This window comes from Pongo abelii, chromosome X (assembly GCF_028885655.2).
Source record: "Pongo abelii isolate AG06213 chromosome X, NHGRI_mPonAbe1-v2.0_pri, whole genome shotgun sequence".
Lineage (NCBI taxonomy): Eukaryota > Metazoa > Chordata > Mammalia > Primates > Hominidae > Pongo > Pongo abelii.
In genome coordinates this window covers 41,078,196-41,150,284 of record NC_072008.2, presented here as the reverse complement: position 1 = coordinate 41,150,284, position 72,089 = coordinate 41,078,196, and the positions used below count along the sequence as shown (strand labels likewise).

General features: G+C 43.3%; 1 protein-coding gene and 1 pseudogene across 1 annotated transcript; one reads left to right on the top strand and one right to left on the bottom strand.

Moving 5' to 3' along the window:
- Window positions 1–51,074: 51,074 nt before the first annotated feature.
- Window positions 51,075–54,596, bottom strand: LOC100444825 (putative E3 ubiquitin-protein ligase makorin-4). The gene has a single exon (XM_002831546.5). The coding sequence runs from the start codon at window positions 54,594–54,596 to the stop codon at window positions 53,064–53,066; it is 1,533 nt and encodes a 510-aa protein (XP_002831592.3). The 3' UTR covers window positions 51,075–53,063.
- Window positions 54,597–56,248: 1,652 nt separating this feature from the next.
- Window positions 56,249–57,298, top strand: LOC134760904 (TNFAIP3-interacting protein 2-like; annotated as a pseudogene).
- The last annotated feature ends 14,791 nt before the right edge of the window (window positions 57,299–72,089 follow it).

Here is a 72,089-nt window from a genome sequence, read left to right as displayed (position 1 = left end):
CTGGAGGCCATTGTCCTAAGCGAATTAACACAGGAACAGAAAACCAAATACTGCACATTCTCACTTATTATTGGAAGGTAAACATTGAGTACACATGAACACAAAGAGGGGACCAACCAAACTGAGGACTACTAGAGGGAGGAGGGGAGAAGGGAGCAAGGGCTGAAAAGTACCTATTGGGTACTATGCTCATTACCTGGGTGATAGGATTATTTGTACCCCAATCCTCAATGTCACACAATATATTCATGTAATAAACCTGCACATGTATCCCCTGAATCTAAAATAAAGGTTGAAATTATAAAAAAAAAAAGCAATTCCCACAGCCACCCAACCTTCAGCAACCACCACCCTGATCAGTCAGCAGCCATCAACATAGAAACAAGACCCTCCATCAGCGAAACGATTGCAACTCACTAAAGGCTCAGATGATTGTTAGTATTTTCTTTTCTTTTTTTCTTTTTTTTTTTTTTTAAGAGACAGAGTCTCGCCATATTGCCCAGGCTAGTCTTGAACTCCTAGCCTCAAGCCATCTTCCTGCCTCGGCCTCCCAAGTGCTGGATTACAGGCGTGAGCCACAGCTCCCAGCCATCGTTAGCATTTTTAATAGTAAAATATTTTTTAAATTAAGGTATGTACTTTTTTTAGACATAATGCTATTGCACACTTAATAGACTACAGTATAGCATAAACATAACTTTTATATACACTGGGGAACCGAAAAATCTGTGTGACTCTTTTTATTGTGATATTTACTTTATTGCAGTGGTCTGGAACCACACTTATAGTATTTCTGAGGTAGGTCGGTAAATAAGTTACTTTTGAACAAAAATAGTGACAAGCTTAGTAATTTTCCATAGACTCTTATTGCTGAAAGTAATCTTAGTTATGTGGTCCAAAGTTCCTGCTTTTACAGATTTGAGTCCCAGAGTTATTACTGCTCTCCTGGGGCCATGTAGCCAGATAGCTTGAGGCTGACAGGTGATCATGCTTGCAGCCTCTAGCAATATTTCCATATACCCATGGATGAATTCATCGGATTCTAGAATGTAACTTCCACATGAAATAGTATGCAGATCAGAAAGGGGCTTCCAGAAGACACCTGGATCATTCTTCATTTAGATCTACACTGGACCATGGTTAAAGTCATTAAGCTACATAAGATGCTATCTAAGTTTATTCTATAATTTTCCTTAGGAGTAACACCGTTGATAGTAGGCATTGAAAAACAATGTTTTGGACCAGCCGCAGTGGCTCACGCCTGTAATTCCAGCACCGTGGAAGGCCAAGATGGGCAGATCACCTGAGGTCAGGAGTTCGAGGCTAGCCTGGCCAACACGGTGAAGCCCCGTCTCTACTAAAAATACAAAAATTAGCCAGGTGTGATGGCGCATGCCTGTAGTCCCAGCTACTTGGGAGGCTGAAGTAGGAGAATCACTTGTACCTGGGAGGTGGAGGTTGCAGAGAGCCAAGATCGTGCCACTGCACTCTAGCCTAGGCAACAGAGTGAGACTCTGTCTCAAAAAAAAAAAAAAAAGAAAGAAAGAAAGAAAAAAGAAAAACAATGTTTTGGTGCATTGCTTTTCTTCCTAAATCCCTGGATAAAGTATCTGCCAGCCTGAAAAAAGCTGGCCAAAAATATGGGCTTCGTAATGTAGGGTCCTTTAATTAGATTTTATTTATTTATTTGAGAAGGAGCCTCACTCTGTCACCCAGGCTGGTGTATGGCAGCACGATCACAGCTCACTGCAGCCTCAACCTCCCCAGGCTCAGGTGATCCTCCCTCCTCAGCCTCCTGAGTAGCTGGGGCCACAGGTGTGCACCACCACGCCCGGCTAATTTTTGTATTTTTAGTAGAGATGGAGTTTCACCATGTTGCCCAGGCTGGTCTCAAACTCCTGGGCTCGAAATCTGCCCGCCTGGTCCTCCCAAAGTGTTAGAATTACAGGTGTGAGCCACTGCACCCAGCCTTAATTAGATTTATAAAGGACTGAAAACTAGGGTGTCTGATGAATACTCTGAGAGGGCAGCTTTTTCTTCCTGTTCCGTCACCCCTTGCCACCCTCAAATGAAGGAGAATTGAAGCTTAGTGCCGCTTCCCTACCTGCTCAGCACGATTACATTTTCCTTTCCATTCAGTGGCATCACAATGATGTGTATTAGTTGAGGATGATCATTCTTTTTTTTGGTGATGTTATTTTTCATGTTTGTTAGTTCTGTTCTGCTGGACATTTAAAAGCATGTATTGGTTTTTATGCTTTTTCAAAAGAGGGACTTGCTATTACTACATTTTAAATGTCTTATGTACAACTTCATCTTGGTGTCTGCCATTGTGCCCCAAACAAAGCTGATTCCAAGAACCCTGACTAATTAATACACATGCATTTGTATATTTTTGTATGAACATAAAGAATGATGTAGAAGAAGAATTAACCAAACCTAACGCTGGCGATCCCAGGGCGTGGGATTAGATTGGGGAGGTAAAGCTTTTTCTTTTCTTTCTTTTTTTTTTTTTTGAGACAGAGTCTCACTCTGTCACCCAGGCTGGAGTGCAATGGCACAATATCGACTCACTGCAAGCTCCGCCTCACAGTCTCAAGCAATTCTCCTGCCTCAGCTTCCCGAGTAGCTGGGATTACAGGCACATACCACTGCGCCCAGCTAATTTTTATATTTTTAGTAGAGACGGGGTTTCACCATGTTGCCCAGGCTGGTATTGAACTCCTGACCTCAGGTGATCCACCCGCCTTGGCCTCCCAAAGTGCTGAGATTATAGGCGTGAGCCACCGCACTTGGCCAGGTTTTTCTAAACCTTCTATTCTTTGTTTAACTGGTGTGATGGCTAATATAAGTGTCAACTTGATTAGATTGAAGGATATTGATCCTGGGTGTGTCTGTGAGGGCATTGCCAAAGGAGATTAACGTTGAGTCAGTGGGCTGGGAAAGGCAAACCCACCCTTAATCTGGATGGGCACAATCTAATCAGCTGCCAGCGTGGCTAGAAGATAAGCAGGCAGAAAAATCTGAAAAGAGAGACTGGCCTAGCCTCCCAGCCTACATCTTTCTCCCGTGCTGGGTGCTTCCTGCCCTCGAAAATCAGACTCCAAGTTCTTCAGTTTTGGAATTCGGACTGGCTCTCCTTGCTCCTCAGCCTGCAGACGGCCTATTGTGGGACCTTTTGATCGTGTGAGTTAATACTTAATAAACTCCCCATTAGATATATACCTATTCCATTCATTCTGTCCCCCTAGAGAACCATGACTAATACAACTGGTTACAAGGTGCATGAAGTACCTCTGCAACTAAATAAAAGCAAAAGAGTGAGAAAAATTCTCACAGGCCATGTTGATTATGTTGTATCATAGAAGGCAACGTTGAATTGGGTCACAGGTCCTAAATTCTCATTTATTAACTAACATTAAGTACCAACTGTGTGTCAAGGACTGAACAAGACTGGAAACAGAAAGGTCAACAAAATAGAATCTCTATCCTTAGAGAGCTCAGAAATTCACAACAACCGGTGCAATCGAAATGTCTGCATGTGTCGACTATTTTACTATGTACTAAATGAATTCAATCTTCTTTGCTCTAACTATCTCTGAAACTGTCATCCAGCATCTTGGGTGGTCCTTACAGGCCAGCTAATTGTGCCAATGTAAATATAGGAGTAGAACAATAATAGTAAAAAGCCATGCTTTGAAGGAAGTTCATTGAGTTTCTCCTAGTTAATCAAACCAGATGGAGGGAACAAGGTTGGGGGTCAGATGCGTTTTCTATTTGAGGATCTCTTTTGAATTCATTTCCTAATGTGAACACTGGAGAGGGAGATTAGGAAGCATACAAAACAAACCATTAAGTAAATCACAAGTGTGGAACTAAAATTCAGCCTTGGGATGACCAGCTGGGATGGGTTTTTTTGGTGCATTTTAGGTCTGGGTTAATAAGGTCAGCCCTCAAGAGGCTGTGATTTCCTGCTGCATAGTTATATTTTAGAATCATCCGGGGCCTTTTAAAAATAAAATCCCCAGGTCCCTTCCCTGGAGAGTCTGATTCAGTAGGTCAAGGGTCAGGGCTAGAAATTTTCATATTTGAAAAGCTTCACAGGTGATTCTGATACACACCTCTGGTTAAAGACCAGAGGGAGCCTTGGGGGGAAGGTCAGCCTGGGTTTAGATTTTTATCTCGTGTTTATCCCATTGTATAATAGGTAGCTTTTCCCATACGTAGCAGGAAATGAATGGTGACCCTGGAGGGCAGGGAAAGGTGGGTATCATTTGGAAAAGCTGTGGTGAAGGGCCCAGGAGAAGAACTACTGAGGGGACACTGCTCCAGAGCTCAGAGATCTTGCTGAGTTTGAATTCTGGTTCATCACTGGCCTGCCGAGTTGCCTCTCCAGGGGAATCCTCTATCGCCGTCATCTAGGGCCACCCCATTTGACTCACAGTCTGCATGCCAGTAGACAATTGCCTGGCGGATGGCTACCTTTCCCCATCTGTACCTGAAGCTCGCTTACTGAAAGTCTGGCAGGGGTGATGCCAGTTAGACCAGGAAACCTTGCTGTGTCCTCCTTTACCCAGCCCACTCTGTGTGGACACTTCCCCACAAAGACCCAGAATGCTAACAAGCCAAGGGGCAACCCTGGCTATCCATGGGGTGATGTTAGCGAGCCCCCAAAGCTGTATTTCTACATATGGTGGCGAATATGATGAAGTCAGGACCCCCAAGTTGGGACATCAATCCTGTGAGATAGATGGGGCAAGTATTAATATTCTTAATTTAGAGATCAGGAAACAGACACATAGAGTGATGGCGTTGCCAGGTCACACAGCTAGTCAGTGATGATACCAGGTCACCAACTCAAGATGCCCCTCGACTCCTGTGCTTTTTGCATTTCCCTACCCTGCGTCCGAACAGCCAGATTTCCTGTGAGCATGTTACCATACAAACTGTCAGACTTTCCATAAGTGGGTTTATTAGTCCCACCCTCCTTCCTTCCTTTCCTCCTTTTTTTGCATCCATGAGAATTCACCTCTCAAATCTCTAACCACTGGAAGTGCCATTGACCTTGGGCCCCAGCTTCAGCCTCTGAAATCCATCATTACATTGGTGCCGAGACTGTGCTTCCTACAGCCTGCCCCCGGGCAATGATTGAGTGCAGCAGGGATACTGAGGCAGGCGTGTTCTTGAGAGACATGGAAACTCCTTTGACCAACAACTTTAGCCCAGGGACTCCCCACTGGCCCTGCCAAATCTTTTTGTTGTTGTTGTTGTTTGAGACAGAGTCTTGTTGTCACCCAGGCTGGAGTGCAGTGGCACAATGTTGGCTCACTGCAACCTCCTGGGTTTCACTGAGCCTCCTGGGTTCAAGCGATTCTCCTGCCTCAGCCTCCCAAGTAGCTGGAGTTACAGGCGTGTACCACCACACCTGGCTAATTTTTGTATTTTTAGTAGAGACAGGGTTTCACCATGTTAGCCAGGCTGGTTTCGAACTCCTGGCCTCAAGTGATCTGCCCACCTCAGCCTCCCAAAATGCTGGGATTACAGGCGTGAGCCACCGCACCTGGCCGCCAAACCTTTCTGAGACTGAACTGCAGTGTACGATGCTTCCATGCAAACTTCCTTCCTTCCTTTTCTCTCTCCTTCACAAATCAGACCTGCAACGAAGTCTGATAGATCTTCCAGTCTTTTCCATCTCCCTCCCATATTTTCTCTCACAGGCGTTTTCTTTAATAAATCTCTTGCATGTTTTATCTCATCTTTGTGTCTGCTTCTCTGAAGACCCAAACTAACACCATCCCTCTCTTTTTTCCTCCCTCCCCAGCTTCCTTCTTTCTGTACCCTGTCAACCACACTGGAGGTGCATGGATTAATACTATTAATATATGGTTCCCATTCTCAAGGTTCTCACAGTCTATTAAAGGACACAGACCTAGAGATAATTCTAACACAGTGAGATAAGTGCAATGACAGAGGTATGCATGGGGCATTGGCAGGGTCCAGAGGAGTGGTATCTAACCCAACTTGGAGCTGAAATGGAGGAAAACATTGAATAAGAATTAATAGGAGTCAGCCAGGTGAAATGAGCTAGGTAGAGGGAGGGGTAAAAAGACATTGCAGGTTGTTGTGTTGCTGGGGCTGATGTTTTTAGGCAAGGGGGGCCAGGAGAGGGGGCCAAAGAGGTGGGGAGGGGTTGAGTATTGGAGGGCTTTGAACGCTGCCCTGAGGGTTGGACCCTTATCCTGGGGCCATTGTTTCCTGAATGTGGGTCTAGGCCAGGCTGCACGAGAATTACCTGGCATATGATAAAAATATCCACCCAGATAGAGTGCCCTGCAGGGGGGAGCTCATTAGGGGATGAAATATGTGGTTTTTTTTTCCTCTCTCTTTTTTTAAATCAAAATTTGTCCCTTCAAGCTCTAGAGAGGGCTAGAAAAATCCCCTAAGAGATTTCAAACAAAACAAAAATTCTGAAGGATTACTTGACTAGTCTCCCTTCCCTATGTAGTATAGTACTACTGGTCCCCGCTGTTGTGGGAAAAGTTTTTTTGTTTTGTTATTTTATTTTTTTGAGACAGGGTCTTGCTGGAGTGCAGTGGTGTGATCATAGCTCACTGCAGCCTCCAATTCCTGGGTTCAAGAAATCCTCCCACCTCAGTCTCCTGAGTGGCTGAGACTCCTGGTGCCACCACGCCCGGTTAACTTTTCTTATTTTTTGTAGATACAGGTTCTGGCCATGAAAAAAAAAGAAGGCCAATGTTATCAAAACAATGGAATTAACATTTAATCCTCATTCTGTGCCATGCATTATTCTAAATTATATGCAATAATTAACTTCTTATAGAAATCCTCTGAGATGGCCGGGTGCAGTGGCTCACGTCTGTAATCCCAGCACTTTGGGAGGCCAAGGCGGGTGAATCACGAGGTCAGGAGTTCGAGACCAGCCTGGCCAACTTAGTGAAACCCCGTCTCTACCAAAAATACAAAAAATTAGCTGGACGTAGTGGCGAGTGCCTGTAATCCCAGCTACTCGGGAGGCTGAGGCAGGAGAATCACTTGAACCCAGGAGGCAGAGGTTGCAGTAAGCCGAGATTGCACTACTGCACTCCAGCCCAGGCGACACAGCAAGACTCCGTCTCAAAAAAAAAAAAAAAAAAGAAAGAAATCCTCTGAGGTAACCTATAGCAGATGCTCTTGGTGTCCTATCCATACACCCTCAGGCTTTACCACTTCAGTGTGCCCCATTTGTTGTATCTGTTTGAGGGCTTGGCCCAGAGCTGGCAAGCTGGAAGTGTCAAGGATTTGACAACCCCAGGAGCAGCCCTCAACCAAAGACTATGGCTTGTTAGTGTGTAAATACTCCAGCTCCCTCACTCCTAATGTGGGATGACTCTGAGGCTCATGTTCTATACCATATCCCATAGTTCCTCAGTGGGATTAGGCCCAGAGTGGTCCACTCTTCTATCTTGCTGGATAACCCACCCTTTAACTCTTTCTGTTCGTGGACTTATTTCCTGACTCCTCTACTGGTGTTTTCCTTCACCGCCTGATATGGCTTGGCTGTGTCCCCACCCAAATCTCACCTTGAACTGTAATAAACCCCACGTGTCAAAGATGGGGCCAGGTGGAGATAATGGAATCATGGGGGCGGTTTTCCCCATACTGTTCTCATGGCAGTAAGTCTCACCAGATCTGATGGTTTTATAAATGGGAGTTCCCCTGTTCAAACTCTCTTGCCTGCCACAATGTAAGATGTGACTTTGCTCCTCATTCGCCTTCCGTCACGATTGTGAGGCCCCCCCAGCCATGTGGAACTGTGGGTCAATGAAACCCCTTTCCTTTATAAATTACCCAGTCTTGGGTATGTCTTTATTAGCAGCGTGAGAACAGACTAATACGCCTCCCAAATAAACTATTCGTACTGGAGCCCTTGTCTCACAGTCAGCTTCTGGAGGAATCCAAACTAAGATTTAAATGAAGACCACGGAAAATCTGAGAACGATTCGAAGAATAGAAACATCAACATGTAAATAGAAAGAGTCACTGAGTTGTAATGGTTACTAATCACCAGCTCTCCAGGCTTGACAAGAACGTGTATTTGAACTCACACTAAATCTTTTAACAGAGGCAAAGCACTTCCAGGATCATAAAGACCACTCAGAGATTTCTCAACTTTAGCAGGCATCAAAGCCTTTTTCCTCCCTTTTATTCAAGGGAGAAAAAACCCTCCAAATGTCTACCTAAAAAATATTAGCTTAAAAAGAGCCCAGTTTTGCCTTTCTGAGTCATCTGCACTCAAACTTAGACACATCTGTTACCTGATTTTAAAGGGATCCTAATTCTTGCCAGTTGCAAATCTGAGCTAACTAGAAAATTAGATTTTATAAATTATATTTTCAGAGAACACAATAAAGACAAAAATGTATTTTAAATTGTCTTTCCATATACACACTCTTAACAAACTAAGCTGCTTTTCTGAACACTGGAGAGTAGAAATCCTAGCACTGTGTTTTATATTGTGCTGATTATGCTAATTAAAATTTAATGAAACTTCTGCCATTTTGCAATTTTAAAAATGTGTCATAATATACCACCAATCAACACCAATAATGTCAAATAAAAGACCCCGTTTTGAATTGTAAAAACTGTGATGATATAGCAAGATAAAGGACTAAGTGTAAGATGGGGGAATATTGGTGAAATGACTAATTGAAATTTTTGTTGGCACTGTTTGATTATTTCCATCGGTGGCCATTAATTTGCTTAAAAGGGGTTTTGTGACTCACGGTTATGATAAAATTGCATTAAGTCTTGCATTTTGTACAAAGAAAACTGATTCAGTCAGCGTTTCCAATTACCAGCCACATCGGGAGCTTTATTAAGCAAATAAATACTATTGACAATATATAAACAGAGATATCACTTACATATTTGTTGACTCCACCCGATTAGGGTAAAATGTGCAGTACAAGATGTTTACGATAACTTAGTATTTAACTGATCAACATTGCTAATAAAGCTGCCCCCTGCTGTCCTGAATGAAAATGCATATGCTTAAAAAATTATGAAAGAAGCTATTTTAAGCCTAGAGGATAGACTCTACATCTTAACATCTGTAAAAGCTTTTTACATGAAATATAATTCTTCCCCCAGTATTTGAATCATGGTTATAACATACAAATGACAGCAATATCAATTTAATCGGGGTCTACTTAATACCATAACTATGGGCCTTTATTTTCCTTCCACTCAATTCAACAAACTTTAGCACTTAGATTTCTGCTTTTGTAGTCACTGGCAAGCTCATTTCATATTGTTTTATTTATTTATTTATTTTTGAGATGGAGTCTTGCTCTGTTGCTCAGGCTGGAGTGCAGTGGCACGGTCTCCGCTCACTGCAACCTCCGCCTCCCAGGTTGAAGTGATTCTCCTGCCTCAGCCTCCCGAGTAGCTGGGACTATAGGCACATGCCATCACACTGGCTAATTTTTGTATTTTTAGTAGAGATGGGATTTCACTAAGTTGGCCAGGCTGGTCTTGAACTCCTGACCTCAGGTGATCTGCCTGCCTCGGCCTCCCAAAGTGCTGGGATTACAGGCGTGAGCCACTGTGCCCAGCCTCATTGTTTTAAAGGTCCCTTTAATATGATATGCATATTAAGTTATTTGCATATTTGCATTAAAAGGGTTAGATAGCATGGAAACTGTAATAACAATTACAACAATAAGGGCTAACATTTACTCAGTACTATGTGCCAGGCATTCTGAACACACACCTTCTCATTTTAGTCATATCACAACTCTATAAGTATCATTATTATCCCCATTTTACATGGGAAAACAGAGGCACAGAGAGCTAAAGAACTTGCCCTAAGTCAAACCATTAAAGGTGGCAAAGCAAGATTTAAACCCATCATCCTGATAAACCCTCAGTGCTAGTTTGTAGTTAGCCATGGCTGAGGCAGCAGAAATCAATTGTCTAAGGTAACTACCAAACAAATACGAGAGACCAAACCAAAGTTTGTGCCTGCACTTGTCAAGTGATTCTCTTTTTATTTTTGAACTAAAACATTTATTACAATGGAAAATGAGCAAATGATATGTTTTATGTTTTTTGTTTTTCTTTTCTTTTTTTTTTTTGAGACAGTGTCACTCTGTCACCCAGGCTGGAGTGCAGTGGCACAATTTCGGCTCACTGCGACCTCCGCCTCCCGGGTTCAAGCAATTCTCCTGTCTCAGCCTCCCGAGTAGCTGAGATTACAGGCGCCCACCACCACGCCCTGCTAATTTTTTGTATTTTTAGTAGAGACGGGGTTTCACCATGTTGGCCAGGCTGGTCTCAAACTCTGGGCTCAAGCGATCCACTCGCCTCGGCCTCCCAAAGTGCTGGGATTACAGGCGTGAGCCACCGCGCTGGGCTATAGCTTACTTTTAGCTGTACTTCCAATCTGGTGAAGGGAATTCCTTCTATCTTCTCATCCTTTTTTGGCCACCTTTTCACTCCATTTCTAAGACCTCCTTTGTCTCTTCCTACAGTAGAACCCTGTGTTCTCTCTCCTCTATTGGTAGGTTTAATTACATCGTCTAATAAATGAGCATTAATAGTGTAAAAAAGAACAATATGGTACAAAACTGTTTGCTATTTTGGTTAGGCAAAACGTTTGCTTTTGGCTGTAAACAGAATACTTCTCTAAAATTGGCTTAACAATCATGACATTTAGTAACTCATATATGTCTAGATGTAGGTGATACCAGAGTTGCCTAATTCAGTGGTACATTATCAATGACTCACATGATATTTCTCTTACTGTTTCCCTGTCTTCAGTATGGTGGGTTTTGTCTTCACATTTGTGCTTCATGATCACAAGATGGCTTCAGTAGCTCCAGGCGTCACATTCTCATAAAATAGCATTGAGAGGGGGAGCAAAAAAGGGAGGAATGTTTCCAGTCTTGTGTCCCTTTCTAAGAGTGAGCAAAACTTTCCCAAGATTCCCCCACGAGATTCATTAACCAAGTTTAAATCACATGCCCATGCTTAAACTGATCAAAGACTAGAGGAATGAAATTACCCTAAGTGTCTGGGAATTGGGTGTTGGGGGAGTACCTTCCCTGAGCACATGGCCAGAAGGTGTTTCTGCAAGGTGAAATGATTTGGGGAGGTAACCAATAGCGTCTGCTAGACTTCATCATTTTGAACTACTGAAAATACACACACAAAAACGTGCTGGAAACACTTAAAAAGAGGTAAAGGTAGGAAGAATCCCTCAGCATGACCAGTTTTCCTGATTCTTTCATAGAATAATTTCCAACTTTGACATGGAAAGCCCTACCTGTGGTTTTAAGTTCTTTCAATTTACCTTCCTCCCTTACTTCTAGACAGCTGGCTACTAGATACTAGAACTTGGACTCTAGCCTAGTCTTGCAGCTGAGGTTAATTTGTTCTTTCCAAATACTAAACAGACTAAACAGTCTGTGTAGTGGAGGAATAAACTGCCTTGACTTGATGAAGGTCCATGTTTCACTCTGTCCGATGTGCCACCATGATCCTTATCAGCTACTCAGAACCCTCCACCCTTCCCTGGGCTTACTGTCCTTCCCCACCTACTGTTCCTTAGACTTCCTTAGGCTTTGTTCAAAGGGAGAAGAAAACCAATAGCCTTTTAAAGCCTTATGCTTTAAAAGGTATTTCACATGGCTATTTGATTTCATGTTGACAAGAACCGTAAGAAGTAGATGTTATCATCTAAGCTCTAGAGAGGTGAAATAACCTAACTCCAAATCATGCACTTGGTAGGTAGTACATTTGCCATTCACACCCATTCTGGTGTCTTCCAAAGCTCACATCCCAGAACAGCAAGCAGAAGTTTCCCAGGCTCTTCTTTCCCTGCCTTGGTACATCTCCACCTTGGCCTACCCTTGGTGGAGGTGGGGGAGGGGGAGAATAAATCTGGAGTCACAAGCCCTGGCTTGGGATATCCCTATCTTCATGTAGTGCCTGTGTAAGCTCAGGCAGGGCAGGTCACCTCTCCTTTACAAGTCTTAATGTTCTCACTTGTAACACGAGAGTAACATCTACCTTGTAGGGTTGCTGTGAATATTAAGGCAATAGGTCTGCATTCTCTTTATAAAGGCCAAGCACTATGTGAATGTGACAAGCCATTATTATGGATGGATTTCTTATTTATCTACATAATAAGATATGAAAATGGACCTTCCCAATGCTGTTTTGCACCAGTACAAGAGACATCCAAAAGGAGTGTGCTCAGATCTATAGAGGCTGACTTTACAAAAGGTATGCTCTAAGACTCTCAAATGCCTTCAACAATTTTGACTACAAAGGCATCAAGAGAGGGTAGAAGTAAGAAGGATTTGTGAAGAAGGTTCTTTAGATAAGACTACTGCCATGCTGTGGGCATCCCTCTCCAACCCCTGAGGTGATGGGGAGCTACCTTTTAACCTTAAGCCCGTGAAATGGTACATTAAAGGGACCCTTGAAGAGGTAACTGTGTGTTCTCTGTGGTTGGGGAGCTAGGATCAGAGCCTGAATTAATACAGCCTGTGATAGCGGGCTGCACCTCTGCATGTGGGAGCCATGGGGGAAAAGGAGGCTGGAGGCTAGGCATGGCAGCTAACACCTGTAATCCCAGAACTTTGGGAGACTGAGATGGGAGGATTGTTTGAGACCAGCCTGGGCAACATAGTGAGACCCTATCTCTACAAAAGTAAAAAAAAATCGGCTGGGCGCAGTGGCTCACGCCTGTAATCCCAGAACTTTGGGAGGCCAAGGCGGGTGGATCACGAGGTCAGGAGTTTGAGACCAGCCTGGCCAACATAGTGAAACCCCATCTCTACTAAAAATACAAAAATTAGCCGGGCATGGTGGCAGGCACCTGTAATCCCAGCTACTTGGGAGGCTGAGGCAGGAGAATCGCTTGAACCTGGGAGGCAGAGGTTTTGGTGAGCCAAGATTGCACCACTACATACCCGCCTGGGCAAGAGTGAGACTCTGCCTCAAAAAAAAAAAAAAAAAAGAAAGAGAAAAAAAAAAAAGTAAAAAAAAATTAGCTGGGCCTGGTGGTACATGCCTGTGGTCCCAGCTACTTGGGAGACTGATGTGGGAGGATTGCTTGAGCCCAGGAGGTGGAGGCTGCAGTGAGATGAGATTGCACCATTGCACCCCAGCCTGGGTGACAGAGTGAGACCCACTCTCGAAAAAAAAAAAAGAAAAAAAGGTTGGAGTCTTCTTTTGTTAATGTTTTTGGAAATATAAGATACATATTAAAATGTGCACAAACAACAGGTTTATAGCTTGATGAATTTTCACAAACTGAATATCCCAGCGAAACCAGAACATTAATTACTAGCATCCCATAAGGCCTCTATACCCGCCTTTCAGCCACTACTACCCCCAAGGGTAACTACTACCCTGACCTCTAATAGCACAGATTATTTTTGCCTCTTTTTGTTCTTTATATAAATGGAATCATACAGTGTGTACCCATTAGCGGCTCGCTTCATTGCTCAACATTCTATTTATGAGATCCATCCGTATTGTATGTAGCTGTAGATCGTTTATTCTCACTACTGTATAGCATCCCATTGTGTGAGCATTCCACAATTTATCCATTCTACTGTTGATAGACATCTGGGTAGTTTCCAACTGGGGGATATTATGAATACCTACGGATATTTTAGCACATGTCTTTTGGTAAACATATGTACACATTTCTCTTGCACGTACATCTAGGAGTGGGACTTCAGAGTTATAGGGGTGGTGTTTGTAAAAGCTACAACAGTTTTAAGTGTTTCCAAAGAGGATTTCTTAAACAAAGTGTGGATTCGAGCCTCTACTCCCACTCTCTCACATCAGCCCAAGAACCAGAAGCCAAAAGGGGTGTGGATTTTAGAGAAACAGTGTATGGTGAGCATCACCAGAGCTGCAGTCAAAGGGGCCCAGCGAAGGAGCCTCTCATGAGCCCCATAGAAGAATCTATATGCCAGGAACATGGCCCAACCTACAGAAACATTTTAATCTAGCACAGCATTGTCCCTGCCTCCACATGGGTATTGTGAAGGGCTGCTGTTGAGAGGCTAGCCTTTGAGCTCCATTTCTGGAGAGCTGGTTTTCATCTGACCAACTTCACTCCTTGGCCATGTGACTTTGGGAAGGTCATTCTTTCTCTCTAGGCCTCACTTTTGTCATCTTTCTGATGTGAGGCTGCTTTCTGCTCTGAACTTGTAATTGACTGTGTTCTAAATGCCTCACGAACAGAAAGCACATCTTCACTTTCCTCTGTATTCCTAGAGAGCACCTCATGCTCTACATACCTATTGGCACAGTAGGTCACTAGACAACAAATGTCTTGCAATTTCATTTTCTAAAGAAAAAAATCTGCTTTTATGGGTTCAGTGATGCACAAAATGAGGATTTAATTGGCATATTAAAATTAACAACATGGTGTGTGTGTGCCTGTCCAAATATAGATGTTATACTGCACACCAGCTTTATGGAAAAATCCATTTCCATTCTTGTGCAACTGAGTTTCTCTGAAGAAACAGAGCAAAGACCATCTATGTATCATAAATTTGTCAACTCACTATTTTACCCAAGGATGTTGGATAATTAGATTCCAACATAGACCCAAAGAATTCTTCTCTTCATCTGGGAACTTGTTTTATCACTTGCTACTGCCTTGTTCCTAATGCTTAGCATTTAAAGGTTATATATAGGAAAAAAAAAAAAAAGACTCCAGACATTATGTAGTCACTGTCTAGAATGGCATTATATTTTAACAGGATATTATCACTCTGGCAAAAAGAAATCATTTTTACTGGGTAGGAAATTATTCCATCATACAGTATTATTCAAGCAATTAGAAATCACATTGTGTGGTGAATGATCAGCTCTTCTTGCTGGAGTTTGTTATTACACTGTTTGTATTTAAAATGTGGGGCTGCAGAGAGAAGAAGGCTTTTTTAGTAGAAGCATGAACACTCTAAGCAGCTCAGGCAGGTGAGCTGTGATGCAATTTTATTTCCCAGGAAATTCTTTCTGGAGTTCCCCTGAAGTTCCCTGTCTTACTTCACCCACAGAAACTTTGAATTCTTTCCCTTTAGCTAAGCTAGGCACCCCTAGGGCTTTATAGGGAACTGACAACTTAAAACTTGGTATTGATCCAAAAGTTTGTTGGAAAATCTGTCTTAGAATTCAGAACAGATTTTCTTCAGTTCTGTATGAATGACTGGTTCCTAGGCACACCACCAGAGCCCATGCCACCCACAGGAAATGAGACGCTAGTATTAATGATGGTCAAGAACCAGTTACTTGGTAGAGTGTTATTTCCTGGTGAAAATCCACTCTAAGTTTTCTCGTGAGAACAGAAACTCAGCTCACCTTCTCTCCTCCCTACTGTGCTCTACTGTCAGAAGTGGGGATTCCTACACCATGGGGAATTGGAGTGTGCAGGACAGGAAAAGGAGTTGGGAGGCATCCAGAAGTCTGAGCAAAGGCAGGGGCTTCCCAGCAGTGACAGAAAGAGGAAGGGAAAAGGAGCAGCGGTGGGCCCAGCAATGATGCAGGGGTAGAGGTGAGAATATTAATAGCTTCAACTGCAATCAGGAGGAAAGTCCCTGGACACAGAGGTAATTTTGCTCATGGGACATTGGCAACTTGTACAGTCATAATTGAGGGACTGTCCCAGTGAATACACAAGTTGATGCTTTAACATTCACTCAAGCCTACTGAAACTTAACCTTTCTTTCCACTTAAAAAAAAAATCATGAAAATAAATCATTCTATAAAAAAAAGATACATGGACCTGTATGTTCATCGCAGCACTATTCACAATAGCAAAGGTATAGAATCAACCTAGATGCCCATCAATGGTGGATTGGATAAAGAAAATGTAGTACATATACACAACGGAATACTACACAGCCATAAAAAATAATGAAATAATGTCCTTTGCAGCAACATGGATGGAGCTAGAGGCCATTATCCTAAGCAAATTAACACAGGAACAGAAAACCAGATACCACATGTTCTCACTTATAAGTGATAGCTAAACATTGGGTACATAAGGACATAAAGATGGGAACAATAGACACTGGGGACTACTAGAAGGGGGAGGGGAAAAGGGGGGCAAGGGCTGAAAAACTACCTATTGTGTACTATGCTCACTACCTGGGTGACAGGATCATTAGTACCCCAAACCTCAGTGTCACACAATATACCCATGTAACAAACCTGCACATGTACCTCCTGAATCTAAAATAAAAGTTGAAATTATTTTTAAAACCATACTTCAGATATACAAAAAATATACAGAACAATCTAACAAACATCCAGCTGAAGATATAAAACATCTCAGGGCCGGCTGCGGTGGCTCACGCCTGTACTCCCAACACTTTGGGAGGCTGAGGCGGGCAGATCACCTGAGGTCGGGAGTTTGAGACCAGCCTGACCAACATGGAGAAACCCCATCTCTACTAACAATACAAAATTAGCCAGGCGTAGTGGCGCATGCCTGTAATCCTAGCTACTCGGGAGGCTGAGGCAGGAGAATTGCTTGAACCCGGGAGGCGGAGGTTGTGGTGAGCCGAGATCGCGCCATTGCACTCCAGCCTGGGCAACAAGAGCAAAACTCTGTCTCCAAAAGGAAAAAAAAAAAAAAAAAAACCCATTTCAGATATAGTTGAGCCCTCTGTTGTACCAAGTCTCACTTTCATTCTCTACCCCAAAACAGCTACAAGTTTGGTATTATCATTTCCATGTGTATTTTTATTCTTTTATTACATGTAGATCACATATATGTATATTATAAATCTATAGACATTATATCCTATTATAAATCATTAGGGACATATGTTTATCCTAAATGATTTGATATTTTTGCGTATTTTAACATTTTATAAGTGGTAGCACTTTTTTTTTTGAGACGGTCTCATTCTGTCACCTAGGCTGGAGTGCAGTGGCACAAACATGACTCACTGCAGCCTTGACCTCCTGAGCTCTAGCAATCCTCCTGTCTCAACCTCCCATGTAGCTGGGACCACAAGTGCACACCACCATGCCCAGCTAACTTTTTAAAAACTTTTTATAGAGATAGGGTCTCACTTTGTTGCCCAGGCTGGTCTCAAACTCCTGGGTTCAAGCAATCCTCCTGCCTCAGCCTCCCAAAGTGCTGGGATTACAGGCATGAGCCACTATGCCCAGCCTAATGGTAGCACTTTCTATGTGTCCTGTCACTTGTTCTTCCTTTCTAACATCATGTTTTAAAAATTAGTCTATCTTGCTTGGAAATATACTACAAAGCTATAGTAACCAAAACAGCATACAGACAGCATACAGCCTCCGAAACAGACACATAGACCACTGAAACAGAATAGAAAGCCCAGAAATCAATCCACACATCTACAGCCAGCTGATTTTCAACAAAGTTGCTAATAACACACATTGGGAAAAGGACAGTCTCCTCAATAAATAGTGCTAGGAAAATTAGATATTCACATGCAGAAGAATGAAACTAGAACCCTATCTCTCACCATATACAAAAATCAATTCAAAATTGATTAAAAACTTAAATGTAAGACCCAAAACTATGAAACTGATAGAAGAAAGCAGGGGAAATGGTTCAGGGTGTGGGTCTGGGCAGGGATTTTTTTTTGATAAGATCTCAAAAGCACAGGCAACTAAAGCAAAAATAGACAAGTAGGATTATATCAAATTAAAAAGTTTCTATACAGCAAAGGAAACAACAGAATGAAGAGACAACTTATAAAATGGGAGAAAATATTTGCAAACTATGCATCTGACAAGGGGGTTAATATCCAGAATATGGAAGAAACTCAATTCAATAGCCAAAAAAACCCATCTGATTAAAAAGTGGGTAAAAGGCCTGGATAGACATTTCTCAAAAGAAGACATACAAATAGCCAACAGGTGTATGAAAAAATACTCAGCATCACTAATCATCAGGGAAATGCAAATCAAAACCAGTGAGATATCATCTCATCCTAGTTAGAATGGCTGTTACTAAAAAGACAGAAGATAATAAGTGTTGGCAAGGATGTGGAGAAACGGGAACCCTTACATACTGTTGGTGAGAATGTAAATTAGTACAGTCATTATGGAAAACAGTATTGAGGGTTCCTCAAAAAATTAAAAACAGAACTACCATATGATCCAGCAATCCCACTACTGGTTATATATCCAAAGGACATGAAATCGGCATGTTGAAGAGTTATCTGTACTCCCATGTTTATTGCAGCAGTATTCATAATACCCAAGATATGGAATCAACCTGTGTTCATCAGTGGATGAATGGATAAAGAAAATGTTGTATATATACACAATGGGGCCAGGCGTGGTGGCTCACACCTGTAATCTCAGCACTTTGGGAGGCTGAGGAGGGTGGATCACTTGAGGTCAGGAGTTCCAGACCAGCCTGGCCAACATGGTGAAACCCTGTCTTTACAAAAAATATATATATATATTAGCTGGGCATGGTGGTGGGCACCTGTAATCCCAGCTACTCAGTAGGCTGAGGCAGGAGAATTGCTTGAACCAGGGAGGCAAAGGTTGCAGTGAGCTAAGATCGCACCACTGCCCTCCAGCCTGCATGACAGAACAAGACTCTGTCTCAAATAAATAAAAATAAAATATATACAATGGAATACTGTGGATAAAGAAAATATTGTATATATACATAATGGAATACTATTCAACTGTAAAAAAGAATAAAGTTCTGTCATTTGCAACAACATGGATGAACCTAGAGGATATTATGTTAAATGAGCCAGGCACAGAAAGATAAATACTGCATGATCTCACTCATAGGCAGAATCTAAAAAAGTTGATCTCATAGAAGTAGACAGTAGTAGTGGTTACAAGAGGCTGGGGAGGATGGGGAGATGGGGTATGGAAAGAGGTTGGTCAATGGGGACAAAGTTACAGTTAGATAGGAATAAGTTCTGGTGTTCTATGGCACAGTAGGGTGACTATAGTTAACAATATTTTGTATATTTCAAATTTCCTAGAAAAGAGGACTTTGAATGTTCTCACCACAAAGAAATGATAAATGTTTAAGGTGATGGATTTGCTAATTGCCCTGACTTGATCATTATACAATGTATATATGTATTCAAATATCACATTGTACCCCATAAATATGTACAGTTTTTGGTCTCAATTAATAAAATAAAGCTTAAAAAAATTAGTCCATGTTGCTAATGTGGCTCTAGGGCATCCATGTCAATACTGCTGTATAGTATTCCATCTTATAAACAGACCTTTTCTACCAGCCAAACTCAGGACCCAGCCATGCACTCACTTCTTTTTCCCACCTCATACAGGATATTAGATTCTTAACTCACGATCAGAGGAACACCCTTTTCTAAGGACCAAATTGTCCAGGTGCGTCACCTAAGCCCTCCTTCCTGAGCCCCAGGAGAAGCTGCCATTGGAAATGGCAGGCTGCCTGGTGAGTATGGATTCAGAACATGATCTGACCTTGATAGAGAGTTTGTCCTTGTCATGGGATAAGAACAGAAGAACTGCCTCCAGCCCCGGTGGATAGATGACTCACATCCCTGGAACTTCCTACCTCTTTTCCCTGGATGGGATCCAAGTCATGCTGTCAAAATATAATTAATTCACTCTTTAAAAGGGAAAAAAATTCTCAAAATTTAGAATAACAGAATCATACAATGCAAGAGCTAGAAGAGTAACTTGTCCCTGCCTCCTTCCCCAACACCTTAATATAAGACAAGGGACATCTGGGCATCAGCCAAGCCAAGTATCTGAGGATATTTCTAGACAGCAGTCACTTGGGGTTTTTCTAGAAGGGGCCGAAGGGTGAAGACTTGAAAAGGAGCAAAAGCAGAGTGTTGGAATGGCTGAGAAGCACCCTTCATGATTAATCAGTGACATTTAGAGCCATCTCTCACCTCAGCTCAGCTCACCAGAGCAGGGAATCTCTTGGCAAAAGTCTCTGTCCCAGGATTTCTGGCATTTAGTTTGCTGGCCTGTATCAAGCATTCCTTGAAAACTATCTGGCCGGTCAATGCTGGTGCCTGCCATGCAGTATCTTTGAAGTAGGAAAAGGGCTCCTTTGAGTTCTAACCAACAGCTTTGACTGTGTGGAAGCTGTTAATTTACCACAGTTGGCTGCTTTCCCCATCACCCCTCTAATCTACAAGAAGGATCTGAAAAGGAAGTCCTGAAAGTTAGCACTAACGTGAACCCTAGAGATGTTCTAGCCCAACATCTGATTTATCAAGTTATTAGTTTAACAAATAGGGGCCAAGTGCCTACAGTGTGCCAGACTCTTGGCTGGGCACTGCAAATACAGTGATGATCAAAACCAGACATGCCTCTGCCCTCTTGAAGATTACATTATAGTGGGTAGGAGTAGGGGGTGACCAATATTAAAAGCAATCACACAAACAAATGTAAAATACATAATGCTATGAGGCAGATTTAGGGAGGTCAGGAAGGGTTACCTCAAAGAGATAAGGTTTAGGCTGACATGTGAAGCAGGAGCAGGCATTAACACAGCAAAGAAGGGGGAAAGAGCTTTAGGGGAGAGGGAACAGTGAGTGGTAAGATGGAGCACAGCAAATTTGAAGGGCAGAAAGAGGCCATGTGGCCAAAGTAGAGATGGGGAGATGAAGCAGGGGAGCAGGGGCCATATCACTTAGAACCTTGAAGCCTATGTTAAATATTCTGGTCTTTATCCTAAAAGCAATGGGAAGCCATTGAGAAGCTTCAACTGAGGGATGGGACATAATCAAAACTGAATTTTCACAAAGATATCTTTGACCTCTGTGTGGAGAACAAACTGGAAAGGGGCCAATTGGGAGGATATTTTAAGTGAGAGATACTGGCGGCTTGGGCTGAGGTGGGGCTGGTGGTGGTGGAAAAAAGAAGAGAACAAATATGAGAGATATTTAGGAGGTTAAATTAATAGGACTTGGTGATGGCTTAAATATAGGGGTGACAGGGAGGTGGAAGTCAAGGAGAGTTCACAGATTTCTTCAATTGTTGGTACTATCAAGTGAAATAGGACCAGGTTTGTGACAGAAGATTGAGTGTTGAGTTTTGGGTGCTTTTGTGATATCCAAGAGGTGATATCAAGCAGATCACTGACTACATTTGGATCTGGGACTAAGAGAAGAGGTCTGAGCTGGAAATCTATATACAGTTGACCCTTGAACAACTTGGAGGTTAGGGACATCAATCCCCTATACAGTAGAAAATCCATGACTCCCGAAAAACTCAGCTACTCATAGCCTACTGTTGACCTGAAGCCTCACAAATAGCATAAACAGTCAATGAACACATATTTTGTATTATATATATATCTCTCTCTTTATATTATATGGTATTCTTACAATAAAGTAAGCTAGAGAAAAGAAAATATTAAAAAATTAAAGGGAAGAGAAATATATTTACTATTCATTAAGTAGAAGTGGATCATCATAAAAGTCTCCGTCTTTGTTGTCTTCACATTGAGTAGGCTGAGGAGAGGAGGAAGAGGAGAGGTTGGTCTTGCTGTCTCAAGGGTGACAGAGACAAGCAAATCTGTGTATAAATAGACCTGCGTTGTTCATTTCAAGCCTGAGTTGTTCAAGGGTCAACTGTATACCCTTAAGACATCTGCAAATAGGCAGTTATTTAGTCAGGATCTCGAAAGAAAACAGATGGTACACTCAAATTAGGATAATTCAATTAGGATTAATAAAAGGAGTATATTAGGTTCCTGCTGCATAACAAACAGAACCATAACCTCAGTGGCTTAATAGAGCAAACATTTTATTTCTTGGCCACAAGTGTGTGGGTTGGTTGTGATTCAGCTGATTTAGGCTGGGTGCAGCTGGACCAGGCTGACTCCAGACTTCAAGTTCCATTCATGTCTGTTTCATGTGTCTGATCCTCTCTGGGAGTGGTGCCATATCAAAGACTCAGAGTTGGCCTCTGCTGTTGGCCAGTCAGGCATCCAGCAGTGAGCTTTGTAAGGGAAGCCTATATTGTGGATGCTCTGACACTGAGTTTATAAGATCACCGAGGAAACACCAGGATAAGTGGGGGAAGAGTCTGACTGACATCCAAGGATGGATGGTCTAGTCCACCTAATTATTGACAGCCTCCTCTGCAGTAGATGCCCTCTACTCAGCATTTACATGGACATGGATATTTTCATATTTTGGGCTTAGTCCCAGAGGTCCATCCATATACCTGCCCCAACACCTCCTTATCACCAGTTTTCCAGTCTTGCTCTTTCCAAGTCCCCGACCAATTGGATAACCCATTAGCCATTGCTTATGAGGCAGTGTGGATCCAGACATCTGGCTGTTCTCAGTCCCAACAAAATGAACAACCAAATGAATCACTGGAAGTTCTGTCTCCTGGGAGGATTTTCCTTCATCACCGTTTTCAGGGCCACTTCAGAATATGGCTGTGGTATAACAGACGTCCACTTCTGGCTGATGCCAGCATAGCATGCTTCTATGGTTTAAATGTTTGTCTCCTCTGAAACTCATCTTGATACCTAATTCCCAATGTAGCAATATCGAGAGGTGGGACCTTTAGGAGGTGATTGGATCAGGAGGGCTCTGCCCTGGATTAATAAATTAATGAGTTAGTGGATTTATGAGTTATGAGAGTAGGACTGATGGCTTTATAAAAAGAGGAGGAGAGACCTGAGCTGGCATGCTCAGCTGCTTCACCATGTAATGCCCTGCATTGCCTCGGGACTCTGCAGAGAGTCCCCACCAGCAAGAAGGCCCTCACCAGATACAGCCCCTTGACTCTGAACTTTTCCACCTCCATAACTGTAAGAAATAAATTCCTTTTAAAAATAACTTACCTAGTTTCAGGCATTCTGTTATAAGCAACAGAAAAAAAGGGACTAAGAAAATTGGTACCAAAAGTGGAGTTGTTGCTAATAACAAATACCTAAAAATGGGGAAGCATCTTTGGAACTGATAATGGGAAGAGGCTGGAAAAGTTTGGAGGAGCAAGCTAGAAAAAGCCTGTATTTCCGTGAACAGAGCATTAAGGGTAATTCTGGTGAGGGCTTAGAAAACAAGAAGACTAGGGAAAGTTGGGAAGTCCTTAGGATTGGTTAAGTGGTCATGACCAGAATACTGATAAAGATATGGTCAGTAAAGGCCATTCTGATGAGGTTTCAGATGGAACTGAAAAACAAGGTATTGAAACCTGGAGTAAAGGCTGTTCTTGTTATAAATGAACAAAGAAGTTGGCTGAACTGTGTCTATCCCCAAGGGCTTTGTGGAAGGCTGAGCTGGAGAGTAATGATGTAGGGTATCTGGCAGACGAAATATTGAAGCAGCAAAGCATTTAGGCTGCTGCATGGCTACTTTTAACTGCTTACATTAAGCTACAAGAGGGAAAAAATAACTTAAAGATGGAATCTATAGTAAAAAGGAAAGCAAATTGAAAAGATTTGGAAAACTCTCAGCCTTGCCATGTGGTAGAGAATGGAAGAGCATTTTCAGCAGAGGAAACCAAGAGTGTAGGCCAGTGACTCTTTGCGAAAGAAATTAGCATAGCTAGAAGGGAGCCAGGTGCTATTCCTCAAGACAATGGAAGGAAGACTCCCAGAGGCATTTCAGAGAACTTTGAGGCTGCCCCTCCCATCACAGGCCCAGAAGCCTGCGAAGGAAGAATGGCTTCAGGGGATGGGCCTGAGGCACTCTCTCCGGGCTTGCCGCCCAGGGCTGCCTCAAGACTCTGCTCCCCACACTCTGGCACAGTGCTTCTTGGCCCCTGCAGCTGTGGCTCAAGCAGCCCCAGGTGCAGATCGACCCACTACCCAAAAAGATACAAGTTTTAAGCCTTGGCAGCATCCACATGGTGCTAATTCTTCAGGCATTCAGAAAGCAAGAGCTGCGGAGGCTTGGCAGCCTCCATGCAGATTTGAAAGAATGTCACTGAAAGCCTGGGGGCCCAGGCAGTGACTTGTCAGAGGCAGAGCCACTGCACAGAACCCCCACTAGAGCAATGCTGAGCAGAAGTGTGGGGTCAGAGCTGCCACAGAGAGTCCTCATTAGGGCAATGTCTAGTGGAGCTGTGGAAGTGAGGCTACCACAGAGAGTCCCCACTAGGGTCATGTCTGGTAGAGCCATGGGACTAGGACTCCCATGATGACCCCAGAACTGTGGAGTCACTGGCAGCATAAAATGTCCACCTGAGAATGCTTCAGGCACCAGACCTCAACCTGGAGCAGCCACAGGGGCTGTACCTAGCAAAGCAATAGGGGTGGGGTTGCCTGAGGCCCCAGTGTGTCCAGGAGGTAACACGTGGAATCAAAAGAGTTTATTCCCCAGCTTTAAGATTTAATGTCTGCCCTGCTGGGTTTCAGAGTTGCTTGGGGCCTGTTACTTCTTTCTTTTTGCCTATTCTCCCTTTTATGTCTGCACCATCAATGTGGCTTGAAAGTAGACAGCTTGTTTTGATTTCACAGGCTCATAGATGAGCCTCTAGACTTTGTATTTTTGAGTTGGTGCTGGAATAAGTTAAGACTTTGGGGCCATGAGGATGGAAGAAATGTATTTATATGTGAGAAAGACATGAGTTTTGGGGGCCAGGAACAAAATGCTATGATTTGAATCACTATCCCCTCTAAAGCTCATGTTGAAACTTAATCTCCAATGTGGCAGTATTGAGAAGTGGGGACTTTAAGAGGTGATTAGGTCATGAGGGCTCTGCCCTCATAAATGGATTAATCCATTAATGGATTAATGGATTATCACAGGAGTGGGACTGTTGACTTTTTTCTTTTTCTTTTTCTTTTGGTGGAGGGGACTGATGGCTTTATAAGAAGAGGAAGAGAGACCTTCACTAGCATGCTTGGCCCCTTCAGCATATGACGCCTTGCACTGCCTTGGGACCCTGCAGAGAGTCCTCTCCAGCAGGAGTGTCTTCACCAGATGTGGCCCCTTGGCCTTGGACTTCTCAGCCCCATAACTGTAAGAAAAAAATTCCCTTTTTTCACAAATTACCCAGTTTCAGGTATTCTATTATAAGCAACATAAAATGGACTAAGACATATACAGATCCATTAGGGAGGCAGACCCAGGCCTTTTCCTCCTCTGATAACGGGTCATAGGAAATGGAAGCCATGAAGTGTGGACTGAAGGAGAGACACAACAGTGGTAAGAGCAGATACCATGGGAGTCTGAGCCACCTGCTAGTGTAGTTTTCTCTTGCTTTCCAAACATGCTTGGGATACACATAGGGAGCAAGATGGTGGAATAGAAGTCTGCATCAATTGTCCCCCCTTGCAAGGACACCAAATTAACAACTACACAAAAAAAGCACCTTCATGTGAACCAAAAATCAGATAAGCACTCACAGTATCTGTGAATCCTCATAGTTTTAATTTCATATCACTGAAAGAGGCACTAAAGACACACAAAAAAGTAAAGATATTCCATGTTCACAGATTGGAAGAATCAATATTGTTAAAATGTTTATACCACCCAAAGCAATCTACAGATTTAAAGCAATCCCCATCAAAATACCAATGACATTCTTCACAGAAATAGAAAAACAATCCTAAAACTTATATGGAACAACAAAAGACCCAGAATAGCCAAAGCTATTCTAAGCAAAAAGAACAAAACTGGATGAATCATATTACCTGACTTCAAATTATACTACAGAGCTGTAGTAACCAAAACAGTACGATACTGGCATTAAAACAGAAACATAGACCAATGAAGTAGAATAGAGAACCCAGAAACGAATCCACACACCTACAAGGAACTCATTTTTGACAAAGGTACCGAGAACATATACTGGAGGAAAAGACAGCGTCTTCAATAAATGGTGCTAGGAAAACTGGATATCCAGTTTAAATCATTTATATCCAAAAGACAAGCAATAACAAATGCTGATGAGGATGTGGAGAAAAGGGAACTCTTGTACACTGTTGGTGAGAATATAAATTAGTACAACCCCTATAGAGAACAGTTTGAAGGTTCCTCAGAAAACTAAAACTAGAGCTACCATATGATCCAGCAATCCCTCTGCTGGCTATATACCTAAAAGAAAGGAAATCAGTACATTGAAGTGATATCTCTGCACTCCCATGCTTGTTGCAGCACTTTTTACAATAGCTTAGATTTGGAAGCAACAGATGAATGGATAAAGAAAATGTGGTACTTATACACAGTGGGGTATTATTCAGCCATAAAAAATAATGAGATTGACTGGGCATGGTGGCTCACACCTGTAATCCCAGCACTCTGGGAGGCTGAGGCCAGTGGATCACCTGAGGTCGGGAGTTTGAGACCAGCCTGACCAACATGGAGAAATCCTGTCTCTACTAAAAAAAAAAATACAAAAAAATTGGCCAGGTGTGGTGGTGCATGCCTGTAATCCCAGCTACTCGGGCAGGAGAATTGCTTGAACCCAGGAGGCGGAGGTTGCGGTGAGCCGAGATTGCGCCATTGCACTCCAACCTGGGCAACAAGAGTGAAACTCTGTCTCAAAAAAAAAAAAGAGATCTTATCATTTGCAACAACATGGATGGAACTGGAGGTCATTATGCTAAGTAAAATAAGCCAGGCACAGAAAGACAAACATCACATGTTCTTACTTATTTGTGAGAGCTAAAAATCAGAACAATTGAACACATGTAGATAGAGAGTAGATACTCTTCCCAGAGGCTGGGAAGGGTAGTTGGGGGTTGGGGGAAGGTGGAGATGGTTAATGGGTATATAAAACATAGAAAGAATGAATAAGTCCTAGTATATGATAGCACTATGGGGTGACTATAGCCAATAATAATTTAATTGTACATTTAAAAATAACTAAAAATATATAGTTTGATTGTAACACAAAGGATAAATGCTAGAAGGGATAGATATCTCATTTTCCATAATGTGACTATTATGCATTGCATGCCTGTATCAAAATATCTATGTACTCCATAAATATATACAACTACTATGTACCCACAAAAATTAAACATTGAAAAACTCAATAAATATGCTTCTGCCTGGTTTCATATATTCCACTTCAGTTTTTTAATGAAAAAATGCTACGTATGTCCAAGCTTGTGGCTTGGTAGATCATTTAATACCCAGCTCATAACGGACCTTTACAAAAGCAGTAAGAGTAGATGCTAAATTTTACTGAATGCTGTTACATGATCTATAAAGATAAGCGTGTGATTTTTTTGCTCTATTAATATCACATCATAGTAATAAATTTCTGCACACTGAACTATCCTTCCATTCTTAGTATAAACCCCACTTGGCGATAGCAATTTATTTATTTATTTATTTTTGAGACAGAGTCTTCTTGCTCTGTTACCCAGGCTGGAGTGCAGTGGCGCCATCTCGGCTCACTGCAACCTCTACCTCCTTGGTTCAAGTGATTCTCTTGCCTCAGCCTCCTGAGTAGCTAGCTAGGATTACAGGCGAGCGCCACCATGCCCGGCTAATTTTTGTTTTTAGTAGAGATGGGGTTTGGCCAGGCTGGTCTTGAACTCCTGACCTCAGGTGATCCACCTGCCTTGGCCTCCCAAAGTGCTGGGATTACAGGCGTGAGCCCCCGGGGCCAGCCAAATAATTTTTTTTTTTAATATGCTGCTGAATTTTGTTTGCAAATATTTTATTTAGGATTTTTACATTGATATTAATGGGTGAGATTTGTTTGCAGTTTTATTTTGTGTGTTATTTTTGCTAGATTTTATTTCAGTATTATAGCTTAATAGAATTCTATTTCCTTCTTTGTCTATGCTCTGGAACTCTAAAAGCATCAGAATTATCCATTCCTTAAATATTTGCTGGAACTGCTGTATGAAACTTTACCATCACCTACCAGTTCTGCTGAGTCTCTTTGGGTCAACTCATGCCTTAAGCAGGAAAGCTTTTTTTAACAGACCAAACCACCAGCAGATATGCCCTGTTCAGTGTTTCTCAGAGTGTGGCCTGGAATCACCTAGAATGCTAGTTTAAAAAGCTCTTTAACCTTTTAAATTATAATTTCTTGGTGGGGGGTCAAGTTTTCATTTTTCACGTGCTCTCCAGGTAATTCTCCTGTACACTCTAGTTTGAATCTTCCTTATTAGTAAGAAGCCTCCAATTTCTCCATGTTAAAACAAAAAACTTGGCCAGCCGTGGTGGCTCACCCCTGTAATCCCAGCACTTTGGGAGGCTGAGGCAGCCGGATCACTTGATGTCAGGAGTCCAGCCTGGCCAACATTGAGAAACCCCGTGTCTACTAAAAATACAAAAATTAGCTGGGCGTGGTGGTGGGCGCCTGTAATCCCAGCTACTCGGGAGGCTGAGGCACAAGAATCACTTGAACCCGGGAGGTGGAGGTTGCAGTGAGCTGAGGTTGCGCCACTGCACTCCAGCCTGAGCAACAGAGCAAGACTCCATCAAAAAAAAAAAAAAAAACCAAGACAAGAGACTTTCATAGTCCATTTGGGTTGTTATAACAGAATACCACAGACTAGGTGACTTATAATCAACAGAAATTTCTCACAGTTTTGGAGCCTGGATGTCCAAGATCACAGTACCAGCAGATCAATGTCTGGGGAGGGCCTGCTTTCTGGTTCCTAGACAGCTGTCTGCTTGCTGTGTCCTCACATGGCATGAGTGGCAAGTGAACTCTCTGGAGTCTCTTTTATAAGGGTACTATTCCTATTCATGGGAGCAGAGTCCTCATAACCTAATCATCTCCCAAAGGTTCCACCTCTTAATACCATCACATTGGGTGTTAGGATTTCAACATAGGAATTCTGAGGGGACACAAACATTTAGTCTATAACAAAGACTATTCTGTCCCCAGGTCTGCCCTATTTTGCGTAGTTGTGTTAAATAACATTTATGGGAGGCCATTGATTTGGACTGAGCTCCTGCACTAGGCTCCAACATATCAACTCAAAATGGAATCACTCATGCTAAGGTTCCACATCACCAAAATGAAACCTAAGCTGTTTACTTGTAAGATCTGACCTTCCAAAGAATCAGGAGAAAGATGACAGCCCAAACCCACTAAGCCAACATGATCCCCTATAAGGAAAGTAACTGAAATAACCAACTCTCTTTGTCCCTTGTTTCTGTTTTCTTCAAACTTTTCTGCCTATAAAGCCCACCCACTCTTCTCAGCTCATTAGTTTTTTTCTATTTTGTAGACTGGATGCTGCCCAGTTCATGAATCACTGATAAAAGCCAATTCATCTTTAAAAACTCAATTTGCTGAAATTTTGTTCTTTGACAGGTGCCTGTGAGCCAGGTAAAGCCTGTTTTCCTTCTCTTGCCCATCTATTGATGGCCTCAAGGAAAATTGTATACCCAGTGATTCCCTTTTCTTTTCCTAGAATCATCCTCTGAGGTCCAATTTGCCCCCTTTACCAATGGTGTCTGTTTGGTGGGAAAAGCTTTATAAGAGTGATCAGAACTTCACTGAGGGTCAGAGATGGATAGGGTAACCAACCATCATGGTTTGCCCAGGACTTTCCTGATTTAGTAGAGAAAGCCCTGTGTCCCAGGAAACTCCTGGGTCCTAGGCAAAGTAGGACAGTTTGTCACCCTATATCCTGTGTCAGACCTGGTATAATCATGCAGTCCATCAATCTTTCACCACACTTAGCTGTCCAAGGTTATTTCTGGGAAATCTGGCTGGATGAGTTGGAAAGAACACCCTTCTACCACCAGCACCACCATCCTAAACTACATTTAACACTCTAAATTCTGGGCTTCACTCCAGACCTATTGTGTCTGAATCTTGTTAAAACAAGATTCAAATACATATTAAAACTTGAGAAGCACTGCCCCAGGGCATTTGTTCTCAACCTTGGCTGCACAGTGTAATCATCTGGGGAGTTTTTTAAAAAAATAATGATATCTGGGTCTTGCTTCCAGTGATTCTGATTCAGTTGGTCTGGTTCAGCTTGGTTATCTGGATTTTTTTTAAAACTCACCAAGTGATTCTAATGTGCAGCCAAGGTTGAGAACCACTGCTCTAGACTAGAGACTAGAATAAAACTCCAGCCTGGGCAATGGAGCAAGACCCTGCCCCTGCCCCTTAAAAAAAGAGAATAGAGTACATTCAGTCCAGATGCTAGGGTATGCTTGGATGACTGTCCAAATCTAACAGTCTTGCACAATATTGATTTCCTCCCCTTCTACCAGCCCTCTTAACCTTACAAGAGGATAAAGGCTAGCACTGTGCTTGGCTAACCCTTCTTCCCTTCTTGTCTAATATGCTGTTATTGTATACTAAACTATACTATACTATACTATACTACTCTATACTATACTATACTATACTATACTATACTATACTATACTATACTATACTATTCTGTTATAGTCTACCAGCCACAAAGTCCTTCTTTTTTTTTTTATGATTACAACAGTAATCACACCCTGCCCAAGTCCTATTATATGTTAGCTTTTATTGTAATCTAATTGTTTGGTCTTTTTTTTTTTTTTTTCTTTGAGACAGAGTCTCACTCTGTCGCCCAGGCTGGAGTGCAATGGCACAATATCGACTCACTGCAACCTCCGCGTCCCGGGTTCAAGTGATTCTTGTGCCTCAGCCTCCCAAGTAGCTGGAATTACAGGCACGTGCCACCATGCCCTGCTAATTTTTGTATTTTTAGTGGAGACGGGGTTTCGCCATGTTGGCCAGGCTGATCTGGAACTCCTGACCTCAAGTGATCCGCCCGCCTCGGCCTCTCAAAGTGCTGGGATTACAGGTGTGAGCCACAGCACTGGGCTTGTTTGATGTTTATTCATCAATGTTCTTTTGGTCACAGGTGACCAAAGCGTAATTTGATCTGGCTTAAATGGAAAGCCAATATATCAGCTCATATAAGAGAAAAGTGCAGGTGTACTGACTTCATTCAAGTATGGTTGGATCCAGGTACTCAGATGATGTCATCAGAAAGGCACCTTTCTCTCCTTCACTTAATATTGATTTCCTCTGTGTAAGCTTCATTCTCAGGCAGGCTCTCTCCACTTGGTAGTGAAAATGGCCGTTCTAAAGATGCGATAGGTTGAGAATTTTTAATTCTGTAGTACTTTGAAATCCTCACCAGATAATTATGTTACACATTATGCCTGGGACCTCAGTCAGCCACATTTTAAATGCCACTTAAAATGTCAGCCACATGTTACAGAAATTGAGCCCCAGGAAATGTAAAACCATAACAGAGAACAAAGACAAGCCCTGGAAAGCAAAAATGATGGGCCATAAAGACCTCACTCTGATCTTTTATTAATGGATCTTTTAGAAATAGACTGTTACAAGTCCCAAAGCATTTTCACTCATTTATCAGACATTTACTCACTACCTACTATGTATCAAGTATGGTGCTGGGGGTTCAAATGAGTAAGACTTGATCCCTCTTTTCACAATCTCAGAAGGTAGCAGACAAGATAGGCACACTACCAACTATATTGCAACGTAGTGAGGGCTACTGTGCAAGTGTGGGCTGGGCAGGTGCTTGGTGGTGCAATATTTAGGAAAAACTGTGTCGAATGTTTTCTAAAGTCCCTTTTAGTTTGAAATTTCTGCAGTTTATTTCTCTTTCTGAAGTCCTCCTTTCTACTGTAACAGGGGGATTTAGCTCTGTGGGGATGTGGGTGGACTCCAGCTAAACCTACTTACATATCACCTTAGGAGTTTTTTCTCACAGTAAAAGCCGTTTCCAGGGCCACTGTTTAAAATTACTTATGTATGCTCCAGAAGAAAATCACTGGGAATGACAGAAGCAAAGGCTCGTGACTTGTAGACAGAATGGAAAGTAGGTGTGTTCAATGAAAATGTTAAAAGAGCTGCAGAAGGAGAAAGACCAACTGCACAAGAAGAATTTCATTTGAATAGCCCAATCTAAAATTTACAATGCAAATAGATGCTAAGACAAGGAAAGGACCTTAATTTTATTTTGGTCTTTACGTGAAACCCATGGAAGTTTTGTGCTAAGCCTTAGGTATTTTAACACATCAAAATTTGAAGTGTCTCTGTTTCTTAATCTCTTGTATGTGGCCTTTTCTGTTCTTCCCATTAGCTGTTAGAAAGCTATTAGTCCTGCAGAGAGGAGATCTCTGCATAATAGTGGCCACCATTCATGGAACACTTAACATAGGCCACTGTGCCTTTCATCCTCACATTTAAAAATACTTGACTCATTTAATCCTCATTCTATGATTGGTAGGCAGGTAGTAACATTATTATGCCTATTTTTAAGGTGTAAAAAGAGGAACTCAGAGAAGTTGAATTTGCCCAAAGTCCCAGAGCTAATAAGAGGCACAGATTAAAATACAGAGATTTCTGACACTAGAGCCCATCAAAAGATTAGATAGTAGATAAAGTAGATATGTAGACAGATGGATGAACAAACAGATGCACAGACAGTTAGATGATGTTCAAGAGGAAGAGAGTCTCTACTCTTAGCTCTTAGTTGTTAACGAGAATCAGACTTATTTAGGGAGGTGGTCAAGTTGGTTACAAGTTGAAACCTGGAATTCTCACATGTTTGCCCCGGTTCCCAGAGCTCAGAGCTGCCACAAAGAAGCCCCATTAAAGCCCAGAGTTTAGCCTGGCTGGAGACCCTTCCTCTTTCAGCTTCTACTTCCCAGAGGAATTTCTAAGGCTCTTGAGGCAATGGATAATCCTATTTGCCAAACCTTTTGAATGATAATCACCTGGGGTAATTTTTAAAATTCAGAGTGCATGTTGAAATGATTACATGTTGAAATGATAATATTGTAGTTACACTGAGTTAAATAAAATATTAAAATTTCACCTGTTTCCTTTTACTTTTTAAAATGTGGCTGCCAGAAAACTGAAAACTACATATGTGGCTTGCATTATATTTTATTGGAAAGAGGTGCTCTATAGAATATGCTAACTTAGAAGGTTAGTTTTAAAGGTACTAAAAGTGTCACTGGGATAGACAGGGAAAAGAGATGGGACAGGAGTTCGGTGTGAAGCTGTCTTCACAGGCAGAATTAAGAATAATTCAGGACAGAAATATAGTTATAATTAAGCATTAATCAGGCTGCACTTTGGCCCACTTCCTTGCAACCGAAAGTCATGTAGCACTAGATACTGACCATTTTCATCTCCACTGTTCTTATAGATAGGATTTCTGACATTAGAATCATAAGGCTTTTGTTTAAGAATTACTTAAAGCCAGACGCAATGGCTCGCGCCTGTAATCCCAGCACTTTGGGAGGCTGAGGCGGGCGGGTCACTTGAGGTCAGGAATTCGAGACTAGCCTGGCCAACATGGTAAAACCCCATCTCTACAAAAAATACAAAAATTAGCCGGGCATGGTGGCACACGCCTGTAATTCCAGCTACTCGGGAGGCCGAGGGAGGAGAATTGCTTGAACCCGGGAGGCAGAGGTTGCAGTGAGCCGAGATTGCGCCCCACTGCACTCCAGCCTGGGTGACAGAGTGAGACTCTGTCTCAAAACAATAATAATAATAATAATAATTGCTTAGTGTGTTTTTCAGATTCTGAATTCCATTAGGACAACTGATGCCAACCAGTTTGAAGACCCCCACAGAGGAACCGAATCAGCATGAGAATACAGCTGTTTCTTCTCCCTGTCCCATGACTTCACCCTGCCCTCTTCAACCCATCAACAATTCAACACTTCGGCCCACTCCAACATCCTTGAAATCCCTAGCCCCAAACTCCTCAAAGATATGGATTTGAGGTTCCTTTCCATCTCCTCATTTGGCGACCCTGCGATTAAACCTCTTTCTCTGCTGCAACCCAGTGTCACAGCCTATTGATTTGTCCCTCACATTGGGCAACAAACCTATTATGGTTACAAGTGAGGCTTCTTTTTCTTCCCCATCGTTTCCTACTCCTTCAACTTCCTTAAAGCAAAAAGGGCAATTTATTCCTGGGTGTTTCATAAAACCCAAGGGCAGGATAAAGCGGGAAAGAAGTTAGGGCTAGAATGTTCTCTGTCCCTTGTTTCTGCCTCTTTCTTTTTCCATCTGCTCCATTTTCTTTTTTCTTTTTTTTTTTTTTTTTTTTTTTGAGACGGAGTCTCACTCTATTGCCCAGGCTGGAGTGCAATGGCACAATCTCGGCTCACTGCAACCTCTGCCTCCCAGGTTCAGGTGATTCTCCTGCCTCAGCCTCATGAGTAGCTGGGATTACAGGCATGTGCTGCCGCATCTGGCTAATTTTGTATTTTCTCTTTTTTTAGTAGAGATGGGTTTTCATCATGTTGGCCAGGCTGGTCTCGAACTCCTGACCTCAAGCCTCCCAAAGTGCTGGGATTACAGGCATGAGCCACTGCATCCAGCCTGCTCCATTTTCTTTCTTACAGCAACCCTATCACCCCTGTTTCCTAGTCTATATGACAGAAAATGTCCTCCACCAAAGGCCCACAAATTTAGATTTCCTTAGTTAGATAGAAGAGCTAAAGTGAGTTTAAGTGTTAAGAGTCTCCATAGACAATACCAAAAATGAAAAAAATAATAAGAGCCACAATTTCCAGAGAAGGATTGTGATTGGTACAGTTTGGATCTAATCCCTTTCCTGGATTCATCAACTGTCCCCAGGGTGCCATGGGCACACTGTACTAAGTTAGTAGTTCTTAGGGTAATAACCTCATTACCAAAGTGGGAGGGGCAGGGGTGATTCCCAGAAAACCAGGGAGGGAGAAGGGAATAGGAACATACGAAGCGGACGAGCACATAATTGGCACCTATGCCTGCACATAGTACTGGCTGTGGGAACCAGCACAGATGGTCCGAAGAAGCTCTGTCAGTGCTCTGTAACCACAAGTGTTTGTTATGGATTGAATTGTGCCCCCACTCCCAAATTCATATGGTGAAGCCCTAATCCTCAATGTGACTGTATTTGGAGATAGGGCCTTTTAGGGAAGTAATTAAGGTTAAATGAGGTCATAAGGGTGGGACCCTAATCCCACAGGACGTGTGCCTTATATAAAAAGGAATAGAAACCAGAGTGCTCTCTCTCATTCTCTTTGTCTCTCTAACTCTCTCTCTCTCTAACTCTCTATCTCTCTCTTCGTCTCTCTCTTTCTCTTCATGCACACAGAGGAAAGGCCAGGTGAGGACATTACAAGAAGGGCAGCTATCTACCAGCCAGAAAGAGAGGTGTCACTAGAAACCAATCCCGATGGCACCTTGATCTTGAACTTGTAGCCTTCAGAACTGTGAGAAAATAAATTTCTGTTGTTTAAGCTACCCAGTCTGTGGTATTTTATTATGGCAACCCAAGCTGACTAATACAGTGTTGTTATTAAATTCGAGCTTACTGCCTGTCTTTCCCTAAGCTCTGGTGTGATTTCTCTGAAATTAGTAAAAGGTTTTCATGAAGTGCCTTTTAGAGAAAAAAAAAATAGGAGATGATCCTCTGGATCTAGAGCTAGGCAGTCTTAGACATGATACCAAAAGCATAAGCTATAAAAGGAAACATTGATAAACTGCACCTCACTGAAATTAAAAAAAACTTTTGTTCTGTGAAAGCCCAAGTGAAGAGAATAAAAAGACAAGTTACAGCCTGGGAGAAAATATTTGCGAACCACATATTTGACAAAGGACTACCATCTAGAACATCTTTTTTAACAACTCTCAAACCCAACAGTAAGAGAACAAACAATTCAACTGGAAAATAGGCAAAAGACATGAAGAGACACTTCACTGAAGAGGATATACAGATGGCAAATACGCACATAAAAAGATGTTGAACATGATTAGCCATTAGAGAAACACAAATTAACACACACTGAGATATCACTACACATATATCTGGCTGGATACAAATTAAAAAGACTGACAACATCAAATGCTGGGGAGGATGCAGAGAAACTGGATCACTCATAGATTACTGGTGGGAATACAAAAATGATATAGCCACTTTGGAAAACAGTTTGTCAGTTTCTTTAAACACTAAATATACAACTGCCATACAACCCAGTAATTGTACTCCTGAACACTTATCCCAAAGAAATGAAGACTCATGTCCAAACAAAACTCACCAATGTTCTTAGAAGCATTATCTGTAACAGCCTAAAACTAGAATCAGCCCAGCTGTTCTTCAACAGATGAGTGGTTAAACAAACAATGCCGCACCATGGAATTCTATGCTGTGTAGTATTTTATTACTACTTAACAATAAAAAAGATCAAACTATAGATACTCACAACAACCTGGATCAATCTCCAGAGAATTATGCAGAATGAAAAGAAGCCAAACCCAAAAGGTTTGTGTGATCCCATTTATGTAACGTTTTTTGAAATGACAACATTTTCAAAACATAGAACAGATTAGTGGTTGCAGGTGGTTGGGGAATGGGGGTGAGAGGGAGGTGGGTATAATTATAAAAGGGCAAGAGGAGGGATCATTGTAGTGATGGAAATGGTCTGTATCTTGACTGTGATGGATGATGATGTGGATACATGAGCCTACACAAGTGATAAAATTGTTTAGGGCCGGGCGCAGTGGCTCACGCCTGTAATCCTAGCACTTTGGGAGGCCAAGGTGGGTGGATCACCTGAGGTCAGGAGTTCGAGACCAGCCTGACCAACATGGTAGAACCCTGTCTCCACTAAAAATACAATATTAGCTAGGTGTGGTGGCACATGCCTGCAATCCCAGCTACTTGGGAGGCTGAGGAAAGAGAATCATTTGAATCCAGGAGGCAGAGGTTGCAGTGAGCTGAGATCGTGCCATTGCACTCCAGCCTGGACAACAAGAGCGAAACTACATCTCAAACATAAATAAATAAATAAAATAAAAATAAATAGTTTAGAACTTACACACACAACACACAAACATACATACACACATACACATACAGGAGTACAAGTAAAACTAGAGAAATCTGAAAAGGTTCCGTGTATTGTATCAATATCAATATCCTAATTGTTGTGCCAGGTGCAGTGGCTCATGCCTGTAATCCCAGCACTTTGGGCTGAGGCAGGAGGGATCGCTTGAGGCCAGGTGTTTGAGACTAGCCTGGGCAATATAGTGAGAACTTGTCCTAAAAAAATTTTTTTTAAACTTAGCTGGGTATGGTGGTGCATACCTGTAGTCTCAGCTACTTGGGATGCTTGAGGCCAGGAGTTGGAGGCTGCAGTGAGCTATGATTGTACCACTGCACTCCAGCCTGGGTAACAGAGCAAGGCCCTAACTCTTGGAAAAAGAAAATCCTAGTTGTGATATGACAGTATAGTTTGCCAAAATGTTAACATTGGAGGGAAACTGAACAAAGTGTATAAGGATCGCTCTATATTATTTCTTACAACTGTTATTGGCAGCAAATCCATATGGGTCTGCAGCAACCTCAATTCTTGCCTCCTCAGAAGAAAGAATTTGACTCAGGGACATAGGCAAAAGGAGAGACCAAGGCAAGTTTTAGAGCAGGAGTGAAAAAAGCTTTAGAGTAGGAACAAAAGGAAGGAAAGTACACTTGAAAAAGCTTTAGAGTAGGAACAAAAGGAAGGAAAGAACACTTGAAAGAGGACCAAGCAGATGACTTGAAAGACAAGTGCGTGCTTTGACCTTTTGACTTGGGGCTTTATATGTTGGCATACTTCCGAGGTCTTGCATCCCTTCTCCCCTGATTCTTCCCAGCACTTGGGAGAAGAGCATGCACGGTGTGTTTACTGGAGTTGTATGCATGCTCACTTGAGGCATTATTCCCTTACCAGCCAAATGTCCCTAGGAAGTCATATATATCAGTTAAACTCTGCCATTTTGCCATTTTATGTGCATGCTTGAGCCCATTCGCCCAGCTTCTGAGATCTTATTGGGACACTACTGATCACCAGTTTCAGGTTTTTCCTCTCTGTAGGGAGACTGCCTTTCCCTGGCACTGGCTGCAACCAATTATTATTTTAGAGAGACAGTTAACAACTGCCTGACCCTCACCTGATGGTCGCCTGATATTCCTGGTTGGGAAGGCCCTCTCCTGCCTTGTTTATGTCTGACTAGCTAGCTACATAACACAACTACATGTGAATCCACAATTATCTCAATAAAAACATCAATTAAAAATGTGGATTACTTACTGTGGGATAAGGCAAAGGATCTGAAAGCTATTACAGTGCTGTGTAAGGAACTTTAAAGTCTCATTCCCCAAACAAAATTGTATTGTTTCTTCCTCTGTACTTCCACTATAGTGCTTATCACATTGTTTCCTTTCTTTTTTTTTTTTTTTTTTTTCTGAGATGGAGTCTTGCTCTGTTGCCCAGGCTAGAGTGCAGTGGTGCAATCTCTCTCGGCTCACTGCAACCTTTGCCTCCCAGGGGTTCAAGCGATTCTCCTGCCTCAGCCTCCCGAGTAGCTGGGATCACAAGCACCCACCACCATGCCCAGCTAATTTTTGTATTTTTAGTAGAGATGGGGTTTTGCCATGTTGGCCAGGCTGGTCTTAAACTCCTGACCTCAGGTGATCCGCCTGCTTCGGCCTCCCAAAGTGCTGGGATTACAGGCGTGAGCCACTGCGCCCAGCCTATCACATTTTCTAATTGTAGACTGTCTCTCTGACCACACTGAGCTAATTAAGGTAGGGGCCATGATTTATTCTTTATAGCCTTAGTGCCAGTTCCATGTGAGCCTCAATATGCTTTGGCCAAATTAAATCATTCTGCTCTATGTACACCATACAGTTTGGCATATAATAAATCTTCAATAAATTTTGTTGGCTTGAACTAGGTTGTAGTATAGTGTTGTCAGTGGCATGTGAACCAGAGCAACCCCATCTTAAATAGGGGCTGGGTAAAACGAGGCTGAGACCTACTGGGCCACATTCCCAGATGGGTAAGGCATTCTAAGTCTCAGGATGAGATAGGAGGTCAGCAAAAGATATATGTCATCAAGACCTTGCTGATAAAACAAGTTGCAGTAAAGAAGCCGGCTAAAACCCACCAAAACCAAGATGGCAACGAGAGTGACTTCTGGTCGCCCTCACTGCTACTCTCCCACCAGCACCATTCCAGTTTACAAATGCCATGGCAACATCAGGAAGTTACCCTATATTGTCTAAAAACGGGAGGCATGAATAATCCACCCCTAGTTTAGCATATATCAAGAAATAACCATAAAAAATGGGCAACCAGCAGCCCTTGCGGCTGCTCTATGGAGTAGCCATTCTTTTACTCCTCTCCTTTCTTAATAAACTCGCTTTTACTTTACTGTACGGATTTACCCTGAATTCTTTCTTGCATGAGATTTAAGAACCCTCTCTTGGGATCTGGATCGGGACCCCTTTCCTGTAACAATTCGATCTCAGAAATGTTAAAAACTTAAAAACTTGAGGTCATTGTGCCCCTTTGACCCAAGGAATGACAGTAATGAAAGAAAGTGATATTGCAGTCTGAAAAGCTGCCTTTTTGTCCTGGGAGACGCTGACTAGTTTCCTGAATTGGCTATTGTATTGCAATAAAAAAAAAAAAAATTTCCTCAAGTATAGGGGGCAACTACTGGAGAAAGGGGCATGTCTGAAATGAGTGAGTTACACCATGAGAACAAGAAAAATCTGGAGTATTTTCTTAGTTAACATTACCCACTAAAACCAAAGGGTGGGAGGATTATGCGTTCCTGCTGGCTGATGCTGCTGACAGCACACTGTTTGGACAGAATCCCAGGCACTGCTAGCAGAAGCAGAATTTCTCTTACACAAAAACATGGGGGGAAGGGGCAGAGATTCAACCAGAGCATTTAGCTATGGAAAATGGAAAACGAAAAATGTCTCTTTAAATGCCAGTGCGGTCACTCCCATTGTCTTTCCAAATTCAAGCCTCCTTAGGGACTTTGCTCAAGTCTTCAAGATAGTTCTTGTCGCTAGTTACGACTAAAATAAAATCACCTCCTTCTATGGAATGATTTGGTAGTTGCTCCCTGAAACGGCCTCTGGCCCCTTCAAAAAAATTCACCTCAGTGGCCAGAAGCAGATGCTTGAAATTCCTCTTTGGCAAAAGGAATTCCCCCTTTCAGACTTCACTTTTTTAAATGCAAATAATGTCAGAGTGGGGGTGCCACTTACTGTAATGTAAATCAGTTTGTCAGAGATTATCAATGGATTCTCACAGGAACAAATATAATACAAAATGGAAATTGTATGAATAAAGGACTGCATTAAGGACGGTGACCTCTATAGCCTATTGATAGAGAAAATTTCATTCGGACACGTACTTTCTGGCATTTGTGGAGCAACACTGATGAAGTGCAACAATGTTAAGGTAAAGTACAATTCGGCATCTACCATGTTTCAGGCACTGAATGAGGTACTGGAGATACAAAGAAATTGTTTCTCACAATAAAGGGCAAGGGACAAAATACGTGAAGGACAATTACAATATGAATGCTAAGTGCTATGATAAAACTATGTATAAGGTGGGCCATCTAATGGGGGCTGGGATAGACAGTCAGGGAAGGCTTCTTGGAAGACTGACTGGTAAGTCAGTCCTGAAAGATAAGTATGCATGTCCTGGGGGAAACAGACGGGGAGGTCAGGCATCTCAAATAGCAGAAACTGTGTTAGCAAAGACAAAGAAGTGGGAAAAATCACACGAGGCAGCCATGGAAGTGAATATGCTCCTAAGATCTCCCTTCGAGAAAACCTGCTATAGGAAGTGTAGTTGGTCAACAGCTTCCAGATACCTCACTTTCAGGATCTGCCATTGCATTCATGCTGAGGCCAAATTTTTTCTGCTTTACTCCCAGCCAATGACGTAGCATGGCAGGAGTGTCACTGGAAAAGGGGTCTTGCCCCAAACCCTACGAGGTCTTGGATCTCACACAGGAAAGAATTCAGGGTGAGTCGCAGAGTATAGTGAAGTTAAGATAGTTTATTAGAGATTACTCTGTTACAGAGTAGGGCATCCTCAGAAAGCAAGAGGAGAAACTCCCCCATCTTAAGCATGGTACTTGCTTATATAGGCTGTTAAGAAAAGTGTACTTTATTACAAAAGCTTGTGATCAGCTTGTGCTAGGCTATTAGTATTGTTATTTTCCTATGTTACTATTGATTTCAACAGAATTTCTAAGTGTACTATTATCTTCAAAACAAAACCTATTCTTAAACTAAGAATGCTTTTTGTTCTTGTTTTTGAGATGGAGTCTTGCTCTGTTGCTCAGGCTGGAGTGCAGTGGCCCAATCACGGCTCACTGCAACCTCTGCCTCCTAGGTTCAAGCGATTCTCCTGCCTCAGCCTCCCAAGTAGCTGGGATTACAGGTGCCTGCCACCACACCCGGCTAATTTTTGTATTTTTAGTAGAGACAGGGTTTCGCCATGTTGGCCTGGATGGTCTCAAACTCCTGACCTCAGGTGATCCACTCGCTAGGCTCCCCAAAGTGCCGGGATTACAGGCGTGAGCCACCGTGCCTGCCCGGCTGCTTTTTGTTCTTAAAATATTTGGACATTTGCGTAAGCTCTGGTTCTTTATTTAGTCAGCATCATTAACTCATTCCCTTGACCAAAAACATCTTGTGACCAAGAGTGTCCAATTCCCTGGGAATGTAACCCAGCAGGTTTGGCTTTATCCCACCTGTTTTCAAGATGCAGTCACTCTGGTTAGGATGCCTCTGACAGGAGTTCTAGAACTAAGCCATTTCTTGCTGATGAGGGATTCCCTAGTGGTCAGTGTTTACCCTGGGGCTCTCAACCTGTCTGATCAAGACTTTCTCAGAGAGCTGTACTGCAACCTAAGCTTCTCCTATCCAGTTCTTCCTTCTATCCTTTTCTTCTTTCATAGGTGTTATAACTCTATCACAGTTTGAAGGCTCTGTCTGTCTATTCCTGCTCCCTCTGCCCTTTATCCTTCTGAGGTGTTTCCCTGAATAAATCTCATGTGCATCTACGTCTGTCATTGCCTCTACTTTTCAGAGCCCTTGAATTGACACAGTGCTTAAGGAACTACCAGTAGTTTAGTGTTGTTGGAGGGTAAAGGGAAGAAGGGTGGGGCAGGAAGAGATGTCCATATCTAGTTTGGGACCCTAAAGGAACGACCTCATAAACTAAGCTAAAGAGAATGGACTTTATCATAAGCAGTGAGAAGCCACTGTAAGGTTTATGTGTAACCACCAACAGGTTCATCTTGCCCACTGCCCAGACAGAGCCAATTTATCAAGACAGGGGAACTACAATAGAAAAAGAGTTTCATACATGTAGAGCTGGCTAAACAGAAGACTGGGTTTGTGTGTGTGTGTGTGTGTGTGTGTGTGTTTGAGACAGAGTCTCACTTTGTTGCCCAGACTGGAGTACAGTGGTGCAATCTCAGTTCACTGCAACCTCCGCCTTGACTGGGGTTTTATTATTACTCAAATGAGCCTCTCTGAACATTCAGAGGCTAGGGTTTTTTAAAGATAGTTTGGCAGGCAGCAGGTTAGGGAATGGGTACTGCTGATTGGTTGGAGGTACAATCATAGAGGTATGGAAAATGGTCCTTGTGTACTGAGTCTGCTTCTGGGTGGGGGCCACAGGACCAGTTGAGTCTTGAGTCTCGGGTCTGAGTGGAGTCATCTGTTTGTCAGAAATGCAAAGGTGGGAAAAGATGTCTCAAAAGGCCAATCTTAGGTTCTATAATAGTGATGTTATTTATAGGAGTAATTGGGGGAGCTACAAATCTTGTGAGCTCCAGAACAATGGCTGGTAATAGTTTAACTATACCTACATCTTAGCAGAATTCAGGCCCCTCTCATAATCCTAAACTTGTGGACTTTTATTAGTTTTATAAAGGCAGTTTAGTTTTGGGAAGGGCTATTATCATTTAAACTATAAATTTCTCCCAAAGTTAGCTTGGCCCATGCCCAGGAGTGACCAAGGGCAGTTTGGAGGTTAAAGGCAAGATGGAGTTGGTTAGGTTAGATGTCTTTCACTGACATAATTTTCTCATTGTTACAATTTTTGCAAAGGTAGTTTCATAAGCTGAAGAACAATAGGGTCATATTTGTATGTTATAAATATTCTGAGTATTGTGTGGCAGATGGTACAGAGGGACACTTTTAAGAAAAGTGAAGCTTTTATTAAAACTCTGAGGCCAGGTGCAGAGGCTCACACCTGTAATCCCAGCACTTTGGGAGGCTGAGGTGGGTGGATCACGAGGTCAGGAGTTCAAGACCAGCCTGGCCAACATGGTGAAACCCCGTCTCTACTATAAATACAAAAATTAGCTGGGTGTGGTGGCGGGTGCCTGTAATCCCAGCTGCTTGGGAGGCTGAGGCAGGAGAATTTCTTGAACTCAGGAGGCGGAGGTTGCAGTGAGCCAAGATTGCAGCACTGCACTCCAGACTGGGTAACAGAGCCAGACTCCGTCTCGGAAACAAAAAAAAAAAAAAAAAGAAAACTCTGAAGCACTCCACACTACAAACTGCAGATTGCCTCAATTGAAGAAGTAGCAATGGTATCGGAGGGAAGAAATTGATGGTGGAGATATGTAGGCAATAATATGGCAAAAATTGGCAATGAATTGGTTGTAAAACATGTCTTTTTTTGTTTGTTTGTTTGTTTGTGTTTGAGACTGAGTCTTGCTCTGTCACCCAGGCTGGAGTGCAGTGGCGCAATCTCAGCTCACTGCAACCTCTACCTCCCAGGTTCAAGTAATTCTCCTGCCTCAGCCTCCCAAGTAGCTGGGATTACAGGCACACACCACCATACCTTGCTAATTTTTGTATTTTTAGTAGAGACAGGGTTTCACCATGTTGGCCAGGCTGGTCTCAAACTCCTGACCTCAGGTGATCCACTCACCTTGGCCTCCCAAAGTGCTGAGATTACAGGCATGAGCCACCGTGCCTGGCCATGAAAACATGTTAAATTAAGTTTAAAGCTGCCTCCTAACATATTTTAAGCTCAGCCTAAACATTTCTCCATACATAGTGAACTGTAGCCTCACTGGATGTATAAATATACTATAACCTACTCTGTGCTAATCACAGAGCTTCAGCCAATCACAGGCAGCCAACTGTTCAAACTGTGTTTAAATAAGGCAAACACTGAGCTGGAACCAATCCAGCTGTTTCTGTACCTTACTTCCATTTTCTGTACATTGCTTTCCTTTTTCTGTTCATAAATATTATCTGACAATGTGGTAGCTCCAGAGTCACACTGAACCTATTCTGGTTCTGGGAGCTGACTGATTTGTGAATTGTTCTTTGCTCGACTAAACTCTGTAACATTTCATTTGTCTAAAGTTTTTTTGTTTGTTTGTTTTGTTTTGAGACAGGGTCTCACTCTGTCGCCCAGACTGCAGTGCAGTGGCACGATCTCAGCTCACCACAACCTCTGCCTTCCAGGCTCAAGCAATTCTCCTGCCTCAGTCTCCTGAGTAGCTGGGATTACAGGCACATGCCACTACCGCCCGGCTAATTTTTGTATTTTTAGTGAAGACGGGGTTTCACCATGTTGGCCAGATTGGTCTTGAACTCCTGACCTCAAATGATCCACCCACCTTGGCCTCTCAAAGTTTGGGATTACAGGTATGAGCCACTGTGCCTGGCCTAAAGTTTTTTTTTTGTTTTTGTTTTTTAAACACACATGAAGGGAGCGTATAAAAGGAATTAAATTGCCAGCATTATATAAAAAAGATAAGGTAAATTCCTCTGTCAACCATGATGGAGCAACAAGTACAAGACTTGCCTTTCTAATGTAAACAACTAGAAACTGGACAAAATACATGAAACAACTTGTTCTAGACATTGAACACCAGGCAGCATGGAATTGCAATATCTGAAAGAAAGAAACCAAATGAAGAGATACCTACTGACTAGGGGCACTTTCCAGAATGCAGTGTGAGAGGGGAAATCCAAGCACAGCACAGAAGTCTTGCTGAGTTGAAGAGATGAAGATTGGAGTTCAGGAAAGCTAAGATAGCTGGAATTTCGGGAGAAGACTACCAGAGAAGAGTGAGCTATGCAGAGAGAGCTAAAGTGATTGGCTGACTTCCTTTGGCTGGCTATAAATTAATGCATACGTAATAGGGTAAGACCCCACAAGATTAGGCAAAGGATAACTACCACAGAAAGGAGTACCACCAAGGAGCTGTTAGCTGAACAATTCTCAGAGCTTTCATAGGACTGGGAGATGTTTGAGTTCTGACCACTCAGAGTGGAGAAACACCAGGGTATTCAGTAGAGCCTAGAAAGTTTAAACCTCAATAATAGGTCTAAACTAGCCCTGGATGAAAGGCTATTCTAGACCTGCCATAAGAGAGCTAAAAAATAAGCCATGAAAAGATCAGCCTGAACTGTATGGAACTTAATTGTGTGTCAAAACAAAACTCAGCATGCCTTAAAGAAGACAATAAAACTCAGACCTCAACAATGTAACATTCATAATGTTCAGCATCCAGTCAAAATTACTAAACTTGCTAAAAGGCATAAAAATGTGACCCATATCAGGAGAAAAATCAGTCAATAGAAATAGACCCAGAGGCAACAGAGATGAGGGAATTAGCAGACAAGGACTTTATTTTTATTTATTTATTTATTTTTTATTATTATACTTTAAGTTTTAGGGTACATGTGCACAATGTGCAGGTTAGTTACATATGTATACATGTGCCATGCTGATGTGCTGCACCTGTTAACTCTCCATTTAGCATTAGGTGTATCTCCTAATGCTATCCCTCCCCCCTCCCCCCACCCCACAACAGTCCCCAGAGTGTGATGTTCCCCTTCCTGTGTCCATGTGTTCTCACTGTTCAATTCCCATCTATGAGTGAGAACATGCGGTGTTTGGTTTTTTGTCCAGACAAGGACTTTAAACAGCTGTTACAGGTATGTTAATATACTTAGAGGAAAACATAACATAAAAGAGGAGAAAAATATAAGACTTTTTATTTTTATTTATTTATTTATTTAGAGACAGAGTCTTGCTCTATCACCCAGGCTGGAGTGCAGTGGCGTGACCTTGGCTCACTGCAACCTCCACTTCCCAGGTTCAAGCAATTCTCCTTCCTCAGCCTCCCAAGTAGCTGGGATTACAGACATGCACCACCACACCCAGGTAATTTTTGTATTTTTAGTAGAGATGAGATTTTGTCATGTTCACCAGGCTGGTCTTAAACTCCTGGCCTCAAGTGATCCACCTGCCTCAGCTTCACAGAGTGCTGGGATTACAGGTGTGAGCCACCACACCCAGCCAGAAGACTTTTTAAAAAGAACCAAATGACAAATATTGTATGATTCCACTTATATAAAGCAGTTAGAATAGTCAAATTCACAGAGACAGAAAGTAAACTGGTGGTTGCCACGGGTTGGGAGGGAGGGAGAAATTGGATGTTTTTGTTTAACGGATACAGAGTTTCAATTTGGGAATATGAAAAAGTTCTAGAGATGGATGGCAGTGATGGTTGCATAATAATGTGAACATGCTTAATGCCACTGAACTGGACACTTAAAAATGGTAAAAATAGTAAATTTTATGTTCTGTAGGTTGTACCACAATTTTTTTAAAAAAGAGCGAAATGGAACTTCTGGAGCTAAAAAATACAGTATTTGAAATGAAATATTCACTGGATGGACTTAGCAGTAGATTAGAACCTACAGAAGAAAAGGTCAATGAATTCTAAAAAATAGCAATAGAGACTGTCTAAACTGAAGTGTAAGGAGAAAAAAAGGCTAAAAATGAACAGAGCTTCAGTGGCCTGGGAGAAACAATATTAATGATCTAACAGATGTGTACCTGAAGTCTGCGAAGATGAGATTAATAGCAGATTAGATGCTGCAGAAGAAAAATTAGTGAACTTGAAGGCATAACAATAAAAACTATGCAAAATGCAGCAGACACAGAAAAAAAGACTGAAGAAAAAGAAGAAAGGAAAACAACCTCACTGACCTGTGAGACAATATCAAGCAGTCTAGCATACTCAAAATTGACTTTCAGGAGAGGAGAGAAACGGTAGTAGCAGAAAAAAATATCTGAAGAAATAATGGTCAAAATTTTTAAAACTGGGCAAGGCACAGTGGCTCACGCCTGTAATTCCAGCACTTTGGGAAGTCGAGGTAGGCGGATCACCTGAGGTCGAGAGTTTTGACAAAACCCCGTCTCTACGAAAAATACAAAAATTAGCTGGGCATGGTGGCATGCACTTGTAATCCCAACTACTCAGGAGGCTGAGGCACAAGAATCACTTGAACCAGGGAGGTGGAGGTTGCAGTGAGCCAAGATCGTGTCACTGTACTTTAGACTGGGTGACAGAGGAGACTCTTTCTCAAAAAAATTTTTTTAAACTGGATGAAAATTATAAACATACAGATATGCAGCTATGAGAAGCTCAATGGTCCCAAATAGAATAAATATTAAGGAAATCATACCAAGGAAAATCATAATCAAATTCCTATAAAACAATGATAATGAGAAAATATTAAAAATAGCAAGAGGAATTGGCTTTGCAGAGGAGCAAAAAGAGAGAGAAATAGAAAGAAAATAAACTGCAGACTTCTCATCAGAAATTATGCAAACCAGAAGAATATGAAATGACATCTTTAAAACACTGAGGAAAAAATGTCAACCTAGAATTCTGTACACAAAGAAAATACAGGTGAAATATGAAGGTGAAATAAAGACTTTTCCAGATAAATAGCTGAGAGAATTTGTTGCCAGCAGACATGAACCACAAGAAATGTTCAAAGAAGTTCCCCAGATGGGAACTTAAATTTATACAAATGAATAAACAGCACAGCAATGATAAATATAAAATACCTTTTCCTGGCCGAGTGTGGTGGCTCATGCCCGTAATCCCAGCACTTTGGGAGGCTGAGGCAGGTGAATCACCTGAGGTCAGGAGTCCGAGACCAGCCTGGCCAACATGGTGAAACCCTGTCTCTACTAAAAATACGAAAATTAGCTGGGTGTGTTGGCAGGCACCTGCAATCCCAGCTACCTGGGAGGCTGAGGCAGAATCGCTTGAACCTGGGAGGTGGATTTGGCAGTGAGCCAAGATCGGGTCACTGCACTCCAACCTGGACAACAGAGCAAAACTCCATCTCAAAAAAAAAAAAAGAGAGAGAGAGACATGGGGCCTAATGGCAGGTGTTGGGGTAATGGGGGATGCATCCCTCATGAATAGATTAATGCCCTCCCCATGTGGAGTGGGGAGTCGCGCTCACTCTATTAGCTCCCTTGAGAGCTGATTGTTAAAAAGAGCCTGGCACCTCCCTCCCCTGTTTCTTACCTTCTCTCTCACCGTGTGATTTCTGCCAGCTCTCCTTCCTCTTTCGCCATGAGTGCCGGCAGCTTGAGGCTCTCACCAGATGCAGATGACAGCACTCTGCTTCCAGTACAGCCCTGCAGAACCATGAGTCAAATACACTTTTTTTTCCCTCTTTTTCAAGACAGGGCAAAAGGGACTTTGCAGGTGTGATTAAGTTAAGGATTTTGAGATGGGGAGATTTTTCTGAATCTGGTTGGGCCTGTTACAATCACAAGGTTCTTACAAGATCGGAGTCAGAAAAGGAGACGTGATGACAAAAGCCGAGGTCAGAGTGATGTGACTGCTGGTTTTGCAGGTGGCCTCCAGAAGCTGGAAAAGGCAAGGGAATGGAGCCACCAGAAGGAACCAGTCCTGCCAACACCCTGATTTTAGTCCACTGACATCCATTTTGGACTTTTGACCTCCAGAACTGTAGCCTCAATGTCCTCATCTATAAAGTGATAAGATAAACTCATAAGGTAGGTACTATTTTATTAGAGGACATGCCAGATAAAGAGGGAGCCAGATAAAGGCTGTTATAGAAAATGGGGAGAGAGCCAGATAGAGGCTGGGCAAGTTGTCAGATCGTGAAGCAAGACTAACCCAAAGTGGAGAGAGAGAGAGGTCAAGACTAGGAAACATCCTAGACTACCATGAAGGCTAAGGAAGTTTCAGCAAGGACTAGGGGGAGCCTTGAGCTAAAGTCAGCTCACAAAGGTGTCCTGTGTATCTGAGGAAAGTGTCAGCCTTAGTATCCTTGCTGTCACTCGCTGGGAGTAACTCATGGGAGGTGTGGCTTTAGTGCCAACATGGCAACGGATTTCAGACCATAGCATTGGGGGCCCTTGTTCAATTATGCTCTCTGTCATTGCAAGTCTGTGAGGTGCATTTTTTTTTTTTTTTTTTTTGAGATGGAGTCTTGCTCTGTCTCCAGGCTGGAGTGCAGTGGTGCGATCTCGGCTCACTGCAACCTCCGCCCCCCAGGTTCAAGCGATCTTCCTGCCTCAGCCTCCCGAGTAGTTAGGACTATAGGCATGCACCACCACGCCCAGCTAATTTTTGTATTTTTAGTAGAGACGGGGTTTCACCATGTTGGCCAGGATGGTCTAGATCTCTTGACCTCATGATCTGCCCGCCTTGGCCTCCCAAAGTGCTGGGATTACAGGCGTGAGCCACCGCGCCAGGTCTTGTGAGGTGTATTCCTACAGCCACTGCATAACCAACCCCAAGCGGTCCCCAAGTCTAGTCAAAGTGAAATTATTCCATGTCCTAATTCATGGGTGCCACCAATGACTGAATCTTTGAGAGCCCACAGCAGTCTTTTCATCCTCTGAACCCCTACTGGCCTTGTGGGCTGTTCCCCTTGTTCCTTATTTGGTTTGTACTGTCCTGAATTACAAGCCATTTCTTGCTTTTTTTCAGTCACTTATAAATTTGGTAATCCAGTTAGGAATTAGAGGTATGCCAAATCGCTAATCACATGTGAGACTATCAAATCACCTAAGGGTTATTACAAAACATTTTTTTATTTCTTCAGGTTTTCATTTTATGCTGAAGCTGATATATTCCAACTGCAAAAGTATTAGTAACCATAATGGCTGGCCACGGTGGCTCATGCCTGTAATCTCAGCACTTTTGGAGGCTGAGGGGGAATGGATCACTTGAGGTCAGGAGTTCGAGATCAGCCTGGCCAACATAGTGAAACCCTGCCTCTACTAAAAATACAAAAATTAGCTGGGCGTGGTAGCGCATGCCTGTAATCCCGGCTACTCGGGAGGCTGAGGCATGAGAATCACTTGAACCTGGGAGGCGGAGGTTGCCGCGAGCCGAGATCATGCCATTGCACTCCAGCCTGAGCAACAGAGTGAGACTCGTCCTCAAAAAAAAAAAAAGTATTAGTAGTCATAACTATTATTGACATGCAGACAGTAAAAAGTGAGTGATTTTTTCCTGTTTACTATACCTTTGTTTAGAACGTTTTTGTGTTATATAAACACATATACACACAAATTTCCTTTTACAAAAATGAAATTATTCTATACACACTACCTGCCACTTGCTTGCTTCACTTATGTATTATGGACATGTTACTACTTATAGATGGACCTAATTCTACATAAAATGCCATTGTATACTATTTCTTTACCAGTCCCTTTTGGTAAGCATGTAAGTTATTTGCAATTTTTAATCACAAACAACAATCTAATAAACATTCTTGTCTATACATTATCGACAATTTATGAAAGAAAATCAGTAGCACAATTCTTAGAATTACCCTGTTGAGCCAAAGAGTATTCACATTTAAAATTTTGCTAGCTACTGCCAAAGTGCCTTCCAAACAGTTGTATCAATTTATACCCCCATGGAATGACAATTTTTTAAGCTCATGTCTTTGGTAGGACAAGGATGCTTTTCTGAACCAGATATTAAGCTTCAAGATACTAAAAAAAAATTTCCTCACTTGCATTTACTATGATTAACTTGTCATTATAATTATTATAAAATCATGGAAAATTAAATATTGGTCTCCATTTAAGGTATGTGTGCTGTAACAAATTGCCACAAACTGAATGCCTTAGAACACAATTTTATTATCTTAACAATTCTGGAGGTTAGAAGTCTGGCACGGGTCTTATTGGGTTAAAATCAAAGTGTCAGGCTGCTGTAACAAATTTCCACAAACTGAATGGCTTAGAACAACACAATTTTATTATCTTAACAATTCTGAAGGTTATTATCTTAACAATTCTGAAGGTTAGAATTCTGGCACGGGTCTTATTGGGTTAAAATCAAAATGTCAGGTTGCTGTAACAAATTGCCACAAACTGAATGGTTTAGAACAACACAAATTTATTATCTTAACCATTCCAGGGGTTAGAAGTCTGGCACAGGTCTTTTTTTTTTTTTTAATTTTTTTTTTTATTATCATACTTTAAGTTTTAGGGTACATGTGAACAATGTGCAGGTTAGTTACATATGTATACATGCTGGCACAGGTCTTACTGGGTTAAAATCAAAGTGTCAGGATGGGCGCAGTGGCTCACGCCTGTAATCCCAGCACTTTGGGGGGGCTGAGGGCAGGTGGATCACCTGAGGTCAGGAGTTCGAGACCAGCCTGGCCAACATGGTGAAACCCGACAACAAAATGCTCCAAATGAGGACAAAGGTTTTTCAGAAAGTGCCTATATTGGAAAGGCTAGATTGTAAAACATTAAATACAACTGTGTATCCAAGACCCAGTTTGGGTTAATATATGGGATAATCAGGTAGTTTTAACCTCTATGGCTAACTCTATTTCTCTATTTATATAAACAGAGCTAGTACTGCTATATTGACAACTACCAATATACTGCTTTGTCCTTTAAGATCTAACCGCCACACAAGACTTAAACCCCTAAACCAAGGTTTTCTTTTTTTTGAGACGGAGTCTCGCTCTGTCGCCCGGGCTGGAGTGCAGTGGCGCAATCTCAGTTCACTGCAAGCTCTGCCTCCCAGGTTCACGCCATTCTCCCGCCTCAGCCTCCCGAGTAGCTGGGACTACAGGTGCCCACCACCACACCTGGCTAACTTTTTGTATTTTTAGTAGAGACAGGGTTTCACCATTCACAGGGTGGTCTCCATCTCCTGACCTTGTGATCCGCCCGCCTCAGCCTCCCAAAGTGCTGGGATTACAGGCATGAGCCACCTCGCCCGGCCTTAAACCAAGGTTTTCTACCAAAGCCAAGAATACTGCATCTATGCAGGTTTGAGAAGCTTATCACACACCCACACTCACACATACCATGTCACCCCGTGGAGGTCAACTTCCAACTCTGCATTGATGTTATGCCTTTATATCTTTTATATGTATTCTTTCTCAATTTTCCTATCATGCAAAACAGTAGAAATCTGAACACATTCACACTTGGTTCTGGTTACCCAGTAGTACTACTTGTATGCAATTAAACGAGAGACCAAAACTACAGAACAAGTGCATGTGGTAGGGATTACAGGGGTAGGGAACAGATATAAAAACACAGATGTGCAGATTTAACCAGAAACCTCAAGGATCCACGTTCCATGTCTGGAGCAGAAGGCTACTGGCCAGCTTAGGTCCCTTATTGGACCCCAAAGCAGGGCCACTGCTTTTATTTTTGAACCTGGGGTCCTCAAAATTAGTGTGTGAAAAGTCCATAAACACAATCTGGTTGAAAACAGATGATGCAACACACCTAAACTAACTGTCCAACAGTTAAATTCGTGTTAAAAAAAACTAACTTTAAGGCCAGGCACAGTGACTTATGCCTGTTACAAAAAACTGACTTTAAAGCCAGGCGCGGTGGCTCATGCCTGTTACAAAAAACTAACTTTAAGGCTGGGCATGGTGGCTGACGCCTGTAATCCCAGCACTTTGGAAAGTAGTGGCAGGTGGATCACCTGAGGTCAGGGGTTCAAGACCAGCCTGACCAATATGGTGAAACCCCGTTTCTACTAAAAATGAGAAAAATTAGCTGGGCATTGTAGCGTGTATCTGTAGTCCCAGCAACTTGGGAGGCTGAGACAGGAGAATGGCTTGAACCCGGAAGGCAGAGGTTGCAGTGAGCCAAGATTGCACCACTGCACTCCAGCCTGAGTGACAGAGTGGGACTCTGTCTCAATAAAACAAAAAACAAAAAACAAAAAATCCTTTAACATTTATTTTTGTAACTTTTTCCAACAGGGAAAACAACACACTCCTTGGGGAAAGGTGAGGGGTTGAGAAGACAGGCCCCGGGTACATATTCTTACCACAGCACCTGGAGTTGATAGGCCTGCCTAGGAGAGAACACAGGCACTGCCACACCACCACAGGGGACAGCTGCTGTCTGGGGTCAGCAGACCAGCTCACACACCACGCAAGGTTTCTATAGATCTAAGACACAAAATTCTTCATCACAAAACAAGTCCCAGTCATTTTCAGAGTCTGTCAGTTCGTCGTCCCGACCTGCAGCCGAAAGCATAAGCAACATCTCGCCCAGCTCAAAGGTGACAGCCTCTTCTTCATTGTCAAAGGGGTTGCTGTTTGCTCCTTCCTCAAAGAATTCCCAGAAGTGGTTCCTTCGTTGGCCTGGGTTTCTGCTTGATGTTCCCACTTGCTGTCTCTGTGGCTCCTCTCTACGGCCATCAGGGTACATATGCTTGTAAAAACAGTTCCCTCCAAATGGGCAGCTCCCACGTCCTTCATCAAAATACTTGCATGCCTTGTCGCTCATTGCCTCCTTGTATTTCTGAATGAGTTTCTGCTTCTCTTCTTTCTCCTCCACCCAGTACTCACTTGGAATGATAAAGTTAGATGTGATTCGGCATTGTGGGCAGGACTTGACGATCCTGCTCTCAAATTCCTTAGCACTCCTCCACTTGCGAATGCACTTGAGACAGAAGGTGTGGTTGCAGTTGGAGAGGATCCCGAAGCGGTGCTCGCTGGGGTTGGCTTTCTCATAGACCACCTCCATGCAGATCCCACACACCTTGTCCTTGCTGCGCTGCACAGCAAATGAGAACTCCATGTCTTTCTCATGGGCTTCAATGCACGATTGTATATGCTGTGATCTCTGGGCAGCATCCATTGGATGCAGGACCTGCAGCCCACACATGTCACATAAATCTCCGTGGAGATACACACAGTTCTCCCCATATCGGCACTGTCCCACTGCAGCATAGGGGCATAGCTGCTTCTTTGTTTCCACGGCAGTTTGCTCTTCCTCTGATTCTTCCTTGGTCACTGAGCCCTGCAGGGGTGCTTCAGTGCAGGAAGGCACAGTACGGCCACAGTAGGGTTGCCCAGGAACAAACTCAATGGCATTCACCCAGTCCTCTGAACCTGCTCCTACAGTTGCAAAGTTTGAATTTCTTGACTCAGCTTCGTTTGTATTCATTTCAACAAGTGGTCCAACTATCGATGAGAGACTTGAGGAAACAGCAAGGGATGACTCTGTAGTTAGCTCTGTAGCAGTTGCTTCTTCCTGTTTCAATGGCTTGCTATGTTCACATCTGCAGCGGTCTCCATAAATACAGCACCCTCGCTGAAAATACTTGCACACTACACCACACAGACGGTCAGAGAGGTCATGCGAGTAGCGACAGTTATCTCCTTCCTTACAAATCCCATACTTAAAATACCTACAAGTGACCTGTTTAGTCCAGCTGTCGCCGCTGCCATTGCACGCGTCACTGCCGCCGCACGCGCCGCTGCCATCATACGCGCCACTGTCGCCCCTGCCGCCACTACCGTCACTACCGTCGCTGCCGCCGCTGCCGCCGACCCCTCCGCCCGCCCTCGGGGACGGGGCGGTGACTGTGGGGATCGGAGTCGGGGAGACCGCTGCCGCCACCTCCGCCGCTGCCGCTCCTGCTCCTGATGTTGTGGCTGCTGTTCCGGGAGCTGCAGCCTCCGCCATTACTGCTTATCCCACGCTCCAAAGGCCCCAGAACGCCCCGGAACGCCCCGGAACTTCCGGGATCACAGACGTCCAAAAGCCCCGGAACTTCCGGGATCACAGAGGTCCAAAGGACCCGAAACTTCCGGGATCACATAGTTCCGGTCCGGCTGTGAGGAGAAGATGGCGAGGACAGGCAAGGGGAGGAGAAGGAGACTGAGGCACCCGCTCGGTCCCTGCCGGCTCCGCCTCTTTTTGTTTAAGAGAGTTTTTTCTCCTTCTGCATGTATCCTTTGTTGGGAGACAGTTCTTCATAGGTCTTGTGTGCTTGCACATCTTGCAAGTAAGGCACTGTACTGTCCTTTGCTCTGGACTATCTTTTCCAGGATATTTGTATAGAGTGCATCCTTGAAAGACAGAGATAGTGTCTCCCTCCAAAGAAAAGGGCAAGCATGCTTACTGTCTAACATAGTAAAGATAATGTTTACATCTGAAGCAAAGGGCAGGCATACTTACTGTCCACTATAATAAAAATAGTCTCCCTCTGGAGTGAAGGGCAGGAATGATTACTGCCCATTATGAAAGGTTCAGATTCCGTAAGTCCAGGGTTTCTCTCCTATAATGCAATCCACTGCACGTGCAGGTGTTACCTGGTCCTCTTTAGAGTTGTCCTGTGAGAATGTGTTGAGCAGGCTTACAGATTTGGCTGGTAAGAGGACAATAAGCACTGATTAGATTCAGACAGTTTATTACTTACATAGACAGAAAAACAACAGCATGGTGTCAGCTCTCTGCATTCCTTGTCCCACAATAGGACACCCAAACAAAAGAGGCCAAATGACAAGAAACATGAGTGTTGGCGCACCCTGTTGCTGAGGAGTTATTTCATTTTTCTTTCTTTCTTTCTTTTCTTTTTTTTTTTTTTTTGAGACAGTCTCGCTCTGTCGCCCAGGCTGCAGTGCAGTGGGGCATGATCTTGGCTCACTGTAACCTCCACCTCCCGGGTTCAAGTGATTCTCCTGCCTCAGCTTCCCGAGTAGCTGCGATTACAGGCACACATCACCACGCCAAGCTAATTTTTGTATTTTTAGTAGCGACAGGGTTTCACCATGTTGGCCAGGCTGGTCTGGAACACCTGACCTCAAGTGATCCACCCGCTGCGGCCTCCCAAAGTGCTGGGATTATAGGCATGAGCCACCAGAGGAGCCATTACTATACTGCAGCTAAGTAGTTTTATAGCCTGCAGCTTAGCCTCCCTAAGGGAGAGGGGACAAGCTGGAAAGTCCCACACCTCATTGGAACCAAGAGGCTATGAGAGAAACTCCCTCAAGATAGAGAGCCGACAGGGCTCGGGCACTGAAGTTGCCGGCGGCAGTGCGGCCTCCCAGGCAGGCCCACAGTCACGTGCGGGGACCCGGGGTCGGGCGGCCGGGAGGGGGCCCCCGCGCGCAGCTGCAGAGCTCTGCGGCCTGTACTACCAGGTCGGGTAGCGGCAGCGGCGCCTGCAGAACCAGCTGGCCGCCCGCGACTCCCTCATCGCGTGCCTCCTCCGTGCCCGGCTGGCCGCGCTGGAGGGGGACACTGCGCCGTCCCTGGTGGACGCGCTGCTGGAGCAGGTGGCGCTCTTCCGGGAGCAGCTGCAGCGGCAGGAGAACGGCGCCGCGGAGGCCCAGATGCGCCAGGAAATTGAGAGGCTTACTAAGCGACTAGAAGCGAAAGAGAGGGAGATGCAGCAGCTGCTGAGCCAGCCACAGCACGAGCGAGAGAAGGAAGTCGTCCTGATGCGGAGGAGCATGGCGGAGGGGGAACCGGCCCGCCCCACCAGTGACGTTCTGTGCCGCTCCTTGGCCAATGAGACCCACCAGCTGCGGAGGACGCTGACCTCCACTGCCCACATGTGTCAGCATCTGGCCAAGTGTCTGGATGAACGACAGCATGCACAAAGGAACGTGGGGGAGAGAAGTCCTGAAAGTCAGAACATACAGGTAGGGACACCTCTGTCCAGAGTGTTACTGAGGAAGAAAATCGACTGTTAAAACAGAAGGTGACTCATGTTGAAGACCTCAATGCCAAGTGGCAGATATACGATGCCAGCATGGACGAATACATGAGGGGACTCCATGCACAGCTCAGGGGGCTGCAGACCCCCCATGAGCCCGAGCTGATGAGGAAGGAGATCTCCCGGCTCAAGAGACAGTTGGAAGAGAAAATAAACGACTGTGCAGAATTGAAGTAGAAGCTGGCAGGTTCTAGGACGGCCCGGGATGCTGCACTGGAATGGGTGCAGATACTGGAACAGCAGATTCTCGCTTACAAGGATGACTTCATGTCAGAAAGGACAGATCGGGAACAGGCTCAAGGTGGGATTCAGGAACTGGAGGAAAAGGTCACCTCTTTGCTGCACCAGGTGTCCTGGAGACAGGATTCTCAGGAGCCAGACGGCTGCTGGATTCACGCTGGGAGCAAAACTGCCAAGTACTTGGCCACCGATGCAGTGGAGCTTATGGTGCCCGGTGGCTGGAGGCCTGGGACTGGGTCCCACGCAGTTGGAACCCCCTGCAGAGGGCGGGCATCCTGGCGCAACCCAGAGAGGGGGACCTTCAGTGCCCTCACTGCCTGCAGTGCTTCAGTGAGGAACAAGGTGAAGAGCTCCTCAGGCACGTGGCTGAGTGCTGCCAGTGACCAAGATTCCACCCATGCCCTTGTGGCCCCCTGGCCCGGCACAGCTGCTCTCAGGGACAGGGTGGGTGCTCTCAGATGCCATGGATTAAGCTCTACTGAGATCCAAGGCCTCTAGAATAGGTGTGGGGCACTGTGATCGTTCACTTTGGTCCCCCTTTGGCTATGGAACAGGCTGGGTCACAGGGAACTCCCAGCGAGGCTAGAGGCTGGAGGTGGAGATGGGGTCAGGAACATCTGGCAGAGGGAGGTCCTAGTCTTGTGTCTCCATCAGGCTGAAGCCAGAGCAATCTGGGGCTGGTGTGCCAGCCCCTCCCCCAGCCTGCACCTGGGTATGCCACAGCTTGCCAGAAAGGGGTGGCTGCCTGTGGGAGCCACTTGTATGGTCCCCAGGGTGGAAGCCCCATCCTGTTCTATAGAATAAGGTGTCTCCTCTCTGCCTTGAACCAGGAGGTTTGTCAAATGGAGTATTGTGGCTGCACATCACACTAGGGGGCCCATCCCCATCATTGCAGAGCCACGTGTCTGCACTGAAAAACTGCATCACAATAGCATGTCATATATCCAGAAGTTAAAGCACACTTATTTTATCCACCTATTTTTATAATAAATGTTCTTGCTACTGTGAAAAAAACAATAGAAAGGCAAGTGAGAAATGGCGGTATGGCAGCTCCTCACAAGACTGCCTATCCTCTCATGCTTGGGGAGGATCACAGGGCCTTCTGCCACAGCATGGATTGGCTTGCAGTTGAGCTTTGCTTACATGGCCTATGAGGATATATGCACAGTTTTCAGGGCACCAGCACAGAGGAGTTCCCCTACATAATCGGGGCTCAAGAAACTGGTGCCAAAATGTTGATATCTGGTGACTGGCCTTTCTACAGTAAAACACTGTCCATCTCTGAGTGTCATGTTTTCTACCAGATTCCATGAAACTGTGGTGGGCTGACTTGTTAGCTTGTTGAGTAGGACAAAATCTCAGACCTTTTATAGTTCTTGACAGCTTTAGTGAGGAGGGCGGGATACTGACAGAGACATGGCTTTCTAGAAGGAGAAGGATGAGGATATTGTGGGTAAATTTAATGAAATTTGAGGGCCGGGCATGGTGGCTCACACCTGTAATCCCAGCAATTTGTGAGGCCAAGGCAAGCAGATTGCTTGAGCTCAGGAGTTTGAGACCAGCCTGGGCAACATGGCAAAACCCCGTCTCTACGAAAAATACAAAAATTAGCTGGGCATGGTGACATGTGCCTGTGGTCCCAGCTACTCGGGAGGCTGAGGTGGGAGAATCGCTCAAGCCTGGGAAGTCGAGGCTGCAGTGAGCCAAGAGCGCGCCACTGCACTCCAGCCTGGGCAACAGAGCGAGACCCTGTTTCAAAAAAAAAAAAGAAAAGAAATTTGAAGAAAGTCGCTGAAATATGTTGACCAAATTATCTGGTCAACTAGGCCATAAATAGTTCTTCACTTTATTGCCTGTTCATGATGGGGATTGAAGAGGTGGATGCAGGCTGAGTACCAGGAAGCAGGTTCAAAGACCCCTGCTCAAATGGTGCCCTGGTTCTTGCTAACTCTCCTGCTGGTGTAGAACTTCCTGAACAATTTGGAGTTAGCCTCAGGTCTGCCCCACTGTAACAACTAGTACTAGGTATTGTCTGGTGCACATAAAAGATTCTGCCCTCTTTTAGACAACAATTGCAGAGATGTGTGGAAGGAGGGAAATTCATGACCACTATGGGCAGAAACCAGGCACATCATTAGGAGTTTGGCTGGTTCACTTGGGAGATGAGGAAGTGGGGCTAGTAATGCTTGTCAAGGAAGAATGGCAATGTAAACTGGGTCTTATGGCTCAGCCCCTCCTGTGGTCCATCATGTCTGCCTTAGATCCACTAGGAGAAAACAGTAGAAGGTTTTTTTTTTTTTTTTTTTTTTTTTTTTTGCCATAGAGCCTGGCTGCAATAAGGGAGCTGTGGACCTTTCAGGGAGATTTCCCTGAGACAGACAAACTCCTATGGGAAACCATAGATGAGGCATTGAGTAATATTCAGGCTCTCACTGCCTTGAATTTGGGTTTACAATGCTGGCAAAGGTGACCCACTGGAGAATGAGAAGCTGACCCAATCAAACCTAGGTAGATGCTGCTGCCCTGGAAAACTTCCCTTGTGTGAAACCAGATGAGAACATAAGAGATGTTATCTTGGTGATGGGGCAGCAGAGGCCCTGAATTAAAGTGGAATTCTCAAAGAAGGTTGCTGCTGTGCAAGCCTGGGTCAAGTCAGCTAGGGGTCACAAACCCAATAGCTTCAGCTAGAAAACATGCAGCTATGACTGAGTGAAGGGGTCTCCAAAGCTGAAATTGATAGTGTCAACCATCAGGATCTCTACTCAGTCAGTATAAAGTGTGAGTAGGAAAAAACACTGAAAGTTTTTTTGGTTGTGCCATAAGCTTCTGCCACACTCCCTAAATGCAAAGTTTTTTATTTAACAGCTTAGAGCCACTCTCTCCCTCCATGTCCCTGATCCCTCCCCCCTCCTCTACCCCAAACTCAGCTACTTTAAAAATAAAGATTATTAGAGGTGGGGCCAAGATTTTCCTGACCCTAAAGAAAATTGAAAACCATATCTACGCATCCAAGGGGAATTTGGGGAAAGTGAGGAATTCAAACTGCTATGGCTCTGTTGAACACAGGTGCTCAAGTCACTATCCTGCTCAAGTCACTATCCTACCCAGACCTGGGGAAGGCAAAAGCCCTCAGATCCAGCTAATGGTGCTTAGGCAGGGTTCACAGTGAAGAAGGAAATCTAACTTGTGGGTAGGATCCATTGGGCCAATTCAATGTACTGTGGTTGTTACTTCTGCATCTGAATGTACAGTAGGAATTGATGTATTGTATCGCCATCCCATAAGTGCCAGGGTTGGGTGAGGGGAGATTTTCAGGATTCAGAAGAGTGGCATATAGAGAAATGTTTATGGGAGGTATACATTGCTTCTCAGCCCACCTCTCTGTCTCCTCCCTGATGGTCCAACAGAAGCTAAAGAACCCCAGGAAAAGAAAGGGAAATCATAGCCTTGATTAAGGACTTAAAGGCATCAGAGGTGGAAAGTAAGGCATTATCTCAATATAATAACCCTGTATGGCCAGTGAAGCAGGTGGTGAAGGCTTAGAGTAGATTATTGCTGACTGATCTGTTGTTGCTTTCATAGCCATGGCAGTTCCAGATATTGCAACTGCAAATTAATCCATTACACAGGCTGATAACACCTGATTTGCTGTCTTAGACTTTTACCAGCACCTTCTCACTGACACTTGAGGATCAATATCAGTTCACATTCATGTAGCAAGGCCTCCAATATATGTTTATAGGCATTCCCCTAGGGGTACCTAAGTTCTCCTGCCATTTGTCACCTGTGGGTGAGTCAGGATTTAGCATGAGTTCTTCTACCTTTTGATGTCCGAAGCTTTCACTATACAGGTGGTGGCTTGTTGGCTTACCAAGCAAAATTTCTTGGAACTATGTGGATGGATTTATAACACTCAATCCCTGTGGTGGTCATGGAAAAACTGCTATCTCTTTGGTCCCCTAAATCAAAAAGGAAGTCCAGTACCTTATTGGACTCTTAGAGTATTAGAAACAGTATGTGCCTCACTCAGTCATGCTACTTGGTCTTTATATCAGTGAACCTGCCAAATCAGCATCCTTTGAGTGGGGCTTAAACCAATAAATTGTGTTTGAAGCTGTCCTGCAAGCTGTGGCATGCTCTCTACCTTTAGGGTGCTATAAACTTAATGATCATGGCAGATGATTTTGCTGATTGAAGTCTCTGACAAAGGGAGGCAGCTTCCACCCAGAAATACCCCTTGCGGTTTGGGACTAGTTGTCTCCCTGATATGGTTACTAGAAACAACCCTTTTGAAAACCAGCTATTAGCTTGCTACGGCTCTTGTCAAAACTGAACACCTGCCTCATGGAGGCCTTGTGACTCTCCAGCCTTATATCCCCATTTTGGGGTGGGTTAACTCAAACTCAGTGACTAACAGGTTGGAATGGGCCCAATAAGCTTCCCTTGTCAAAAGGAAATGTATTCAAGAAAGCAGCTGACCTGGTCCAAGCGGCATCTTGACTTAAATGAAAAAGTAACAGTTATCCCCATTCAATTATCCCCCACTTGGTTGCCTGAAGCAAAACCACTGACTCCATGGGACCGTTGATTCACAGAAGTTTCTCTAATGCCTGGGCCTGGTTCACTGATGGTTCAACTAAACTGAAACCCAATAGTGTCTACTGGAATGCTGCAGCTATTCGACCTCACCACCAGCTATGCAGAAGCAAAAATGAATGTGGCTCCACTTAATGGGCAGAAGTCAAGGCCATTCTCATAGCTCCAACCAATACTTCCTTTGATGAACCTTGTTATGGTTTTACTGACTTCTTGACTATTGCCGATGGCCTATTTGTTTGGTTTGCCACATGGAAAATGATAGCCTGAGAGTTTAAAGACATCTTTCTCTGGGGCCATGTACTGTGGAAACAAATCATGGCTGGCTGATCAGACCATCTGGGTCACTCATGTAGATGTCCATGGAAAGGCCTGTTCTCTGATGAGACCAAGCAAGCTGCTAATCAAACCTGCACTGCCCAGATTACCACCATTGCTGCCTGGATTAGACATGGCAAGACAGCCACCCTCATAAACTGGGCACAAAATGAAGGACTTTATGTTTCTGATGCCGAGGCTATCGTGGCATACCAGACTTGGGACTCCTGTCTCATAGCGAAGGAGCCCACATTGCACGGGGCACTGCTCCTGCAAGATAGACTGCACCACATTGGACCTTTGATCCCCTCTTGGGCCTATCAGCAGGGCCTCACTGCTGTTGACACTTTTTCAGGTTACTGTGCTGCTGTTCCAGTCTGATCAGCAGAGTCCAAACAGATCACTGTGACCCTTGAAACTAATCTATGTCATGTGATCAGCTTCCCAGACCATTTGCAGGCTGACAATAATGCCCCTTTTATTGCAAAAGCCACACACAATGGGCTGATTGTCAAGGTATTCAATGGACCTTCCATGCTCCCTACCATCCAAAGGCATCTGGTATTGTGGAGTCTGACCAACCTCCTCCAAAATCTACTTTAAAAGATTTCTGGCCGGGCACGGTGACTCACGCCTGTAATCCCAGCACTTTGGGAGGCTGTGGCGGGTGGATCACAAGGTCAGGAGATCGAGACCATCCTAGCCAACATGGCGAAACCCCGTCTCTACTAAAAATACAAAAAAATTAGCTGGGTATGGTGGCACACGCCTATAATCTCGGCTACTCGGGAGGCTGAGGCAGGAGAATTGCTTGAACCTGGGAGGCAGAGATTGCAGTGAGCCGAGATCATGAGATCACACCACTGCACTCCAGCCTGGCAACAGAGCGAGACTCCATCTCAAAAAAAAAAAAAAAAAAAGATTTCTGACTCTACTTCCCTCACCTCCTCCTGGTCTACATGCCTTAATAAGGCAATTTGTCATTGAACGCAGTTGTCCCCAGAAAAAAAAAACTGTCCCTTCTCAGCTATTGCCTAAGTAATGACCAGGACAAAGGGGTGGGGTTTATAGAGATTTATTTTGAAAATTCAATACTTTTGTAATCATTTCTAGGCATGCTGCTTCTTTCTTTCCCTTAAGGGAAACCCAAGCCAGCCTGGTTGGTTTACTCTCTGTATGGCAGCTCAGCTCAAAATGGACCTAGAGTATTGAAACTTAATTCTAGTTCAGCCATCTGGATTCTCTTGCTGGACTGCCATCATCTAGATCATAAGGATAATGACCACTTGGTTGAGTACACTGCTCACTGGCCCCCCACCTTACAATGACCCACATGGGAGGGCCAAAGTGGGGGAACATAATGGGTCTCTATAGGTTTTATTAAAATATCCTTGTCCCTCTTGCATCTGACCTTTGTGGACAAAAGGTCTGGATATGCGTAATGGATGATTGGGAAAAGGTGAAGTTATAACTGCTGGAATAGGCCACACCAATTTTATGGAGGTGGAGGGAGAACAACAATGCCAGTGCCTGGGGAGGAAACATCCCAGATGCCAAGGCGAACAGGGGAGGGAGGAACATCAATGATCTTTCACCTTTTAGAGTCACCCCTGGAGCCTTCCTCTTGAAGGAAAAATTCCCTGGTGTGGCTCTCCATAACTGTTTTGCTTGTACACTTTAAATTAAACTGACTTCTATGTCTGCTGTCCTCTGCTAGACAGCTTTAACTACAATTTGGTCACCATTGTCCTTTGCCCTACTGAGAAGTCTATCAGAAACAGTGGAAGAGCTGACAAACTTTCACACAAACCATCTGTCAGCATCTTCAGATGTCTTCCCCAATCCCATTCTTATAGCTATCTCTCGATCATTCCATGAGGTGACACATGCCCTCATGCTGGTGGTGTGGACAAATAGAATAGGCTGGACTGACTGCCCTTCAGTCAAGCTCTCCAAAAATGAGGACCAGACTCAATTATTCAGACAGAACCCAGAACTCTAAGGTGTATCACCTGCTCAGAAGGCCACATTGGAGACCCTGTTCATCTGTGTTCCCCAACTGATGTAGGTTCTACTTGCAGGAGGAAGGGCAAAAATTGTCTAGCTTATATTCACAAGTATCTTCATCATGTCCCTTGCTGGTGAGTAGAATAATAATTCATCCTTTCAGTGAGGGACCTTTTATCTCTCATCTCTGCATTGCTTCTTGCTTGCTTTTACCCCAGGGCAGCCAAAATATGAATGCAAGTTTTCCAGCTTGGTTTCAACTTTCTTTTTGTCCTGTCTCCCCTCACATTTAGTTATTTCACCTCAGCTATGCATTTTAAGGGATATTTGTTATATTTATCCAGAATTCCCATATATTTGCAGTTGAAGGTTTTTAAAAATAACCGGCTTGTGGCTGGGTGTGGAGGCTCACACCTGTAACCCCAGCACTTTGGGAGGCTGAGGCGGGCAGATCACCTGAGGTCAGGAGTTTGAGTCCAGCCTGGCCAACATGGCAAAACCCTGTATCTACTAAAAATACAAAAATTAGCCAGGTGTGTTGGCACACACCTGTAATCCCAGCTACTTGGGAGGCTGAGCCAGAAGAATCACTTGAATCTGGGAGGCAGAGGTTGCAGTGAGCCAAGATCCCACCACTACACTCCAGCCTGGGTGACAGAGCAAGACTCTGTCTCAAAACAAAACAAAACAAAACAAAAAAACCCAACAATACTGAAAAAAATAAAAATAACTGGCATGAAACAGAATGCCTTCTCTGGTTTACTCCTTTCTTCTTTTCTGCATAGCTCTAACTCCTAGCTTTTGCCAATTCACAGTTTATGCTTCTTTGTAATCTGAGTTTGTTCTGACCCTTAATGGTCCCAGCAGTAATTCATGGCCTTTCTCTAAACATGTGCTCATCTTTAGCTTCCTTTGCCATCTGTTTCATGTTTTCCAATTCAGATACCCAAGAGAGGTAATATGATAAAGCCAGTTTGGCTTTTGGGCCAGGCTACATCATAGGTTCCTGGTCTACCTATGGATTGACTGTCACTCATTGGTCAGGTGCCCACCCTGGCCAAGTCTGCTATCATCATGATTGGTGGTAGGGAAGGGGGCACACTAGGTCATATGGAACAAAATAGGAAGCTGTCTCAATAGGAGCTGAAGGTGGGGTAGGTTCCCTTAGAAGGGACTATGGGCAGAGAAGGCAATGGATATATCTAGAGGTTGCTCTGGGCAGAGCAAGTGATTGATATCTCAACCTCTTTGGAATCTGCATCTTCTCTTTCTGGAGAGGGAGGGAGCAAGGTACAACAGGTTGGTGAGTGACTAGAAGGTGAAGAAGTATAGACAATCAAGTGTAAACTATTCTAGGAGTCTAAACTTTTTTCGTTTATGACTCCTTAAAAGAAAAAAGCATTTTTAAACAAACTATTTACCTTTTCGCACATTTGGAAGTTTTCTCATATTTTTCATTATAACTTTAAACAGTTGCTAATTATGTATGTTAGTTATGGTGAAAGGCTACATGTTATAACAAAGAGGTCCCCAACATTTAGTAGTTTAAAGAATAAAGAAGTTAATATAGTCCCAGGATGGGCCTAAGGAGTCTTTTTGAAATGCTTGTTCCCCGGTGCTGTAAAGAAATAGCACTTGAACATAAATTTAATTTTCTCAGCAAGGCCATTTTTACTTCTTGCAGAAAGCGTACACTTGCCAGCAGTTTTGCCACGAGAGTACACCAAACATTTATAACCTGACGCGTCCACCCTACTGCTGTGTCCGGTTTCCATTGGCTGGAACGGGACCTTACACTCTATTTGTCCCAATTGGCTAGCAACTTAGAACTTTTTAAAAGAGGCAAAGGCAGAGGAGAACAAAGGAAGGAGGAAGTAACTTGTGGAATGCTGAGAAAAGTAAAAACACCTTCAAATAAGGAAGAGGAACAGGCTATGACCTAATGCTTGCTTGGACCAGTATAAGCATGCCAGGGCAAATACTTAGGCTAAATTGTGGGAGCTAAGAACATAAAGTATATTGATTTCTTTACCACGGTTAGCAGATATTTAAGAATGTTAGCAGAGGTCTTTGAATAAATTTTGCTTCTAAGAGAAGTTACTATTTATTCCTAATTAAATGGGGAGGAAAGTCTCTGAAGAGGAACCTCTACTTTACTTTATACAGAGCCCATTAGGTTCTCCTTGTCCACTGCCTAGACACGGCCAATTTATCAAGACATGGGAATTGCAGGAAAGTTTAATTCATACAGAGCCAGCTGTATGGGAGATTGAAGTTTTCTTAGTACTCAAATCAGTGGGGATTAGGCTTTTTGTTGTTGTTTTTGAGACAGGGACAGAGTCTTACTCTGTCGTCCAGGCAGGAGTGCAGTGGTGCGATCTCAGCTCACAGCAACCTCTACCTCCCAGGCTCAAGCTATCCTCCCGCCTCAGCCTCCTGAATAGCTTGGACTACAGGTGTGCACCACTATGCCCGGCTAGTGTTTGTATTTTTTGCAGAGACAGGGTTTCACCATGTTGCCCAGGCTGGTCTCAAACTCCTGGGCTCAAGAGATCTGCCTGCCTCAGCCTCCCAAAGTGCTGGGATTACAGACATGAGCCACTGCACCTGGCTGGGGATCAGGGTTTTTAAGGACAATTTGGTAGGTAGGGGCCAGTGAGTTGGGAGTGCTGATTGGTTGGGTCGGAGATGAAATCTTAGGGAGTCAAAGCTGTCCCCTTGTGCTGAGTCAGTTCCTGGGTGGGGGCCACAAGATCAGATGAGCCAGTTTATCAATCTGGGTGGTGCCAGCTGATCAATTAAGTGCAGGGTCTGCAAAATATCTGAAGCACTGATCTTAGGTTTTACAATAGTGATGTTAACCCCAGGAGCAATTTAGGGAGGGTCAGAATCTTGTAGCCTCCGGCTGCATGACTTCTAAACCATAATTTCTAATCTTGTGACTAATTTGTTAGTCCTATGAAGGCAGTCTAGTCCCCAGGTAGGAAGGTGGTTTGTTTTGGAAAAGGACTGTTACCATCTTTGTATCAAAGTTAAACTATAAGTTCCGCCCAAAGTTAGATTGGCCTACGCACAGGAATCAGCAAGGACAGCTTGGAGGTTAGAAGCAAGATGGAGTTGGTTAGGTCAGATCTCTTTTATTGTAATAATTTTCTCAGTTATAATTTTGCAACAGCAGTTTCAATCTCTTATGTAATGGTTTCAACTTTCAGACTGGTTCATCCTCAACATGTGGCTTCTAAGATCACTCTAGTGGTTACTATTCTAGACAGCAGAAAGAAAGAGCAGAATCCCAGGGCTAGGGAATTTCTCTTAAGCAAGGGAAGCTCAAGTTGCTATATCACTTCCGCTCACATTCTCTTGGAGAAATCTTTGTCACATAACCATGGCTTTACTGCAACGGAGGCTGGGAATTATAGTTGCAGGCTGGGCAGCCACATCTGAGCTACAACTCTGTTGTTATGGAAGAAGGGAGACTGGGTTTTAGTGAGTGTGGCTCTCCTCGTGGTCCGTAGATCTACAAACTTAAAGACTAGTTATTTGTTCCCTCCCTCCCCGATATCCAGTGGTGATGTGGGATAGGATAACCATAAGGAAAGTCCTATTTGGAAAAAGAAGAATTAGAAACACTAGTAGTCATTGGTCCATAGTGATTGTTAAGCCCACTTAGCAGGAAATGCAAAGATTCCCAGCCCTGACAGTAGATTAAATTCCTTGACCAGATTATCTGACTGTCCTGGATTCTGCTGATGGAAAAAAAAATTATCTTGACCACTATCCTCTGGGGAGCCTGGCTTTGCTCTCTGGGATGTTCTTCTTTGTCCATTATTCCCCATCATTACATATGAAGAAGGAGTTGAGGAAATAACCTTCTTGGGAGCTGTATGATTTTCACAACTCAGTCCTTGCTATTCCAAGTTTTCTTAAATATTACCATCCTCTGTGCCATGTAGAGTTGGCAGTGCTGAATTAATAATGTTCCACTATTGTCTCTGTGATTTCCCCAGCCATTGGTACTTACTTTGCAAGTTTTGATGCTGACACTTTCTTGATCCTACTGAGAAAATATGAACTGTCACTAATATAAAATTCATGCCTTGCTGTTCTGCTCCTTTTTGCAAATACAGTACATTTTCATTTCAATGCGAAATGATGGTGTAATATTTTTGAAAATATTTAAAATGGCAACTGAACATGTATTGTGTCAACAGTACATATATTTTTTTTTTTTTTTTTTTTTTTTTGAGACAGAGTCTCACTCTGGCGCCCAGGCTGGAGTGCAGTGATGCAGTCTTGGCTCACTGCAACCTCTGCCTCCCAGGTTCAAGTGATTCTCCTGCCTCAGCCTCCCGAGTAGCTGGGACTACAGGTTGTGTGCCACCACACCCGGTTAATTTTTGTATTTTTAGAAGAGATGGGGTTTCACCATGTGGGCCAGGCTGGTCTCAAACTCCTGACCTCAAGTGAGCCACCCGCCTCGGCCTCCCAAAGTGCTGGGATTACAGGTGAGAGCCACTGTGCCCAGCCAACAGTACATATAATTCAACTTAAGTGATGACAATATGAATTGCTATGGCTAAATTCCTGTATGTTTCAACAAATACATCAGGACAGATGTTTGACGAACAGGGATTGTAATTCACCATCACTTGTAAAATACTCCTGTTTTCTAGAATGTTAAAATGTAAAAAAAGTGTGTCTTAAAATTGATGAAATATGAAAGTAGGTGTCCATTTAGTTTGCTTCCAGTCACTTTTATATGGCAGGATCCACAATCAAAGTAAATTCCTGGACATAATTCTTAGATCTGCTTTATTCTTTGCTTCCTTATTGTTTCCATGACTCTCATCTCTTATTAAAGGCAGCTAACTTGATGCGATCTGAAACAATAGACTCTGTGGGGGGAGGGGTGATTATCATAATCTGATTCTTACCTCAGTGCTGGATCCATTGTCTGTCTTAAGCTTGACATGGAGGTTTCAATGAGTCTTGAAATATTAGGTTGATGCAAACGTAATTGTGGTTTCGGACCATGAATTTTAAATCATTATAACTAGGCTCAAACACATTTTTGTTCATCAAAATAAGAACCATTACAATCAACACATTTTGCCAACGAGAAAGAAGTTTGTTTATTCCTGTAGCATAAAAATCCATGCTTCGGGATCTGACAAACTCTTGGAAAGCATTTTCTGCATCCTGCTGGTTGTGGAAGCATTTTCCCTGCCAAAAGTTGTTGAGATGCTTGAAGAAGTAGCAGTCGGTTGGTGAGAGGTCAGGTGAATATGGCAGATGAGGCAAAACTTCATAGCCCAATTCATTCAACTTTTGAAGCATTGGTTGTGTGATGTGCAGTTGGGTGTTGTTGTGGAGAAGAATTGGGCCCTTTCTGTTGACCAATGCCAGCTGCAGGCATTGCAGTTTTCAGTCCATCTCCTCAACTTGCTGAGCATACTTCTCAGATGTAATCGTTTCGCCAGGATTCAGAAAGCTGTAGTGGATCAGACCAGCGGCAGACCACCAAACAGGGACCACGAGCTTTTTTTGGTGCAAGTTTGGCTTTGGGAAGTGCTTTGAAGCTTCTTTTTGGTCCAACCACTGAGCTGTCATCACTGGTTGTCATATAAAATCCACTTTTTGTCGCACATCACAATCGGGTCAAGAACTGGTTCATTGTTGTTGCATAGAATAAGAGAAGATGACATTTCACAACGACAATCTTTTTTTCACTCAGCTTATGAGGCACTCACTTATTGAGCTTTTTCACCTTTCCAATTTGTTTCAAATGCCAAACGACCATAGAATGGTCGATGTTGAGTTCTTCGGCAACTTCTTGTGTAGTTGTAAGAGGATCGGCTTCAATGATTGCTCTCAATTTGTTGTTGTCAACTTCCAATAGCTGGTGACTATGTTCCTCATCTTCAAGGCTCTTGTCTCCTTTGCAAAACTTCTTGAACCACCACTGCACTGTACATTCCTTAGCAGTTCCTAGGCCAAATGCGTTGTTGATGTTGTGAGTTGTCTCCACTACTTTATGACCCATTTGAATAAAATTGCTCAAATTTGCTTTTTGTCTAACATCATTTTCATAGTCTAAAATAAATATTAAATAAACAGCAAGCAGTAAGTCATTACCAAAAAAAGCAAAAAAAGTGCCTTAAAATGATGTGTAACATAACCACATTTATTTAAGAATGTATTCCAATATCAAATGGCAAATTTCAACAATGCAAAAACCGTGATTACGTTTGCACCAGCCTAATGAACTTTGTTTTCTTTTTTTTCCCCATAAATATTTTGCTTACGTATTGAAATAAACTTTGAATAAGAGGCTTATCTCTTGGGTCCAGAAACAATTAGATATTCCAATCCCATCAGGCTTTTAATATAAAGATTCTCTGTATTCTCTTTCGTTTCTGTTTGCAAACTGACCAATTCTTGCCTGAGCTTATCTCTTTCTTGTAATACCTTGCTAAACCACTACCAGTTAGCATTCAGGATCTTACCGGAGAGCTACTGGTAGGCATGTGGTCTGTATTCTAAGTTATTAAATAATATAGGTAACAGTTTTACCAGTTGTCTTGAGGTTCCCAGCTTCTCTGGCTCACACTATTTCATCACTCACTGCCTGAGAATTAAGCAAGTGCTATAAAATTTAGGTTTTTGTTATAGTAGTGCTCCACTTTCATGGTACCAACTGTCGTAGTAGTTAAGGTAGGCCTAGCTGCTGTAACAAAAAGGCTCCATCAAATTTAGAGGCTTAAAAAACAAAGAAGTCTGTTTCTGTCATGTCACATTGTAACCTGAGGCTTCTAGGTTTCCACATAGTCAGACAGTGATCCAGGCTTCTGACAGATCTGCCATGTTTAATATGAGAATTCCAAGGTCACTGTAGTCATTTTCATTCTAGCCAGTGGAACAGGAGAAGGAGGAATCATCCAGGGCCAGGAACTGTCTCTTAAGCAATAGACTTGTACTCATTATTTCTGCCCAAATTCTACTGATGAGAACTCAGACCTATGGTCACATTGTTGACCTAAAGAAATAAACTCAAGCAAAATTAGTACAAGTAGAGAGTCTATTTGGGCCAAGGTTGAGGACTGCTGCCCAGGAAACACTGGGAAGTACTCTGTTTGGGCTTTGTTACAAGTAGGATTTTAAAGGCAAAAGGAAACAAAGAGTGGGTTGATACAAAGTTGTTTGATAGGAATCTCATTGGTTTACAGAAATAACATTGATTAGTAATTAGCTATACATTGTTGAACTACAAGGTATGAGTTATGGTGTCCAGAATATGGCATCGTTAGGTTAATTTATGGCTACTTGGCATCTGTCAGTCTAGAACCCACATAGCAAGTGACTTCAAGAGGTGATTACTTATCTCAAACAGAGAGTGAGATGTGACTACTGTCATATTTCATTGCCTCTCTGGGCTTGATAATTTAAAGGGGCTCATATTCCTCAGATAAAAAGTTTCTTTTCTTTTTCAACATCTAGTTTCAAGGTGAGGCAGGAGAATAGGGACTGGGGGCAGGGAATCTAAGGAATTCCTAGAACTAAATTAAATGGAAAAACTCCAACTCTCTAAGACTAAGTCAGCTATGACAGGAAATATCCTCTTTATTTACATAGGGGGCATACACAGAGTAAATGACTTTGTAACTTACTTCATCCTCTTCATTGACATAGGGCGTATACCAAGTAACCAATGGAAACCTCTAGAGGGTATTTAAACCCCAGAGAATTCCGTAACTAGGCCCTTGAGCTGCTTGCTTAGACCCAGTCCCATCCTGTGAAGTGTGCTTTCATTTTCAATAAATCTCTGCTTTTGTTGCTTCATTCTTTCCTTGCTTTGTTTGTGTGTATTGTCCAATTCTTTGTTAAAAACGCCAAGAACCTGGACACCCTCCACTGGTACATATTTTAGTGAGCCAGCCAGGAGATAAGCCCAAAGTTTGGGATTTATTTTTCTCCTCTTTCTTTCTGCTCTATACAGGGGAATCTCTCTCTCTCTCTTCCCTTCCAACTCAGGATCCTTGGTGGGCAGCGCCTAAACATGGAGGCAATTGCAGGTTTCTGGCTAGGGCCACTCTTCAGTGTTGCCTGAAGGCCAAGGAATGAAACAGGGTAGTTGCCCTGCCCAGAAAGGGGAAGGACTCTTTTCTATCTTTTCCAGTTTTGGTCCCTGATCCCTACTTGTGGAGCCGCTCCCCCGGGGGGAACTCACACGCATTTCAGGTGACTTAAATCTTCTTTTCTTACGCTAAATTCTTCCCTTCCCCTACTCAATTGGC

Bases quoted from the DNA above. Each gene is read 5' to 3' on its own strand.
- LOC100444825 (XM_002831546.5), bottom strand. From the start codon at position 54,596: ATGGCGGAGGCTGCAGCTCCCGGAACAGCAGCCACAACATCAGGAGCA.